The sequence below is a fragment of the Apostichopus japonicus genome, chromosome 19 (assembly GCF_037975245.1).
Source record: "Apostichopus japonicus isolate 1M-3 chromosome 19, ASM3797524v1, whole genome shotgun sequence".
NCBI lineage: Eukaryota > Metazoa > Echinodermata > Holothuroidea > Aspidochirotida > Stichopodidae > Apostichopus > Apostichopus japonicus.
The window spans coordinates 2107850-2179938 of NC_092579.1; the positions used below are offsets into that span (position 1 = coordinate 2107850).

General features: G+C 37.3%; 4 protein-coding genes across 7 annotated transcripts in view; 1 reads left to right on the plus strand and 3 right to left on the minus strand.

The window, feature by feature from the left end:
• The first annotated feature begins 201 nt into the window (after nt 1-201).
• On the plus strand, nt 202-30815 carry LOC139960207 (uncharacterized). 4 transcript variants are annotated; one of them, XM_071958397.1, is made up of 14 exons: nt 330-751; nt 6820-7125; nt 7698-10635; nt 16906-17076; nt 18171-18351; nt 18812-18926; nt 19453-19665; nt 19862-20060; nt 20993-21155; nt 21854-22089; nt 22793-22929; nt 23817-24032; nt 25046-25659; nt 26552-30815. In XM_071958397.1, exons 4-14 carry the CDS (start codon nt 16920-16922, stop codon nt 26670-26672), a joined length of 2352 nt encoding a protein of 783 aa, XP_071814498.1. In that variant the 5' UTR covers nt 330-751; nt 6820-7125; nt 7698-10635; nt 16906-16919; the 3' UTR covers nt 26673-30815. The 4 variants fall into 4 exon arrangements, with proteins under 4 accessions (XP_071814495.1, XP_071814498.1, XP_071814496.1 ...); XM_071958394.1 differs by lacking the exons at nt 6820-7125; nt 7698-10635 and having other exon boundaries at nt 202-751; XM_071958395.1 differs by lacking the exons at nt 330-751; nt 6820-7125; nt 7698-10635 and adding an exon at nt 12621-13393.
• Nucleotides 30816-38535: 7720 nt separating this feature from the next.
• On the minus strand, nt 38536-39633 carry LOC139959721 (4-galactosyl-N-acetylglucosaminide 3-alpha-L-fucosyltransferase FUT6-like). The gene has a single exon (XM_071957539.1). It carries the CDS (start codon nt 39631-39633, stop codon nt 38536-38538), a length of 1098 nt encoding a protein of 365 aa, XP_071813640.1.
• A 1874-nt stretch (nt 39634-41507) lies between these two features.
• On the minus strand, nt 41508-42083 carry LOC139959722 (uncharacterized). Its single transcript, XM_071957540.1, has one exon. It carries the CDS (start codon nt 42081-42083, stop codon nt 41508-41510), a length of 576 nt encoding a protein of 191 aa, XP_071813641.1.
• Nucleotides 42084-66753: 24670 nt separating this feature from the next.
• The window catches only part of LOC139960493 (5-hydroxytryptamine receptor 4-like), a 14191-nt gene continuing 8855 nt past the window's right edge, over nt 66754-72089 (minus strand). Inside the window, exons 2-3 of the mRNA XM_071958890.1 lie at nt 71396-71533; nt 66754-69031 (exon numbers count right to left, since the gene is read on the minus strand). Of these exons, the coding sequence (XP_071814991.1) occupies nt 67895-69031; nt 71396-71533 (1275 nt within the window). The 3' untranslated portion in view covers nt 66754-67894. The remainder of the gene's footprint in view (nt 69032-71395; nt 71534-72089) is intronic.

The window sequence follows — 72089 nt, forward strand, 5'->3', positions numbered from 1 at the left end:
ACTCATTAATGTATTTATCAACAAAGTTAGACATTCACGCAGGAGAGCATCCTTTTTTTCTGAAAGTTTTCAGCAATTTTTATGACTCAATTTGCAGCCAATACTGCCTTAGAGTCTTAATTGAGCAACAAAGATCCAAGTGACAGTTACTCGAAAAGACTGCATTTAACAATGGAACTTCTTGAGTTCGATAGTTGGGCGATTCTAAAATAGGTTCCAGCATGGATATACAATATCAAGGAAGTATGACCTTTCAGTCTATTAGAAAAAAAAAAGTATACTTTTATTCTGAGTTGGAAAAGCCTGTATCTGAAATATAATTTATTTGAAGGAAATTTAGTTCCGCATTGGGCGATGAGAATTTGTGACAAATACACTATTTGGGATTTCATCAACATGAATGACAATGAAAAACAGCCTTGCATACATGGAAAGTCGAAAAAGTGGCCAACTATGTTTTGGGTTTTGATGAGAGTCTTAGCACTTTTCTATCACCGATCAGTTGTTACCGAAAGGAAATGTTTTTCTTGCCACGTTCGTCAAATTTCGAGTCCATGTTACTGGAAAAGAAGCAATCTGATGGACGCGCATTTGGACTTTTATGTATCGGCGTATGAATCGACCCCCAGCAGTAAAACCGATGACGAGAATAAAAACCTTCAATATCAAGACGGCGATCACTGCGAAACATGCCTGGCCTTATGGTGGAACTGTTACCGAGAACCTTGCGAATACACCGATCGGGATATAGGTATGTTAGGTAAAAGTACATTGGTACTCACTAGGCTTGGGGGAGTGGTCTTCATGGTGTACAAAAGTAACGGGGCCATCCTCCACCTCTGTCTTGTAATTGGTTTTAAATAACTCTGTCAGAGGATGCTTTCGGGCAACAATTATTTCAGAAAACGGCTGGGGGGGGGGGGGGGGTTAGGAGGAGAGGAATTTAGAATGTGGTTCCCCACCTTTACACTCCTATGCTCGCCAATCGTGTTTTTATGGGGGAAATACCTTGAAACACTGCATGATTTAGATGCACACAGTACAAATGCCATTATTTTATTTATCATATATATATATATATATATATATATATATATATATATATATATATATATATACATTTATACTGCAATAAAGATGAATGAGTGAGTAAGATATTTGAATAAATAAAACCCAGTTTCATTTGTGCTGATTATAGTTCACAAATTCCCTCTTCCGGTGAATTATATAATAGTTATTATCGTGAATGTTTTGGACATAACCTAAGTATTTGTTTAGACACGTGCATATATGAATCAACATTACTTGAGCAAATATCGTTCATATTTTATTTTATGTGATATCAATAACTGGAACTATAAATAGCCATCTTCCCCACAAAGAAAATCATACGGTCTCCATTGGTAGCCTACAGTTAGTTCCGCTTATAAAAAAAAAATGGCATTCCTGTGACAGCCCCCAACCCCTTCTCTATCTCTCTAATACGAAACCAATGTGTCTGAAGCCTTCAAGGAATATAGAATTTATAAACCGTTTGTAAAAGACTGTCGAGATTCAAATCGAAGAATGGCATGTTTTCGCCTTTCGAGGGGTGGGAAGGGCTTTTTTTTTGTATACTGTGCTTACTGTATTCATCATGTTAGGTGTTTCAAGTATTTGGGGTTAAGTCGCCAAATCCGATCCCATTATGTATTAGATTATTCGAATTTATGGGCCTTGCACCATATGCTGTGACGCTTATACTTACATTTCCTTTTTTTGTTTGAGCAAAGAAATACATGACAAAATCGCATGTCCAAAAAATTTTAAGCAGTCCATCCAAATAATTAACGTCATTGAAGAGACCACGGGGAGAAATCCTGCCAAATGCTTTCCATTTCTATAAAGCTGTCCTTGTTCGAACAAGCCAATGTAAGTATATAAGGCAGTGCATATTCAGTAAGTCGAACCAACTAACAACTCGATGAGACAACACAACAACTACACTAAATAGCACAAGTGAACATGTACTCATCTACATACAGTAGGTCACATGTACAGTAGACTAGGTCTTGTCGGATCGTTACTGCGATTCGCTAATGTCCTCTTTCATAAGCGTGGAGGGAAGTAGTCCCACCAGAAACCTGATAAAGAACAAATTGACTAAGTACGATAATCCCAGCAGCGGAGAGAATATTGTAAAACGAATCTACATCGGCGAAGAACAGCATAAGAGATGGGTAAGGCAAAGCGTCCGGGACCAATTGGGAATGAAACCTGACACGGAAATGGTTACACTTTTACTGGACAAGAGAGTTTTCTCCCCGTTGGAAAGGTTGTTTTGCACTACGTAGCCTATATAATAAGTTGGAATACATCGTCCGAGTTTTGTCAAAAAATCAACAGTTTTGAGGTACAGACGATGGATATTGTCGAACAAGCTATAGCAAAGCACGCCTTTAAAAACGTTGCTTATAAGCTAGGAATAAGGCCAATATTATATACTTAGACTATAGGCTAGCCTAACACTATGAGTGACAGTACCAACATAAACCAGGGCCCCGTGGTCAGTGGCTACTTTAGGCTTGATTCTGTAGTCTGATGTAGGTCATATGTGTAGGTTAGATCTTTAGACCAAGCCTAACACAGTTACAATTTGCAGGATGACAGGCGACTGTAGTTCTATTACATATCCAACTCAATTCAGACAACCACTTTCATGAGGTATAAAGATGATGATCAACTTAATTGGCCATTAAAAATATAGATCAAAGTCTGCCAAGCTGTTGGCTCAGTTCATGTAGGCTAATAGTATCATGATAAAGTCTAATCCTTGCACATGCCGTTAGGTTCCGATACGTTACACAAATTTCCACACAAACGTCCTTGCGCTACTTACACAAAAAAAGATGCAGACCTAGCCTAGCTAAAATACAACATATTTGTACCAAACGATGATAAAACTTATATGCATATCAATTGATGAGATGAAGCAGTTTTACATAGTGGTGTGGAATTCGATCGAAAAAGGTAACTATTTTTTACTGTTAGAGATCCAAGGACATTTTGTCTCCGGATTGCAAATGTTTAACGTATATACTACTGTGTAACAGCTTCGATATGGAGGATAAACATAAAGTTATACCCAGCCGTGGTCAATAACCAGATCAAATCTGACGGAGCAATACATCAGTGAAATCACCAGAACTGTAAATGATTCCAAAATATTTCTGATGGAAACTGTGCATGTGTTGCTGTTAGAGACACCAAGATGACTGCCTTGCACTCCTGCCTTGTATCTACAGTTTTTAGCCACTTTCCCCAAAGGCTTGGTGGGGTGGAGGATCCTTCCTCTGTATCACTGCTTAACAGTTGTACTATGCAAAGATGTGATGTCAACGAGACTAGAATCTGATCATACCACAGCCAGAAATCCAATTTTGATTCCAAGATTAATCACTCTGCACCCCTGCGCACAGCTGTGACGGACAAGCAGTTTCGTCCCCAGAAAATGTCAAGCAATTTCTACTAGGATTTGATCCAAAGACATATCGAATGCGAAGGTGTACACTGTAACCAGCCTGGGGTTATCGACCCTTACTTTAGCTTATGCTTTGTTCCGTTATGTCCTTACTCTTCATTGTATAACACATTGTTTATTTATCTCTCCACAATCCAAAGCCAGATGAAGGGTTATATTACACCATGCTGTTGACAGGCATGAGTGGGTGTTTGGTGATGTTGGAGGACCAGCAAGGTGACGAGCATGGTCATTGTCAGAGCTGTAGTAGGCAAAGGTTATCACCGAGGGCTCGTCTGCACATATTGCTTTGAGGAAATTGTCCTAGATATGCACCTTATCGACAGCCTGGACTTTTACACCCGATTCCAATGACTTAATAGCATATGTCTTTGTTTATCTTTTATTTTTCTTCACAACCAATATAGCCATTTCATAGGTATAAGCATGCATTACTGCAATAATGTTCTGTGTTCTTAAGGGAAGAAAATTTAAATCTCGGTAAACTTACTTTTCCTCATCTTCGCGAGCATTTTGTTCAGTTAAGGTACTCAGTAAGCTCCTGCTAAATGTTTTGGCGACAACGAGAAGCTACATGCATTCCATCCTACCAAAAAGTTGATAAAACAAATTTCAGGGAATTACAAATTCTGCCAGTCTTTTATACTTTTTAATGCTTACTCTAATTCCTACTGTTGCCTGAAACAAGTTTACTCCGTGTATGTTTTCGCCATGCTATTGTTTGTCATATATCAACAGATTTGGTTACGTATAGTGTTTTCAAGGAAGTACATACTTCAACTTTTATAGTTTACTTCTCTATGGGAAAATTCAGAAGACACAACTTCAAGGGATCTGAGAGATGAGGGGGCTCCCACAGTGAAAGAGGGAAAGGGGTATGGTAACATGCAGAGGGACGGAAGTTTATCGTAAGAGGCTGGGGTACCCATCCATGCAGAGGGTGGATCAGTCCTCGCAGAAGATACCCGCGGATATGAGCCCTCCCTGAGGAATATTTTGAAATTAAACACTGTTAAATTCGATTTTCTGGAATCTGGCTAACAAGATAAGTACACAAAGAAACATTACTGCAATTTCGGAATTGGCTAGCCATTAATTATGATCATGTATTCGTCAAAATATACAACATATGGAAACACCTGAGTGCATTTTTGTTCAAATTTAAACGTTCAAGTCTAACAGGATATTAAGCCACTTAATAATACACGCTTGGAAGTATCTTCGTTCGAGCGTTCACCAAATCTTGTATCAAGCTCAAGCAAGTTTGTATCTATGACGGAGGAGAACAGCCTCTTCATTCCACGTATGTGTCCATGAACACCATCATCCCTTTTTCTATACTTTATTTGGTGTAAAACAAATAAGATACCGATGAAGAATTTCCATAAGCTCTATTAGGAAGCTACGTTCATATAAAAAAATAATTGTAATCGTTGTGCAATATATTATCATGCCCTCGACTGGCTACAGGCCAGTCAATTTGGCAATTATTGTTCTGACCACCGATGCAACACAATTCTTCGATAGTTGGAATGTCCTGGCACCTTCCACAGGCACAAAATGGAGACTAGACTTTGTGCCAATGTTCTTCAACTAAGAGCTGCAGTTCCCATATGTCCAGGAGCAGTCCAGGTTGCCTCTCTGCTAAAGTTCTTTAAAACATAACCTTGCGCTGCCTCCCCGTACATGTTGACAACCATCACCTGTTGAGAGAAGTAATGAGTTACAAATATTTTGCCACAGTTGCCATTATTTAAGCAAATTACAATGACGTGAGGCTTATTGCCCAAACAACGTTATAAGTATAAAGGTATAGCGTCGCATAAACAAATGATAAAGAACGATCTATGTGAAGAGTATTATGCCATGTAGGCTTATCTCCTATTCAAAGTTGCACAACATGAAGAAGTCAACAGATGTAATGTTTATATACTACATTAAGTTCTGTTTGAGAAACTTGGATTCTGTACTTGAATATGATGTATGATGAAGGTACTATAGTTTAAGGGTTATGCTTTGTAAATTTGAAAACTCATAATGAGCCTTCCATTTTGTAGCGTGTTGCATGTTACATTAAAATAAAGTCGCCCTGTGATGGTACATACTATAATACGTTCTTGTCATTTTATTCGTCTCTCCTTCCTGCTGCCGTACATCAACATGCCCTCATTCATCTCCGACCTCTAACACATCCCCTACCGTGTCCTCTTCCTGTTTTTATTTGAAGTCCACCTCTGTTAGGTTGTTCTTGTTCCTTAAAAACAAACCACGTAAACCTCATCTAAAAGCAACTTTCAATTTTATATTAGCAATCCATTCATCCAACGCAATTTCGACCTAGCAAACCCCTCTAGTGTTGTATCTCCAAGTGTCAAGAGTCAAGGCTTACGTTGTCATATACCCCTGTCCTCAATGAATATTCCTTTGCACTTTAATACAATGTTACATAGTTTACACATAGCCTACATCTATCGACTATGTGTAAACTATATAACAATAGGACTGCCTCTGGCCATGCCAAGTCTGAGAAGGAAAAGTAACTACGTTCCATTATGATTACGCTTCAATTTGCACACAGAGGTAGCCTTCGCAGTGCAAGGCTTAATACAATACATTAGCTCTTGGTCTACTTGTGTTTAAGGGTATATTTCTTTAGCCTATAACGTACCATAGTAAATTGTCGCTCACTTTTTCAATCTCGAACACTCTGTGAGGCTGAAAAACTATAACATTTTATCGTCCAGCAAATTTAATGAATGTATAAGCATTACCGTGGCAGGTTTCGTGATAATAATTTCGTGTTTTCTAGCAGAGTGCTATAGTGATGAGCCGCCGATTGAGGTGTTTCTATGCGTGACCTAACGTTTATAACGAGGGCCTTTATCTTCAAAAGAGCTTTCTGAAGTGCACCGTTTTTTGTAAACGTTTTTGGTAATCTTCATTTGTATTAATAGTACACAGGGTCATTAACTTGTACATGGAAACCAGGAACAACGCTAGCTTTAAATTCAAAATAAAGAAACACATAAAGCCTGACGATGTGCCAATGTATTCTTTGTTCAAACACACAATGCAACTTGACACCTTGACACTTTATAGTCAGATACAAACCGTGTAGTATAAATGCTGGACCACTGATGTATGGCTACTGCAAACGGAACAGTGTAACAGATTAAAGCAATATGCATATGAAATAATCACTACAAATTTTAACTTATCACTCAATCTCACAGAATTGTGAAGCTATAATGTTCTTGACAGAAGTGATTCATCTGGACACATTTTTGTCTTCCTTTTAGGAGTAAGTCCATTGGGACGAAGGTGGAACGGTATCATCTCTAACGGATGGTTCGTTGTTGCACTAGCTATTTTGACATATGAATTTGTCAGTGTCTTTCGGAGATTGTATGGAAAATCAGAAGAGATACTGAGCTTTCTGTTAACTCTCACGTTGTATGAACTGCTGATGACTCATTATGCCTTCGCGTTGTGCTCAAAGATACATAGCCTCTTTAAATCATCAGTTCCAAGACTTTACTGGTCCACTACGCTTAACGTACGGTATTTGATCAAGAGAGCCCAAATGTTGGACTTGCCAAATAGAGGTAGGTTGCCCTTCTTCGCCACTGCCTTATATGTTCCTCAGGAAAGCCAATGAGAAACAGGTCTGGCTCCGAGGACATTTATTTTCCGGGTCCCCAGTTTGCACTTTTCAATATTCTTCCTGAAAATGCGAATACACTATACTTTATCCCATACTTTCCGGAGATCCTCCATGCATTAATTATCTCTCTGACTTGATTTTTTTTTAACTTGAGATAAACATAACGTAATAGATAAGATGATTACTCAAGTAACATTGATAATACGCCAAGGATTCAAGCAATACATCTTATTGATTTGGATTTTGGATTTGTTGAACAAATTGTTCTTTTCTCCTTCAAGACAGATATCAAAATGACTAGAGGTGGTTGGAAATGGTGCTATCGAGTGTTGATTATGTAGATATGTTTTCTTCTTTTTTATGGCTTACTAAATGTACAGTTGATTTAGTTGCGAATGTCTGTCGTATACATTGATTTCCAACTTCAGGCTTTTTACTAATCTGAGAGGGATTTATGATGTAATTCGTATCTTGACTATACTTTCCTTTCTCCCTCTCTCTCTCTTATACAAGGCTTACCTGGATTACCAGTCCTCATCCTCTGTGCCTCCTGCCCTCTCCTCGTATCAGGATACCGGATGGTGATTTTCCTATACATAAGTAACTGTGACATCACTGTTCACAGTGTAATGCGGTCAGTGATCGGTGTTATCTTCATAGTGAACTGGGGCTTATCCGTCTACATCATCTATTTCATTCGGGTGTCTTTTCAACACCAGTTCAAGTTGTTACTTGCTTACATGAAAGAGTTTGAAGATGACATCCGCAGATGCAAAGCAATTTTGTTGGACGTTGTTGCCGATTTTGCTTGTTATTATCAGTTTTGTTCTTTGTACACGGCCGTTGGTATTCCCGCTACAGTTATTGCTGTCGTGGGTAACATATCTTTAGCCTATATAAATGACCGAAGTGCGTGTGTTGGTAATGACCTTAAAGGTCAAGAGATAGTACAGCACATCACAGTGTTGGCTTGGTCAGAGATTGCAATGATGATGATTCTGGTGGCTGTAGCAATGGGTGGATACAAAGTTCGTTACATCTGGGAGAAATTTGTGAATAATGTTATGATCATGAAGTGTAACGAGTCGCAACCTGACGGAAAAGAGTTATTCCTCGAAGCAAACTATTTGCTGAGGGAATCTAACTTGCTATTAGCCACAATCATCTTCTCAGTAACTGGAATCTACATGGGATTTCAGTTTGGGGAACAAAATGGTGCATTTTTAATAAGTTCATGCAATGGAACATCTTCATATGCATCTTGTACCTAACTGAATACGTATTATGTAAGTTTAGCATATGAAGTTATAATCGACGGCGGTTGAGGGTTTTTTTGGACAATGAATAAGATAAGATAAGAGACCAAGTTAAATATATAGATGAACAGAGCATGTTCGTGTATTGATCGTTAAACATAGCATATATGTTGAAACAAAGAATGATTCAGTACCAAAATTAAACATATGATTAAAATTGTTGATGTCAGCCGTTGTATTGTTCAACATATAATTCGGTGCATACTAGCCTACGATGAATTTGAAAGGTACAAATTGTATTTAAAGTATTTGATTTGTGTGTCTGTCATTTAAGGTTATCATAACAAATGATCAGAAAATTTAAGTATCAGCAAGTAAAAACAAAAGTAAAATTTAAGATATATACTTTATGGGGGCAGTCATCTTTTCATTCCTATAAATAAAAAACTCATAGCATATATGTTGAAACAAAGAATGATTCAGTACCAAAATTAAACAAATGATTAAAATTGTTGATGTCAGCCGTTGTATTGTTCAACATATAATTCGGAGCATACTAGCCTACAATGAATTTGAAAGGTACAACTTGTATTTAATGTATTTGATTTGTGTGTCTTTCATTTAAGGTTATCATAACAAATGATCAGAAAACTTAAGTATCAGCAAGTTAAAACAAAAGTAAAATATAAGATATATACTTTATGAGGGCAGTCATCTTTTCATTCCTATAAATATCAAACTCATTGAGGAGAGATGAGTTTCAACAGATACGGTCTATATTCATTAGACAACACAACAATCTTTTGTGTGACCAATAAGTTTTAATGATAATCAGCAGAACAAAGAAATTTCCCCACTTTTTACACACATTTATACAAACTGTTTTGTCTCACCAAGCCCTGAGTTTTGTCACCTTTTCTCTTTCTTGTTTGTGATTTTCTTGTTAGTTATGTGTAATATAATTCGAATGTGTTTCTCTGTCATACAGTCATTAATTTATTGTACCAGTTGATATATGAAGATCGTTCAGAGCGAACAAAACAAGCCCCTCCAAACTGTAATATAGCTTTTCTAAACTACAAAGTTTTCTAGAAATTAGATTTCGACGATCGTTCAATTATTTACTTTAGACTTCTTTCCCCAAGACAGAAAACAAAGCAAAGCAAACAAACAGAAAAGGACGTTTGTTATCTTCTTTTGTTATCTATTGTAAGCAAATTTAATAAATCTATATTTATGCTCAACTTAATATGTGTGGTGCCCCTAGTATAAACTGCATTAAGCAGTAAAGATATGGGACTTCATAGTTCACCTAATATTATATCTTATCTCATAAGTAGAGTCCCTTTATAGTTTGTGACAATTTGCAAGTTGGAGGCCATATTTACTCCAATGTGCTCGCCGAGGAACGCAAAATATGCAAGTACCAGATACACAAGGAGCATATATTTTAAAAGATAAAACACGGATATCTCTATAATTGTCTTTAAAGAGACAGACTCTATAGTCGCAAGACAAAGATGACGGTCGAAGAGCACGAAACGTTTATCAAGTTTACATCAATACAAGAAAATGGTGTTTAAAGGTAAATGAAACAATTATTTTAATTATTATTTTAGTCAACTGCACACAGCTGACAGAATGAAACCACATAACATCTATATATACTTACTTAAAACTTGTTAGTTTTTTAATCAAGTGCTAGGTTAATGTGAGTAGAGTATCTCATACCGCATTATAGCAAAGCACTGGTTAATAGGAGAAACAAATTGGATTTGGAATTTAAAGTGGCTGAGTATGATTATGTTACGCCCTGGGGTGTTCGGTATGCGTGTACCCCGTATTTCGAACACGGCCAGTGCTACTAACAATATGTTTCCCCGAGTTTTGAATAATTTACCATGCGATATGTTGCCCATTCACTTACCATTCCACTTACTTTTGTTCTATTATGCAGGTCTCTCTCGCTCTCCCCGTCGTCTGGCATCACCAGCATTCCAGGCATTTGATCTATTATCTCACGAGTTGTTCTGCATGTTTAGCGTTTTTCTATTTTACTATCACTTACTCTCTTTACCTTGTTTAATTAAGACGGTGTTGTTTTGTTATGTATTTTGTGTTTTGGAGGACTTGATTTATTTCATTGAGATTCGGGCAGAGAATTGGAGACAACGTTGAGCAGCACGGCTATTGCAGTACAGTATATTATTTTAAAGCCAAGGTTGTTTTATTTATTTTAGAGAGCAGGTCCGGGAGTGAGAGATGACTACGGGGCGCCATTTCCTATTGTATTTTATAACCCAACATAAAATAAAACTGTTAGCAAACTGGTAATCCAGTCCAGCTCACAAAGGTCGTCAATAAGTCTATCAAAGTTGGTGGTGCTTCCATTGCTTCTTGTGATCAAGTCCGCAACCTCGGGGTTATTTTCGGCAAACACGTGAAAATGGATAAACATATCAGTAAAGTTTGCAAGACTGGTTTCTATTATATTTTTAATCTAAAGAAGATTAGGAAACATATGTCTTCTAGAACTATGAGCACCTTCGTTCATTCATTTATTCATAGCCATTTGGATTATTGCAATAGTTTGCTCATGTATTCCAGGGTATCTGATTCAGAGACTGCAACGTCTGCAGAACAGCGCAGTCAGGCTTGTTGTAGACTGCTATGACCTCAACACACCATCGTTGAGTATCCTCCATTCTTTGCACTGGTTGCTTGTTGAATTCAGAATTAAGTTCAAAGTACTGCTCCTGGTGTATAAGCATTCATGGAATGGCACCCGCCTATCAGACGATCTGTCTTTCCAGGTCAATACTCGTTATACCTTGCGTTCTAGCAATACACTCACTCTAACTGTTCCCAGAACTAAACTGAAAACCTATGGCGATCATGCCTTTCCATCAGCCGGGTTCATGCTCTGGAATGGTCTGCCCATATCTGTGCGGAGTTCTCCCATTCTCAGTCAGTTCAAGTCTTGTTTGGAGACTCATTTTTTTCAAGTTGGCGTTCTATTAGGGTTGTACAGCGCTATTGAATACTTCGTAGATTTTAGCGCTTTATAAGTTCATTTGTTATTATTATTATTAGAGAGCCTGTGCAATAGAATGTGTAAAAGTAAGTTGGCCTGACGTTTCGATCCTAGCAGGATGTTCTTCAGAGGCTAAATGACAAGTAACAGTAACAGAAGGGACAAAAACACTCACACAGAATACAGACAGGTGTTCACCGTGATCATTAACCTGTCTGTATTCTGTGCTGCCCACGCCCTGATTCGTAGCTTATAAGATTGAGTCATAATAGTGATTGCAAGACATTTGGCCAAAATATATCCTTCAGCAACTTAGGTTTAGATTACAGAAGCCCAAATTCAAGTGCTGGCTTGGTCGTCGCCAAACCTTGTTATTTATTCACCTACTAACTCAAAAAGCAATCAGTAGGCTCAGAAGTATATGTCCATAAAGTAGGAGTGTCCAAGTGCTGTGTCCAGGTCTTTGTACACATTGCGCTCGGTAGAGATGTTACATCAAGTACATACACTCTACGCCCTCGAGAGGTGGAGGTACATTGTGAGTGCTATTGTTGAAAAAAAAAAGTCTTTTCGTTTTGAAGTGACAGAAACACAGTAAATTATCACCACTCCTTACTAATTAATTAGTTAATTTATAAAATTCAGTAAAGTTTGTTAATTTTTTAGTTAATTTTTATGTTATGTATGTAATGAGTGAACTATTTAGTAGACCCCACAAAATTTTGATTGTCGTAATAGAGGGCGCAAGGACAGTTTCTGTTACAACTCGTTGCTGTCCGATCAATCTAACGATCAGCGTTCTGGTTTCTCTTCCCCTCCTTTATAGCCGGATGAGCCGCCTGGCCCCTCATTACCCCAGCCCCAACTAACACCTCTGGGCATGTAACATTTTGTGGTGTCTACTAAATAGTTCACCCATTTCATGTATAACCAAACTAGCTCACACTAGATTCTGGACCCGTACCCAGATCGAGTTCGTTACTTTGATGACTTGATCTGACAAGGAAATTATAAGGGATATGCTACCTGATACGCAAAAATCCAACGAGGTAAATGAATCTGGAGGATTCATGTCAATTGGGTGCGCGCGTACCATGTATAGAGGGTCATGTGATGTGTTCCAGGGTGGTACTATACTGATATTTCTCTGTAGCAGTTCGAGAAACAGTGTTAGTGACTTCGTGAAAGATTGGTCGGTTCGGACATGGGAAATAACGGCATAAGAAGGTACTGGTACTTCAGGCCTACGAAATAGTGCTAATATGCTAACGTTCAACCTTATTCTCTTGAATGAAGGCAGGCTTTCTACATAATCTTACTTATTAATACAGCTCTAGGGCAAGCTTTGTCTCATATGGCCTAACGTTATTAATACACGCTATAAGTTAATGTAGAAATGGGAAATGTTTAGTTCAGTGCAACCACGGAATTCTCCATGGAACAGAGCCTAATGCTGCTCGACGGGAATATAGCTATCACGTTAGGCTACAGGCACGGTTATTGCTAGGTAACGGGTGTCGTCTGCTGCTCTAAGCACGCAAACACATTTACGTACTAGTTGGGTGAAATAATCATGCGTAATAGGGAGAGTAGTATATTAGTACCACCCTGGAACACATCACATGACCCTCCATACATGGTACGCGCGTACGCCCGTATTTACTGTGTGATAGTTTCTCCAGATTCATTTACCTCGTTGCAAAAATCACAAAAAAACAGCGAACTGAGTACTTCGATGGAAAAGTTGCATGTAAGGAGTTTACGGCAATTTTAGCGTTTCTGTGCATTCTTTTCCAAATGATACAAAATCACTCACAACATATTTAAGGTTTTTTGTCAATCTTGACCGCTACTGAATCTTGAATATAGAAAACTAGTCTGTCGAAAAGCGTTGGATAAAAACAGAGTAGGTTTGCAAGGTAGGTACTAGTTACACGAAAATGTCTCCAGTCCTCACATATGGTAGTTGGTACAATACGTCTACAGGCCTATACACCCTAACTTTCGGTCTAACTTCTGAGGCAGCTCATCAAATTTGAAGATTAAACATTCCTTTAAAGTTGCACTGTGCGTTAGAACGAAGAAATACATTAGCACATTTGTCAGGCTATATGTATTTCTTTATTTTGCAATTAAATCCTGGAGATGTTGCTAGTTTCAAACATGTATCAATTATTTATGACCAGGGCTTTGCTGAATTTCACAATATGCCGATGATACTGTTCTATTTTTAGATGGTTCACGCGCTTCTCTTGTAGAGGTTGTAAACATTCTTAATAATTTCTCTGCCGCTTCGGGTTTAAAAGTTAATTTCAGCAAATCATTCTTTTTTCCATTGGGTGCTATGGTTTCAAGGGTTCCTTGGTATTTTCATGAGTATGGTTTTAATGTTAATCTTGGTCCCGTGAAATATCTTGGTGTCACATTTACTACAAAGAATGAAGATTTCTTTTCGTTGAATTATCTTCCCAAATTATCCAGGCTCAAACAGTTACTTGGGATGTGGTCAAAACGTGACTTAACACCAACTGGTAAAGTAACTATAATTAAGAGTTTGGCCATTTCGCAACTTGTTTTTCTTTTTAGTGTTCTAGCAAATCCTCCTCTTAGTTTCATTAAAGAGGTTAATAAAATTTTGTATAATTTTATTTGGAACAATAAACCTTATAAGATTAAACGGAGCACCCTTATTAATAAGAAAGTTAATGGTGGCTTTGATATGATAGATATTGAATCTTTTATTAAAAGTCTAAAATGTAGCTGGGTAAAGCGGTATTTAGCCCCTCAGAGAGGAAACTGGAAAATATTTTTTGATTTATACCTAAAACAGAGTTCGGTGGTGCTTTTCTTTTTAAATGTAATTTCAATAAGGAGGCAGTTTCTTGTATTTCTAATATTTTTTGCAGAGAAGTGTGTGAGGCTTAGGCTGAGTTTAATTTTTATCATCCAGACGGTAATTATGGTAATGAAATCATTTTAAACAACAGTCATATATTGGTTAACAATAAAGTAATTTTCCAGTATAATCTTTTAAATCACAGAACAATTTATGTGAAAGATTTCATTAAAAATGATGGCTCGGTAATTCCATATAACACGTTTCAAGCGAAAAAATATATTAGAAATTTTCCTTTTACTTCGTACTTTGGGATTATTCACGCCATTCCTAGCTATTGGAGGGGGTACCATGATTCTGTTTTGCTCCCAATGAGTGAAAATAACTTTAATATGTGCATGCGCACACATAAAATAACCAAAAATGTTTATAATAAGCTAATTACCGGTCTCTGCACGCCCCCGTCGTCTATTATGAAGTGGCAAGCTATGAATTTTCCAGTGAAAATAGTTTGGAATAAGATTTTTAGGCTGCCTTATACGGCTGTGTATGACCCCAAAGTATCATATTTACAATTGCGTTTTCTACATCGTATTTTAGGCATAAATAGCTTGCTTTATAAAATGAAAATGGTTAATTCTCCACTTTGTTCATTTTGCAAGAATGCCGATGAAACGCTTATACATTTGTTTTATAATTGTAGTCACGTTGAGCGATTCTGGGAGGCAGTGAATTCAAATTGCATTAAAACTAATTATTCTTTTAATTTGACCAACATTTGTTTTGGTGATTTTGGTGATATAGATAATCCTGTGAACTTTTTAATTTTGCATGCTAAAAAGTACATTTATACTTGTAGGTTGGATAACAAAATCCCGCATGTGCACGAATTTTATTTTAAGTTTCGCTTTCAACTTGACCTGCACTATTTCATTTCTAAGCAAAACAACAATTTGTGTAACCTTAACGACTTCTATGATTTCTTTATGTAAGCTTCTTATGTAAGTCTTTTTGCTGATTCTTTTGTATTATGTGTTACGGTATTGTAAATAAATACAGTGGTAAAAAAAAAAAAAAAAAAAAGGGCTTTGTTCTATTAATACAAGTGAAGATTACCAAAACAGTGGGCAATGTTCATATTATTTAAAGTCAACTAGATTGAGAAGTTTCTGACCACATATCAAGCCACATACAGGTTTTATCTGGAAATTTCAAGGCCATATAGTATACAGTGCCAAGATAAAAGGAGACTAAACACGTTCTGGCCTTTACATATTAAGGCAGCCACATTCTAAAGAAAAATATGAATATCAAACTGCATATCAAAATCTGTCAATATAAAGTGTTTTTTAACAATTTCAAGACAACCATTTATACATTGTTTGAACATATAAATCAATACATGTATGGATACTATTTTCTGGTTATATCTGACAGAAATTATTTATGGAAAAATTTCTGGTCATATCTACCTGTCAAACTTGGCAAGGACAAAAATGGCTCACCAATTAAACATTGTGTTGTAAGTCCATAGCAAACATTGTAGCAGGTTATTAGTTAATCTGTTAATCAGATGGTACAAAATCAGTGTTTGCTCTACAAATTCTTAGATTGTGCTGCAATGTTCCTGTTGCATAGATTTGCATACTGTATGTCAATTGAATGATTTGTCATTGTGATAATTCAGGTTTGAAAGGTTGGCCACAAGAGGATTGACTGTGTTGAAAAGGACAAGCTATTCAGTCAACTTAGCAGCAAGCTAGTTGGCCGGTTGCTGTTGCATTAACTTCGGCAGGTTCAATTAAGTAGTATGTAGTGCAGTGTTCAAAGGCATTGAAGACTCACCCCAAACCGTGTGCCGGGCTCTGAAAAAGTTAACTTCCGTTGCTTGCAAGTGAAGTTTTCTGCTTGTAGCTACAAAATGCAGACAATAATGAAACGTGATACCTTGTTATCTTTAGCTGGACCTGAGATGTCCATCACTGTACATACCGTTTGTACACTGTGCTGTGGCCTGTGGGTATTGACCGCAGCTGTATGTACTGACTGTACACTAGTGTCTAATTTATACCGATGGTATCAAGCTGTGTGCATATTTTCTGGGATCGATGGTGGTGTCTTACACATCTGTTACACCTCATTTGAAACTAGGTCAGATTACCGGCATGAGACGTTTCTTTTTGCGCGAGTCTTCACACCCTTTAAATGGTGAGGTCCGTTGTAGTATAAATTGAGTAGAGTAACTACTGGCAGGTAAGTAAGTTTGCCTATATATATAACTATGCCATGAAATGCAACCTCAGTTCTAGTTCCTAGCATAGTGGTGCTTTTAAAACAAATCCGAGTAATATTGTTCATTAGTCTTGAATGTACATATTTGTTGAGTTCTGCCTCATTACAATGAGTATATTGGCATTATTTCTTCACTATCAGTAAAATTAAGACACAAGTATATCGAGTCGTGTGTCATTATTTTCATATCCCGTTGCTAAGTTGTATTGAACTCAATCAAAACCTGATTACTACAATATTGTCAACAGGCCTGTCCTGAAGCAAAGACATTCAACTCTGAAAATTATCTTTTATCATGTCCAGAACAAACATCCAAGATGAATGATGGAGCATCAGATCCTGGTTTGTTTATTCGGGATACTATTCAAGTGTTAACACCCAGCGGAGACTGTAAAATCGAGTACTACCTTGGAGACATTTGCAAGTTGAAAGCAAAACATAAAGTTGATGTACTGCTTGTCTCGGCTTTCGCAGGTAATCCTATTAATCTTAAGTATATGCAACTTACATCAACAGTTTTGATGTATTCTAGTTAGAAAACCACAACCCTCAGACATGAATATGATATCACATAAATTAACAAGATTTATTTATACCTAATTGATGGAGTAATTCATCACAAACATAAATCACATACAGTAATATGAAGATGATGGATTGATAACATTTAACAGCTCGTTTAAGTAGCTTTAATACTTCTGTATGATCAATTGCATACAACATAGGCATAATCGTTTGGTCCCTTGTACAGTAGATTAGTTTTGCAATTGTATCAGAATATTGACACAGTTCTTTTAAGTAGATGTATTGAATGTTGCATCTCTGCTAAATATTGCTATTAAGTCTACAAATAACGATGCGTCCAGTGCTTATGTGGTTGGTTTTGTACACGCTTTCTTGACAGACCCATTAATTCTGAACAATTGTGTTCTCACAGTACCTGTGCTAGTGATTTTTGCTATTGAAACTATTTAAGTTTATTGAGTTATACTGTACGTGTACCAATCTGTTGACAACTCAAGGGTCTCTTCACTAAAACTTTAAACAATAGTGCAGAGGCCTTTAATTTTTACCCCCAACAAACTCATCCAACCCCCCCCCCTCCCTCCCTTGAAGTCCCTTCCCACACACAAATAATGAAAATGAAATATCCATGAAACCAGCACCTCATCAAGGCATGTACTGTACTTATCAGATACAGAAAATACAGTTACATCAAAAAATAATCCCGAACTGTTCTGAGAGGATATGAACAGTGCATTTTTATCGTACTGTTTGTCACGCTGAGTGTGGTCAAACCATGTTTTTGTGCTTTCTCGTGGCCTGCTCAGTTAACTTCACGTGTCACATCAAGACTAAATACTTTAAAGTAGACTAAATGAGTACATTGCTTAAACTCTGCTGCAAGTAAAATGCTCTTTACTCAACCTTACATTTAGAGGAAAAAAATTGCTTTCTAACTATCCCTGTTCCGCACATAATTTGTAAACTTGTATTTCTTAATCAAATAAAGAGTTTGGATTTCTGCTTTGCATGTTTCTGATTTATTTAACATTTAAAATTCACAGATAATTATAAACCAACACCGAAGTCATTCATAGGTGCACTGTCTAATTCTCTTGGGTTGAGTGTTGAAGAACTAGCAGAAAACAAGGCTGAAGATTTGAGAACCTATTACTCCTGTTGGGTTTCGAAACCTTTGTCAAAACATCTTCCATTCAACAGACTTCTCTGTTTCGAGCCAAACTGGTGAGTTAAATCCCTTGGGTCCACTCGCAGGGTAACAGTTTCCCTCATGGCTCATACAATGGTCAGTACAAAATTCTTAAGATAGATACAGAACCTTCGTTCCAGCAACATATTTCTCCTTTGGGGATAGAGATCCAGACACTCATGTGGTAACAGGTCTTTTGAGGTTGCTGCCCCTCGTCTTTGGAATACACTACAGTACCATTAAACTAAAGTCGTGCACCAGCATTTTGACTTTCAAAGAACTCCTTAAAACTCATCTCATGAGTGAAGCTTTCAGTGATTTAGATTTAATTTAAATTTTTCTGTTCTTTTACCATACCTTTTGTTTTCTCTATTTTGCGCCTTTAGCACCCTGCAGGGCGGGTATGAGTGCATTATAAATCGCTATTATTATTATTAACTGATCAATAGCCCGATGATATCATATATTTATGGACTTTTCTTTCACTTATTTCAGGAGTGTGTCACCGCATCCAAAGGTACTAGTTGGAGATATATTTAGGTGTCTGGTACCTGTCCTACAGAAAGAACGAGGGACTGTCATTACTCCTATCCTGACCAGTGGGAGCCAAGTAAGGTCAACAAGAATTGAAAATGAAAGAAAACTTAGGAAGTGTTTGTTTAAAACAGGATGCATGAAGGATCACTTACTACATAGATTTACAATATAACAATTGTTTTTTTTTTTTGTATACTGTGTAATGTGACGATTTGAGTAAATACATTGCAATACAGACAACCATCTCTGTTTCTACATCTTTTGAGAAAAGAGGAGGCTAAGTTTTCTGAAGATAAAGTTGCTACTGCTCTTTTCTATGCCGATATTTTATGTCTTGTGATTTAAAATGGTTTGGATAGCTATGCTGGGCTTAGGGCTGTAGACTTTCAAAGAGATCATATCTGGCAGCCTCTGAAAGATGAGGCATTTAGGGGAAGTACAATATTTGTCTGCATTAGATTAGAGATCAGAGAAGTAAGTCACTGAACAGAATAAAGTACTTTAGCTTAAGAAAGATGAGATGGTTTTGTTTTGTTCACATTTTTCATCAATATTATTAATAGTCATATTTTTGTTATGTTTTTATTATTATTATTTAGGGATTTGCTGAAGCTGAGATTGTATATGCCATGGTTGAAGCTGCAGTCAAGTGGATGAAAGTTGGCCTGCCATTGAAATGTCTTAAGATTGTTCAGTATGCCATCTTCAACAACGGAAAGCAGATCGCGACTCACTTACGAGAATATGAGGCGGTACAGAAGGTGTTTGAAGAGTTGAAAGAAAGATATGACATGCAGTATCTCTTACCAAAGGTTTGTTTCTACCTTTATACCACCCACTGAATAGAATGTGTCACCATTGTCTCCTTCTGCTCTCGCAAAATTTTTAGAGTTAAGAACAACAATTTGTGAATGCTAAGATTTGAGGAGCAGTACTGTACTCATCACTGTTACTCGGTATAACAGTTTTGGTAAAATTTGTGACCTTGACAGGGTTTTTCTCTTAAAGGCTACTCTGAAAGAGTACGATGTTTACATATCAGGAAGCAAGGACGATGCTGAGGTGTCAGCAAGAATACAAGACGAACTTAGACGAGTCTTTCCCAAAATAAGGATAAAAGTCGGAAGTGACCAGAAGATGATGGAAGGAGAATCCTGGCAAGATGATATGTACAATACAATGATGAAATCTTCCAGAGTGATCACAGGTATTATTGCTATTAAATAATTCTTCTAGTTTTTATAAGGCACTCCATGACACTGCCCCTGAGTTCCTATCATTCCTTGTTTGTTACAAAGGAGGGGTAAACCAAAAACTTCTCTCCAATGATGGTAATATTCTTGTAATCCCTTGTTCTTGGACCTCGTTCGGTGAATTTGCTGTTGCTGGTCCTGGCATGTGGAATTATCTTCCTATTGATATGTAAATGTGCTCCTCATTTGGTCTTTATAATTGTCAACTTGAAAGAAACTTATCGTTTCAAACAAACTATTGATGTTTGATCTGTTCTGCTTTCTTTTTGTAGCTTTTATCCATCTTGCTCCATTCGCTGTACAGCGCAAGAGAATATTTTATAGTTGCCTATCATCTCTTGTGGTAGCTGGAGATACATTCCACTCAGTAATAATCTACAGCATATAAATAATGATTATTAAGTACCGGTTAAAATTCCTGACTTGTGGTTATTCAGCAGAGCTAAAGACAACATTTTGATTACACATTTGCTGGTTATCCATGTAATGAACCAGAAGGACTTTGTAAAGATATTCCACAGTAAAACTGTGTAGAGAGTTAGACGTGATTAGGGTGATATCCTCTACACCCTAAACACTGCTCAGCAATAACCAGATCCCCTTGCAGCAATATGAGTCTGTCCCATTCATACACAGAGAAAAGGTAACATCTAGTGTTGATTTTGGCACTGATCACATGATCACATTTCTATAGTCTAACCAATAAAATTTTTTGAAAGTTAAGTTCTTAAAGAAATTCCTTATAGCCCGGACGTTTTGTTTTGTGTGAATAAGGAGCACTTATAAATGTGCCCAACTTGTTGTGCTTTGTAAAATTATCACAAACCAAGTTTCCTATTTCTATATTCTACCCTATAAAAATTGTTGAAAGTTAATTTCTTACCAGTTCTCAGCCCAAAGTATTTGCAAGATGCAGCCTGCATAGAGCAATACAACATCGCCCTCTGTTGTAACCGCAGGGCCCACAAAGACCTGTTGGCGCCATTTTATGCAGAGAATGTCCCAGACTTGCCCTCCTACATGCAACTCGTGCAATACGTTGACTGCAGGTAAATATTATAAACCTTTCCCTCATCACTTACAGACAAATCTTTAAATTTTGAGACTCTTGCAATCAAAATGAAAGGTAATGATGGATTCCAATAGAATGTAGTATTTAATCATATATGCAAACTTAAAGAGGTATTGCCGCTTAACAAATAGACATAGGTTTACTTCAAATTTGTCAGTTATTACCAGTTAATATTTGAATAATTTTGCCTTAATTACATTGCCTCGTTACTAAGACTTTAGTTTTGGAAGACCAGATTGGACAGCTTTAAAGTAGTGTTGAGTTCATTGGACAAGGAGTTATTTTAGTAAGTGGAAGCCCATTCTCTGTAATGTTGTATACAATTTATAAATGACATTGATCTAGTTGGGTGGTGTATATCTGTGTACTGTCTACAAAACTTAAAAAGGAAGCAATACCACCAAACTTTCTAAAGAATCACCTTTGCATTTGTTTGTGTGTATTTGAACTTAATCTTATGCCTGAAAGTTCAATCCTTCTAGTCGTTACTAGATAAGTACATTTTATTTCATATCATTCAACATCCAAGCTTGACAAAATAATGATGATAACTGCAAGCATTAAATACCCACTTCAGAAGGTCTCTTCAGAGACTTTCCATGACAGTTAAACTTTCTGCCGAAGGCACATTGTAAACTCTAATTGTGGTATGGCACCACTTATCTCATTGATCAGAAATAACTCCAGCAACCAGATCTCCGAGGGCTGCAAGAATCTGGCCCGTTCAATTTCGACAAGTGCAGCCAACATCCATTCCGATATCCATTGGATGACCTTGAACCCAGTGAAGTATGATGTGTTTCTATCGTACTCACATGCAGATACAACAAAGGCAAACCAGTTACGCGAATGTTTACAAAAGGAAGATCCCAACTTAAGGCTGTTCTTTGACATTCAGGAAATCAAACAAGGTTAGTGTATAAACAAGAAAACATTTTTGTTTTTAACTTGAAGAGAGCAAACTTTGCATGATAAACCTAGTACCTTTTCTGCAGATTAAGAAAATGGGGAGGTGTTTGAGATAGCTATGCCTTGACATTTGAAACTATTCTCGGCTGCCATAATTTAGGCACTGTTCTATAAATCAGTCTATGTTCATCGAGTCTTCAGTATCAGGCTTAAATGTCTCAAAGCCAAAACTCAACAAAGGAGAAGTTCATGACAAATGATTAAATGTTTTACATATTTTGTTGATGTCCTTCAAAAGTGGTGGCGTCTAACTGTTGTTTCCTTGCTTAGTTTAATACCATTATCATGACTTCTAATGACATCACATTGGCAGTGTCTAGTAACGATATTATAGAACTGCTTGTATTTTGCATTTGCATGAATTTTACATAGTTGTCAAACAGTGACACATAATTTCACAGTCTTTGACACAAAACGTTCAAGAAAAAAATATGTCATGGGGGGAAGTGTGTTTGATCAATGTGACATTACACTTGCTTGCTACAAAAGATAAACTTCACAGTGTGTGGTTATACATACAGCAGCTGGTAGTGATTGCATGTACATTGCAACAGGATGTAATAAGTATTTTTTTTCTTTTCCATGCCCAAAGTATATTGACCTCAAGTCTATTCTCAATTTTCCTTTACTTTCTTTTTGCTGTAGGTAAAGCTTGGCAAAGGCTCCTATACCATTCCATTGATGGTACCACAGTCTTCGTTGCCATGGTTTCCGAGCGGTACCTACAGTCAGCTGTTTGCAATGAGGAATACAGGCTAGCATTAGCAAAGCTCTGGTCTGAGGTAGTTTTCAAGCGTCTATTTGTTTCTGGGTTTGATTGATTCACTCGATTAGTTTAAATACTAGACTATAAATGACATAAACAAACTTAATCTTCGATCTCCTGATCCAAAATGGTGCACCAAATCTTAAGGCACTGTGTCAAAAGAAAATCTGCAGCCGTAGAAATCTGAAGCTAACACAAAGTACCCCAACATTTCTTTTTAGTGGTTACAATGTTTTAAAGAATTGCAACTTGGTATTTTGCATTATTTTTACCTTATTGGATTATTTGAAATATTATTGAGAGGACATTGTACTAAGTTGATATCATTGAGCAGGTCTCTTCCATCCTGTCCATTGTTTGGCCTGTTACTGCTTAGTGATGCATACATGTAGGCAATAGAATCGCCACAAAATTCTGGTATTATAGTCTGTCAAATATTCTTGTCAGAATGAACAGTTGCAGTCTCTTAAATGCATTGAAGACTCGCCCCAAACTGCGTGCAGCCATCTGAAAAGTTAACTTCCCGATGCTTGCAAGTGGCGTTTTGTTTGTGTCGCTACAAAATGCAGACAGTACAGTAATGAAACGTGATACCTTGTAATCTTTAGCTGGACCTGAGATGTCCATCGCTGTATCGTTTGTACACTGTGCTGTGGGTATTGACAGCAGCTGTATGTACTGACTGTACACTAGTGTCTAATTACCGATGTTTGCAAGCTGTGTGTGTGTATTTTCTGTGATCGATAGTGGTGTCTAATACTTCTGTTACACCTCATTTGAAACTAGGTCAGATTACCGGCATTAGCTGTTTCTTTTTGCATGAGTCTTCACAACCTTTAATTCAGCAGTATTGTACCAAAATATATTACAGCCTTTATTTGGTTTTGACCCTTTTTCCCCAAGGGAGATCCTTTGAAACTACTTGTACTGAAGATTGAGGACATTAGGGATTTACCCAGGGAGTACACCGACGCCACGACAGTCAGTGCAGTAGACGATTTCTCTGACAAAATCAAGACTTTGAGTCATGATATCGTGAAGTGTTTACATGACAAACATCCTTCGAAGAAGTCCAAGATTAAATTCCACAAAACTAAAGCTAATATTGATGTTGCTAAGGTAATTTGTTGTTTTGTTAATTTTTTTTTTCTTTCACTTCACATATTTCTCTTCTGTTTTCTTTTCAATTTGGGAAAATATTCTCAATTAGAGATTGAAAGACAAGTAAAAGGGTGGGGTAGAAAAGCAATGGGCTTGATAAAATAATTAATTTGTAAATAATTAGTCATTTTCAGTATTTTATCTGTAGGCTCTAATATTGATATTTCCAAACTTAAAAGTTACTCATAAATTTGCATTTGACAGACAAAATGGGAACATATACTAGTCCAGTCCATGTTTCTACTTATGATCTGATGTTGCTATGTTGATGTATTATATGAACAGATTTAATCTAACTTCAACTAAAGTCATCTCCTTCCAAAAATCTGATATTACTTGCACTGCTAAACAGTCTGGCACAGATGATTAGTGAAAGAGTTAGGCTCATCGCAGTAGATACAGACTATAATTGAAACATTCAGACTTGTAACAGTAGACGCATACTATAATTGAGACAGTCAGACTCATAGCAGTAGACACAGACTAATAGTGAAACATTCAGACTAACAGCTGGAGACAGCAGTGACCAAAGGCCTGAAGAAACTGTGTATTAATAATATTATGTATGTGATTCAACCCAGAACATAGAAAATCCATTAATGCTTTAATTCATTATCACAGCTTAACATAACATGTTCAACCTGGTTAGCCCTCGATTGGTTTATTACCAGAAATTGTCCAGGTATCAGGTGATCTATGAAGTATCCAAAGTTGGCTTCCTTATCTTAGCTAATGAAGCAGCTGCAGCAGGAATAAACTATCACAAAAGAGCTCGAGGAGCAAGATAAGTAAAGCACCTTTGCTTTCTCCTTGGATCATGTGTTACCCAGAAAATCACTGGTTCTTTTCTGGGTATAAACCAAGTGAGGACTAACCAGGTTGAACTTGTATTGAAAGCTCATATGCAATATTCACCTTTCATCCCCTATTTATTTAACTTTTTCTATGTTCTATCCTGTTTCACTTTTAAGGGTAAGACTTTGAATTTAGACAAAGAAGCTTCTAAACTTCGACGACTCTGTTTCAAGAAGCGATTCCCTGACTATAAGTTGGTTATTGAGAAAGGCTTGCAAGTTTCTCTCAAAGACCAGACACAGCAAGAGACAAGATGTCACATCGCAATTAGTTTCGATAAACTTGACCAGAAATACGCCAGTTACATTCAGTCTAATTTACAACAATTAGCTCCGCATTTGAACGTCAAAATGACTTGTGGGGACAACAAGGTCAGGTTGGCTGCCATGGAAACTGCAGACAGGATTGTTGCCCTCCTGTCTCCAAACTACCTGGAATCACCAGAGCAAGTTGAGGAGTTCCATGTAGCGATTTATCGACAGAGGATGGCGAACAAGTCGTTGCCGATTCTATATCCGATACAGCTTCACGCTCTGCCTCCAAAACCAACCTATTTTCGTATTGTGCCCTACGTGGTCAGTGTTGAAGACGAACTTTGGCAGGAAGTCTGCCAAACTATGCCAGATACCGTGCTGTCGTCCAAGTTATACGACCTGAAGTTCAGACGAACAGAGAAAATCGCCCTAGATGTGGTGATTTCTGATCTTATTTCACTAGCAGAGAAGCAAAGGTAAGTCGCTTATCCACAGAAGTTTTAAATTATTATTATGTTCCAATTTACCATTACTGCAGACAACTCACATTTGATAGTTTCAGGTTACAAGGGCGTAGGAACCGGGGGGAATGGGGGGCGCCAGCCCCCCTAGTGAAAAATATGGGGGCGGAAGTATCATTCCGCCCCCCGCTTAGCAAGTCAGAAAACCCCTTTTTCAATTCTCAATAAATGATAACAACATTTGTCATTTTAGCAGAAAACATTTTGGCAGAAAAAAATCTCATTTGGAGCACCAGACACCCCCTCCCCTTAGACCCCTCCCCCAGGCCGACCATCAGTCTCCAGCCCCCCCACTCAAAAGTGCCTTCCTACGCCACTGGCAGGTTAACATAATATTAAAGTGCATAACAGTCCAAAAATCGTTTACTTACCCTAACCATTTCCTCTCCTGTTTTTAATATGAATTAAAACTGTAGACTCTGAAATTAATGCCGGAATTGAAACATGGTAGTAATTGGTGTAAAATCATTGAAATTCAAGAATATGCTCTTTCAAAATTCATGAGAACATCCCCTTTACATCTCTGTCCATTATTTACTCAATTATATAGAAATAAACTAGAGCAATGTTTTAGAAGTTTTTATTCATAGAAATATTCCAATGACCGAAAGTTTTAAACTTATAAGTAGTAACGAAAGAAAAACATTTGAAAAAAAAAAAATTGAGCTTTTGTGTAATGGTGATGAATGACATATTTAGAAGTTGTAATATTGAGTACAATTTCTCCATCTTAAATGTTGTTTAGTTTGACATACATAAGAGGACAATCAAGGAAAGTGATCAAGGTTAAGAGGTGATTATAGATTTAAGTCATAGCAGATGTTTTTTATCTACTTATTTTTTGCAGCAACTACAAAGAAAATCAGACATTGAAACCACAACCATCCCTGATAAACATTTCAGAGGTGATGTCTGAAATCTCTCTCAAAAACAGGAACCAATCAAAAGGACATCTGAGTGGGGATTAAAAAATCACATCCTTCATTGAGGATAGAAAGTTGCTGCTGCCCTCTATATTTGTACAAAGTAAACATGTCTTCTCTCATTACTATCCAAAGGTATTTGATATTACCCATGTTACCATCAGTACATAAAGCTTCCCTCAGTACATCATGCTGCCCTCAGTACATAAAGCTGCCCTCAGCACATTATACTGCCCTGAGAACACAATGCTGCCCTTAGTACATAAAGCTGCCCTCAGCACATAATGCTGCCCTCAGCACATAATGCTGCCCTCAGAACACAATGCTGCCCTCAGCACATAATGCTGCACTTTATACACAATGCTGCCCTTAGTACACAATATTGCCCTCAGAACACAATGCTGCCCTCAGCGCATAATGCTGCCCTCAGTTCATAATGCTGCCCTTAGTACGTAATGCTGCCCTCAGTTCATAATGCTGCCCTCAGTTCATAATGCTGCCCTCAGCTCATAATGCTGGCCTGAGAACACAATGCTGCCCTCAGCACATAATACTGCCTTCAGCACATAATGCTGCACTTAGAACACAATATTGCCCTGAGGACACAATGCTGCCCTCAGTGCATAATGCTACCCTTAGTACATAAGGCTGCCCTCAGTACATCATATTACCCTCAGTACATAATATTATCCAATACCCTCAGTACATAATGCTTCTTGCCTTGCTTTCTGACATAGCGCCACCCCATCATCCTTCACTCTATTACCAACCCGCCATTTACAAAACGTACGCGTCCTTGGATACCCACACAACGCTATTGAGTATACTTTCAATTCATAGTGTGTCTTTTCAAAAGGAGTTACTAATTTTTCAGTCAGCCTTCTTAGGCAGGAGACTAAATTCATTCTGGTAAGTTAAGTCTATGTTCAATTTCATTGTATAGAAGCCATTTAAAACCCGTAGGGAGGTGTTTAATTGCCAATATGACAACCCCTAACACACCTTTAACCGCCCCCCTAGTCGAAAACCTAAAACTCTCTGATTTTGACATAGACAATAATGACTGGATCCCTGTACAAAATAGCAGAAAAAGACAACGTCCAAACTCCGTTGAAATAAACCCATTTCCTAACTCCAAACCAACCACCAAAAAGTCCGCTCAAACAATCATTGTATCAGGAATCCAACCAGTAATATCCAAAAAACCAATAACCCTTGCTAAACTAATCAATGAAAAACACCAAATGCCATGATCTCAAACATAAACCGTCTTCGTAGTAACGACATCCTAATTACCCCCGATGACCCTAAATCTGCAAATAGCCTCCTGAAACCATGGACTCAAAGGGCCAAACTAGGCAACCCCAAACCAAGAATCCCCCCAAGAAATAAGACAGAAACTTCTCCGTAGTAGACTGTGGCATAAACCCTGAAATTCAAATCAAAGATATTGAATAAAAACTGAAAGACCAAGAATACACCCCAATGCAAACTAAAAGACTCATTAGTCACGCCACAAACAATCCAACTTGGAAAGTAAGTATAACGTTTGAAGAACAAAAAAGAACCTCAACAAACCCTAATCAAACAAGGTTTCTACTTAGGGTACTCTAAACATAAAACAGAAGAATACCACGAACCCCCCTTATCACTCAGTGCTTCAAATGCCAACTCTTTGGACACACCCACCCTACTTGTAAAAATCATACCAGATGCCTCAGATGTGGCGAAAACCACAGAGTTAAAGACTGTCCCGAACAAAAAGAAAACACAAAATGTGCCAATTGCTCAGGGACTCATGCCGCCCTTTACAAAGGATGCCCAAAATTTAAAGAAGCTAAAACTGAAGCTATTAACAAACAACAAGAACAGATTACCTACGCGAATGTAACCAAATCTGCCCTAAAACTGAAATCACAAATAAAATCGCCACTGAAGACAAATTTAATATAGCAACCTTTGTCATTGAATTAGTACAATAGACCCTTCAAAAAGCCGACATTAATATTAAATCCGACGACCTTGCCAGTTACGCCACTGTGTTAGCACTATAACACCTAAACTTAAATATCCCAAAAACTGTAATTATGGAACGTCTCCACCAACCCTCAATATTTAGCTATCTTCAATCACCAAAATGACCAGCACACTCTCTCCTTCGGTCAAGTTCCTCCATCTAAACATCAACAGTGTCCTTCCAACATTAAGCCTCCTACTTAGTATAATCACCTACTACTCCCCGGATATCATATCGTTAAATGAAACTAAACTAAATACAAATTCCCATCTAAGCATCCTTGGTTACCAAACTTTCAGAGGAGCACTTCTTGCTGTAAAAAAAGGCCACTCTCCTCCCAAACTCAATGCAAACAAGCAATAATTGAAATTGTACTCGAAAGAGACAATAAACCTCTCCACATTATTAGCTATTATGGTCCCCAAATGAGCCCATATCCACCGCTATAATAAAAAAATGTTCTAATAAAAATACAATACTCTTAGGAGATCTTAATGCCCACCACATTATATTTGGCAGCACTGAAATATCTGAAAAAGGCAAATCCCTCTTAGAAATATGTGATAAATACAACTTATCAATAATTAACCAAAATACCAAAACTAGGATAAACCCAATAAACAATAATACAGAACTACTTGACTACGCCATAAACTCAAATCACCTCGCAACTAAAACACAATCGATACAAATCCTAGAAGATTACTAAATCAGTGATCATTTCCCACTCCTGTTTGAGCTAGACATAAACCTCAACCGCATACAAAATAACGAATTGACGTATTACTACAATAAAACAGACTGGACATCATTTAAAAGGGAACTCGTAACAAATTACACTATTGCCAAATACAACAACCAAAACAACGAGCTAAATTACATCGACAAATACTGTGACAGCAATGCCCAACATATCTTCAATACCTTCAAAAAACACTCCCTTCAAAACAAAAATAAGACGAAAACTAAATAAGAATATTCTTACACTTATCAAACACAGATGTCGCCTACGTAGAACCTATATTATCTCCCGAGACCTAACTCTAAAAAACCCAAATTAACCAACTTAAAGAACAAATATCGGTAAACGAACAAAACCGCGTCCAAAACAAATGCGATTCAACCATTAATGACAAAAACCCGAAACACTTTTGGAAAAAATTAAAAACCCCACACGCAGGTAAACAGACCAAGGCCTTAGAGATAAGGTCTAGGTCATCTGATCACAAAACCTCAAGACCAAACAAAGCTAATTGAATCCTACTTTAACACTATATTTAATATCTTCAATGGCCCCCCCATACGATAACAGATTCAAACACGAAAAAGACCGTACAATTGATGCAGCTAGTTTTATCCCCAACCCCTTAGGATGTCTCAACGAAAACATCCCTCTACTCAAAAAATAGATATAAACGATTGGTATAGTGCCACAAAAATGCCTCCTCCCCTGGTCTTGACAACAAAAATTACCAAATGCTTAAAAACTCCCCTCCGATATTCATTAACTCTCATATTATCCCACTATTTGCCGAACTTCTTAGACTGGGTTATTTCCCAACCCCGTGGAAATCCGCCAAAATGATTTTAATACCGAACCAAATAAAGACCGCACCAAAATTCAAAACTATCGACCAATCAATCTCCTCCCAGCCTTAAGTAAGATTTTCGAAAGAATTATAGATAACCGCACCAGAACCCCACCTAGAGCAAACTAACCACTTTTCCCCGTATCAATCGGGCTTCCGCGCACATAAATCTACTATAAACCAAACTTTCCGCTTATCCGAAGAAATTCGCATCGGCTTTATGAAAAACATGATACCACTGCCCTCTTTCTTGATGCCGAAAAGGCGTTTGATGAAACATGGTACAACGGCATCAGAATTAAACTACTTAACTTTAATCTCCCCTCCAGTTACATCAGACTTCTTTCCTTAGTGAGCGCAATTCAAAAATATGCTACAAAAAAACAATACTCAAAACTATTCCGCTTCGTGCAGGCACTCCACAGGGCGCTGTTCTCAGCCCCCTCCTTTACACCCTATTTGTTAATTATCTGAACACCCCCCTCCCCCTCTAACTGAATGCAACTATAGTCAGTACGCTGACGATATAGCCATTTGGAGCACTAGTAAAAATATCCATATGATGGAACTAAATATTAAAAAGAGCTATTACACATCTCGAAAAATGGTGCTCGATGTGGAGAATAAAAATAAATCCCTCAAAATCTAACCTAGTCAATGCAGCCTTCCCCGGTACCACTTTCGATAGCAAATTATCTTTTAATCTACATTGTAACAGAAATGCAGGACGCTGCTGGTCCCACCTTAAATCCATCCAAATCCTCTCACACAAATATATATATATATAGTGACAAGTTACCACTGACGAGGGGTTAAGTGTAAAGGGGACCTTGGCCTCAAACAAGACTGTAAACCTTCAACTTTACCTTGATTAATCACGCCTGTTCATTGGTTATATTTAGTCGTATTGAGCCTTTATTTGACACATTTGATCAGACCTGTTATATATTTAGTCGTGTGGATCCTTTATTTGACACATTTGATCAAGCCTGTTATATATTTAGTCGTGTGGATCCTTTATTTGACACAGTTTATCAAGTCTGTTATATATTTAGTCGTGTGGATCATTTATTTGACACATTTGATCAAGCCTGTTATATATTTAGTCGTGTGGATCCTTTATTTGACACAGTTTATCAAGTCTGTTATATATTTAGTCGTGTGGATCCTTTATTTGACACATTTGATCAAGCCTGTTATATATTTAGTCGTGTGGATCCTTTATTTGACACAGTTTATCAAGCCTGTTATATATTTAGTCGTGTGGATCCTTTGTTTGACACATTTGATCAAGCCTGTTATATATTTAGTCGTGTGGATCCTTTATTTGACACATTTGATCTAGCCTGTTATATATTTAGTCGTGTGGATCCTTTATTTGACGCAGTTTATCAAGCCTGTTATATATTTAGTCGTATTGATCCTTTATTTGACACATTTGATCAGACCTGTTATATATTTAGTCGTGTGGATCCTTTATTTGACACATTTGATCAAGCCTGTTATATATTTAGTCGTGTGGATCCTTTGTTTGACACATTTGATCTAGCCTGTTATATATTTAGTCGTATTGATCCTTTGTTTGACACATTTGATCTAGCCTGTTATATATTTAGTCGTGTGGATCCTTTGTTTGACACATTTGATCAAGCCTGTTATATATTTAGTCGTATTGATCCTTTGTTTGACACATTTGATCAAGCCTGTTATATATTTAGTCGTGTGGATCCTTTGTTTGACACATTTGATCTAGCCTGTTATATATTTAGTCGTATTGATCCTTTGTTTGACACATTTGATCTAGCCTGTTATATATTTAGTCGTGTGGATCCTTTGTTTGACACATTTGATCAAGCCTGTTATATATTTAGTCGTGTGGATCCTTTGTTTGACACATTTGATCAAGCCTGTTATATTTAGTCGTATTGATCCTTTGTTTGACACATTTGATCAGACCTGTTATATATTTAGTCGTGTGGATCCTTTGTTTGACACATTTGATCTAGCCTGTTATATATTTAGTCGTATTGATCCTTTGTTTGACACATTTGATCTAGCCTGTTATATATTTAGTCGTGTGGATCCTTTGTTTGACACATTTGATCAAGCCTGTTATATATTTAGTCGTGTGGATTCTTTGTTTGACACATTTGATCAAGCCTGTTATATTTAGTCGTATTGATCCTTTGTTTGACACATTTGATCAGACCTGTTATATATTTAGTCGTGTGGATCCTTTATTTGACACATTTGATCAAGCCTGTTATATATTTAGTGGTGTGGATCCTTTATTTGACACAGTTTATCAAGTCTGTTATATATTTAGTCGTGTGGATCCTTTATTTGACACATTTGATCTAGCCTGTTATATATTTAGTCGTGTGGATCATTTATTTGACACAGTTTATCAAGCCTGTTATATATTTAGTCGTGTGGATTCTTTGTTTGACACATTTGATCAAGCCTGTTATATTTAGTCGTATTGATCCTTTGTTTGACACATTTGATCAGACCTGTTATATATTTAGTCGTGTGGATCCTTTATTTGACACATTTGATCAAGCCTGTTATATATTTAGTGGTGTGGATCCTTTATTTGACACAGTTTATCAAGTCTGTTATATATTTAGTCGTGTGGATCATTTATTTGACACATTTGATCTAGCCTGTTATATATTTTGTCATGTGGATCCTTTGTTTGACACATTTGATCTAGCCTGTTATATATTTAGTCGTGTGGATCGTTTATTTGACACATTTGATCTAGCCTGTTATATATTTAGTCGTGTGGATCCTTTGTTTGACACATTTGATCAAGCCTGTTATATATTTAGTCGTGTGGATCATTTATTTGACGCATTTGATCTAGCCTGTTATATATTTAGTCGTGTGGATCCTTTATTTGACACATTTGATCAAGCCTGTTATATATTTAGTCGTGTGGATCCTTTATAGTAAGACGGGGTAAAAAAAAACCGTTTCCTTAAAGTTTAACATAAAACTCGTTAGGTAGATGCTTAGGTAGATATTTTAGCATTGTCAGTTGACAAGTGGGAATACCTTCCTAAATAGCCATAATAAAAATTTCAATCACAATGAGTAAAGGAGAAATTTCAGAAAAGGGGTGGTTTTTTTTTACCCCGGCTGTTAGTCATTTTTGGGGTAAAAAAAAACCCTGCTGGGGTAAAAAAATTCCACACTGTTAAAACAACATACTACCAAAGAAAATGTGCAAAACCACCAGAAATATTTTCAGCACACTTTAGAAAAGCTTTATTTGGGCATTTTCAATCGAGTTCTGCATGAATGAACCTATTGCCAAACGATAAACTCCGGGAAACAAACCCCACCTTCCGAGACTAAGCAAGATTCTATCAAGACTGTTTAATACCCCCTAAAACATTATTGACCATGTTTTATGAGTTTTATTCTATATATAGAATAAAACTATATTAGTATCACATCCAGCTGTGGGGTTGGGACTTAGGGTAGAGAATAATTTAGGACTCTAAAAATAACAAGATAACCATATACAGCAGACATATATTGTTAGGCTATAACACTAGGCTAACATAGCAATAACTTAGGTTAAGAACAGGCAACAGTTAGTAATAAAAATGTAAATAATTATATTGGTAGAAATTAGAAGAGCATAGATGTACTCCCTGTGTCAATCATATAGCAGTTCTAACATTCTGTGATAAATATAAACCATTTTGGGAGGAAAATAGGACTGGTCTTTTTTTACCCCAAACGGACACTAAACCCTGGGGTAAAAAAAATCCACGTCATTCAAGAAAACTGGCAGATCGTGCGGGTAATTACATTACTGATTCATGTAGGTACACCTCTTGTTATCATAACCAAGAAACAAAAACCTCTATATCAGTTCTAATATTTTTTGCGGGATAAAGTTAAAGGACAGTGTTCAGAACCTAAATATTTGCTATTTTTAGAGTATGGGAAAAATCGGCGCTAAAAGTATTCGTACGCCGATGGAAAAGAATAGTAACAATCAATAAAGTATGTCAGAATTGACTTGGGCACCATGGTTTTCACATACACCATACAAAAATGTGTTTCAATTTCTCACGACTTGTAGTGGGGGTGGGTTTTTTTTTACCCCAACTACCCTGTGGTTTTTTTTTACCCCGATTTACTATATTTGACGCATTTGATCTAGCCTGTTATATATTTAGTCGTATTGATCCTTTGTTTGACACATTTGATCTAGCCTGTTATATATTTAGTCGTGTGGATCCTTTGTTTGACACATTTGATCAAGCCTGTTATATATTTAGTCGTATTGATCCTTTGTTTGACACATTTGATCAAGCCTGTTATATATTTAGTCGTGTGGATGCTTTGTTTGACACATTTGATCTAGCCTGTTATATATTTAGTCGTATTGATCCTTTGTTTGACACATTTGATCTAGCCTGTTATATATTTAGTCGTGTGGATCCTTTGTTTGACACATTTGATCAAGCCTGTTATATATTTAGTCGTGTGGATCCTTTGTTTGACACATTTGATCAAGCCTGTTATATTTAGTCGTATTGATCCTTTGTTTGACACATTTGATCAGACCTGTTATATATTTAGTCGTGTGGATCCTTTGTTTGACACATTTGATCTAGCCTGTTATATATTTAGTCGTATTGATCCTTTGTTTGACACATTTGATCTAGCCTGTTATATATTTAGTCGTGTGGATCCTTTGTTTGACACATTTGATCAAGCCTGTTATATATTTAGTCGTGTGGATTCTTTGTTTGACACATTTGATCAAGCCTGTTATATATTTAGTCGTATTGATCCTTTGTTTGACACATTTGATCAGACCTGTTATATATTTAGTCGTGTGGATCCTTTATTTGACACATTTGATCAAGCCTGTTATATATTTAGTGGTGTGGATCCTTTATTTGACACAGTTTATCAAGTCTGTTATATATTTAGTCGTGTGGATCATTTATTTGACACATTTGATCTAGCCTGTTATATATTTTGTCATGTGGATCCTTTGTTTGACACAGTTTATCAAGTCTGTTATATATTTAGTCGTGTGGATCATTTATTTGACACATTTGATCTAGCCTGTTATATATTTAGTCGTGTGGATCCTTTGTTTGACACATTTGATCAAGCCTGTTATATATTTAGTCGTGTGGATCATTTATTTGACGCATTTGATCTAGCCTGTTATATATTTAGTCGTGTGGATCCTTTATTTGACGCAGTTTATCAAGTCTGTTATATATTTAGTCGTGTGGATCATTTATTTGACACATTTGATCAAGCCTGTTATATATTTAGTCGTGTGGATCCTTTATTTGACGCAGTTTATCAAGTCTGTTATATATTTAGTCGTGTGGATCATTTATTTGACACATTTGATCAGACCTGTTATATATTTAGTCGTGTGGATCCTTTATTTGACACATTTGATCTAGCCTGTTATATATTTAGTCGTGTGGATCCTTTATTTGACACAGTTTATCAAGTCTGTTATATATTTAGTCGTGTGGATCATTTATTTGACACATTTGATCTAGCCTGTTATATATTTTGTCATGTGGATCCTTTGTTTGACACATTTGATCAAGCCTGTTATATATTTAGTCGTGTGGATCCTTTATTTGACACATTTGATCAAGCCTGTTATATATTTAGTCGTGTGGATCCTTTGTTTGACACATTTGATCTAGCCTGTTATATATTTAGTCGTGTGGATCCTTTATTTGACACATTTGATCTAGCCTGTTATATATTTAGTCGTGTGGATCATTTATTTGACACAGTTTATCAAGCCTGTTATATATTTAGTCGTGTGGATCCTTTATTTGGCACAGTTTATCAAGTCTGTTATATATTTAGTCGTATTGATCCTTTATTTGACACATTTGATCAGACCTGTTATATATTTAGTCGTGTGGATCCTTTATTTGACACATTTGATCTAGCCTGTTATATATTTAGTCATGTGGATCCTTTGTTTGACACAGTTTATCAAGTCTGTTATATATTTAGTCGTGTGGATCATTTATTTGACGCATTTGATCTAGCCTGTTATATATTTAGTCGTGTGGATCCTTTGTTTGACACATTTGATCAAGCCTGTTATATATTTAGTCGTGTGGATCCTTTGTTTGACACATTTGATCAAGCCTGTTCGTAGTTTATATATTTAGTCTTCTGGATCCTTGTTGTGACATATTCGCACAAGCCTGTTCGAACTAGATAAATTTAGTCGTGTGGGTCAGTATTGGAAAGTTGTAATCAAGTTAGTCATGTGGGTTCATTTTGTCATTTAGAGATGTGTTGTTTTATTTGACACAATAGACATTTTACCTTTTATGCCTGCAGTTAGTCGAGTGGGTTTGTCAGTTTTCATAAAGTAAGTCAAGTGAGAATTTCATGTTGATACACTTATTCAAGTGTTTCTCCTTTTTCTTTTTGTGAAGTATTCAGTCAAATGGATCGTTCTATTGAAATAGCCTTTCCTTTGTTACGTTTTGAAAATGCAGTCAACCCAACAGTGGCAGCAGATGAAAACATTGAATTATTAGGAGTTTGGAGAAATTGCTGGAAACTTTTACAGTGCAATTGGGATACAGTTAATACATAGTTTTGCATTCTTTCATGGAATTTGTATAATCAAAGAAAATAATTTATAAAAGTTTATACATAAAAGTACTAGACCTTCAAATCATTGTGACGTGCAATGCCATGCTCAATGGTATCAGAGTGCCAAAAGTTTTATCGAATTTGATATAAAGTAGAAAGATGTACTTATTTATACTGCAGTTTAATAGTTTGTATACTGTTAGATATTCTTCTGTCCATAAAATTGTGTATTAGAATTACATAAAATATGACACCAAACAGTAACGTGACTGTGTACTGTACTGTATAATTGGAATATATTGTATTACATATAGTATTAGACACAGTGTAATTCATTTCCAAAATTTCGTTTATAAAATTATTTGTACTTATATATCAAACTTGCCAATTTTCATAAGAAATTTATTTAAAGGCATTACTTTCTAATAACTATTATAAAAGTATTCATAACAAAATAGTTTACCTAACATGGTACCCAATAGTTTTGTTTGTTTTTTTGCTGTTACTTCAATGAAAAATTACTGAAAATTAATATACTTATCTTGAGAATAGACATTCCTAATTTATAAAGATGGTTTGCTTTTGTATTTATAGCAAGAAATATTAGTTTCATGTGTTGTAGTCCAGCTTAAATTTACGATCTAAAGTTCAGAAGGAATTTTTCATATGATATGATTGATACACTGAGACTAGAATAATGGTTCCCTCCAATCACTGCTATAAATTTATATACTTTGCTTTTTCTTTCAAAATTATATTAACTATCAAAAACAAGTCAGTGAAGTACTGCACACCAATAAGTACATCTGCAAAAAACGTGAATCAGGAATTGAGTTCTTGCTTAGGAAACTCATCCTTCCAAGTTAAAAGTGAGATATTAAAACAATAAATAGCAATTTGCACTTTTAATATAAAAATACTGTTAATAATTTAAAAGTGACATTTTGCCATTTTAAATTCGGTTCGATGATTCAAGTGTTGCAAGTGTCATGAAAATGTAACAAGTTTTATGATATTTACTCATATTTTGTATCTCACCCATTCATATGGCCATCATTATACGTCATATTTTATCAGTACATTTGTTTCTTACACTTTTTAACTTTGATTTGAATTATCATATTGCATTAAAATCAGTTAATAACATTTATAGAAAAAAACTTGACTGTTAAACAAGAAATCTAGTTTAGGCATCTTGTTTGTTGAGATTAGCACCCAAAAGCCTTCAATGTCCTTCTAGAGATATATGAAAGATGCTCCTGTCACTCTCTGTACCAACAGTGAACTTTTAAGGGAATATTTAAGCAGAAATTTAATCCCCTTATGAAATTGTCCAGGGAAAATATGAAAAAAATCAGTGTTATTAATGTTGATATAACTATTGTAGTATTGTGCTCCTTCAAGACGATTTACTGACAAATGAGAAGAAACATAAACAACCTCTTTGGGGTCTTTAGTTTTGACGTTCAAACGTGAAAGTTCTTGAATTAATGTTTGTTTAAAAACACGAGAGGCACGGGATCCCATCATACTGTTTAATATATTATACTGTTTTAACTTCTATCACATTAAATTGGACTCAATAAATGTAGTAGACTATATGCAATAAGCATCACTTATTAGTTTTGTCTCTACGATACACTGGTTCTCGCATGTTTCTATTTCTATGATGCTAACTATTCCTACGTTGTTCCGGTGGCTTTCTCAAAGTAGGATTAAATGCATCTGGATTCATATTAAATTTTCTCATCCAATCTTTCTCACCGCACGCTTTACAACTACCAAGCCAACTCTTACCAAACGGATTGAATTTCATTTCAAGTTGTTCTTCGCCTTCAGATAATCTCTCGAGAAATTCTAGTAGGGCGCACGCACTCTCCTTAGAAGTGAAAGGGTAAACTCTTTTACTACTGTATGTAATTACATCACCGTGGCGCCTCCATTCATGGTATTTGTTGTAGAGGGTCGGGTTCCTCGAAAGTTTTCGTAAATATCCAGAGAGGTCTTCTAAAGACTCGAAATCACTTGCAAAGATACAAGAATTTGGTGGAGCGATCCTTTCGTAGTCTGACTTGGAGGGTCCAACCACAATAGGGACTGACTGAAAGTCTGCTAACGAATTCCACAGCTTCTCACTGATGTATTCAGAGCAGCAACTGTTCTCTAAAGCAAGATTAAATTTGTATTTCTCGAGTATGTCTATCATGGCAGAACCTCGAGGAAGATGTTTATTTCCACATGCTCCATATGTATCTACAGGTACCAGTTTAGCTAAATTGTTAACGAAACCAGTCCTATTCCAAAACTGATTGTCACAGTGACTACTAACCCATGAAATTATTTTTTTCTTTTTCCTAAAATAATTAGTCAATGGAATTGTCTTTCTTTCATCTCTAAATGGACGATATTCACCGAACGGTGCTAGTACGTTCGATAAAGAATGATAGCCAAATGACATGTTGAAACTGAAATGCCCGAAGCCAATGGGCCGATCTCCGTCGCGTATTTGCGGAGAGAAATATGCGCTCTCCGCCGTTGAATAAACCCAAATTTGCTGTCTGTTTCTCTTCTCCACAACTTTTTCCCATAGTTTTGTATCCCTTAACCAGGCAGCGAAGATTATGATATCAGCGTTCGATAAGGCATCAATATCTCTATACGCAGATTTAACAGTTATTGTTCGCTTCGACTTAGGACAGGAATAAACGGTTTGGCTCTTATCCAAGTTGGCTCGCACTAGCCAAAATGGGTTACAATTAAAAACTGCCATGTTGATATTTTTACGCAATTCACTGTTTGTGCCTTTTCTCACAGCAACGTTAGGTCCCGCAGTTTGCCAGTTGTAACGTTGGCTATCATTATTGGAAATTCGCCATCTTCTAAGTAGAGAATTACGTCTCCATGGGCTGGATTCCTTGATCATGAGGTTCACCCCAAAGCAGGCAATAGTCCCAAGAATAAGGCAAACGAAGAAAAGTTTTTTCCAACCGGACATTATTAACCGTTAACTGTTAACCGTTATCATTTTACTATATTGAGGAACATGATATGACATAATAATGTTAGCTCTGTACGGTATTGTTAAAAAAAAAATTAGCACAACTGATAAAACTCCCAATTTTAAATCATACCAAACTGTCACGATTTTCTTTCCATGTGAAACATTCGGCTGTCTTGTAATCTGCGAGATCCGTTTTCGAAAGGACGACTTTCTGCCTTTTATTCAGTATGAACTGTATTGCTATATAATATAATATATCATGCATTGACTCGCGGCTTCATTTTATGACACCCAAAATAGTCTATACATATATAGGCCTGTACGTACTATCTCGTTAGAAACACACACACAATATTTCCGCAAGCCTTTCCATCCATCTGAATGAGAAGAATGGTAATAATTACCGAACCTTGACCGTATCTGTATGTACGTGTTTTTCTGTAAAAAAAAAATGGCGTTCTTGTTTAAAGTCAATCTACGTACGTACGTACTATCGTACGTACTATCTCGTTAGAAACACACACACAATGTTCGCTCAAGCGTTTCCATCCATCTGAATGAGAAGAATGGTAATAGTTACCGAATCTGACCGTATCTATATTTAGGTGTTGATCCGTAGAACAAATGGCGTTCTTGTTTAAAGTCAATGCATAGCGTAGCATAAGCCTATGAAAAGCCCCATTGACTTACACACTAAATCATTAAATGAATGTGGTCTCTATGTCTAGATAGAATTTCTCACTAAATAAACGCTACCCATCACTGGATATAGCTGACAAGTTGGCCCTACATGGCACCATCACTTTTCCGTACCATGATCATGCATATTTTTTGCTATGAGAGCCGGACTCGTTTTCGCCGCTTGTATAAAAATTTCTTTCAATCAGTATTATAAGTAGACAATTTTCGTACTCTGCTCCTGGGAGACCTAATAGGGTCTAAAATTGCCTCAAATGACCCAATGTTTGCACCATATGTATAATTCCACTCATGCTCTCCAAATCATATATAATATTTCTAAAAATATATATATATATAATATAAGAAAAAGATCTTCTCCTGCTGCTTTTAGGCACTTTTCCTGAAGACCACTCCGGCGGATTGATATAGACTCTAATAGGAGTATGCCACCATAGCATTCTGGAACAGTGCTTACTGATCGAACGGACAAGACATGATGTTAAGTTTCCCATATCTAAACATTATGTAGTGTTCGTTTCATATTCTATCTTGAAATGTTTCAATAAGGTTAAGGTTAAGGTGGTAACACTTGGTAAAGCGCACATTACTGTAAAAACACTCAATGGCGCTGAACAACAAAACAATTATAAAAACGAATTCTTAAGTAAATGAGTCTTTATAGCAGCTTTAAAAGTTGTGATGGTCTTCGAATTTCTTGTGTCGACGGGGAGAGCGTTCCAACGTCTAGGGCCAGCGACGCTGAAAGAGCGGCCTGCGAAACATTTGCGGCGTGTGAAAGGAACCTTGAGAAGGATGCCCTTTGACGAGCGTGTTGAACGACCAGGTGTCTTAATTTCCAGCAACTCGGACAGATAAGCTGGTGCTGAATTATGTATACACTTATAAACGAGGAGGAGGATCTTGTACTCGGCACGAACATTGACGGGGAGGATATGCAACTCCTACAATGCTTCGGAGGCACTGTCATATTTTGATCTGCCGAGAATCATTTTAGCCGTGTAATTTTGGATCCTTTGTAGAGGATGAAGTGTGGAGGCCGGGAGGTTGATAAAAAGACCATTGCAATAATCCATATGGGAGAAAATCATGGCATTTGCAATTTTGAGACATGTCGACTTGTCCAAATATTTCCGGATCTTCTTCAGATTAAACATGGCGAGGGCTGATGCACGAGCTTTCATGGAAATATGATGTTTGAGATTGAGGGTTTCATCCAAGTAAACACCTAGTAGCTTCACAATATCGGTACGACGGACGGGAGTGTCCCCAATGGATAAAACGTCTGTATTGCACTTTGATAGTTGGCGATTGCTTCCGAAAACGATAAACTCCGATTTTTCATCATTCATCTTAAGACGGTTAAATTGCATCCAGAGTTTCACATTTTCTAGAGTTGATGAAAGACCCCTGATTGACTCAAATTCTGAAGAAACATCTCCGGGTTTAAAACTGGAGTAGATACTGTGGTCATCGGCGTAGCCAATGAGGAATTGGTCATCACTGATACATGTGTTCATTGTGCTAGTATAGCAGGTGAAATATACTGGTCCATTTATACTACCCTGTGGTACGGAGAAATTGACCTTCATCGGCGTAGAAAGTGATTTGTTTAAACAAACAGCGAATTGTCTCTGAGATAAATACGACGATACCCATTTTCTAGCTACCCCGTGAACTCCGAAGCACTTCTTGAGAATGTCCAATAACAGCTGGTGGTTGACTGTGTCAAACGCGGCACAATTGTTGAATCCAACACAGTAACCGAATGTTATACAGTATTTCTATTTTAGCATGGCCTATTCAGTATCATATATATATATATATATATATATATCATATCTTTTTATTTTTATTTTGTCAACTTTGTGACGTCCCCAAAGTGTTTTTGTGGGAAACTCCCCACCCCACCCCCCCCCCCCCCCTTCAGCTTTCCCTCTCTAGCTACGTCACTGGAAGAAATACGGCGACCAGATTGAACATTTCCGCACAAAAAAATAGACTTTTAATTTTTATCAGAATTTTAATTTCAATTTTATATTAAACGTCCTTCATTTCCTACATTATTTTGATATGGCTATTTCGACTTACTCTCAAAATTTCGACTACTTATCCTCAAATTTACTTGCAACTTAGGGTAAGGGTGGTATTCAGAATGGCGCAGTGACACCAACTACTAAGAATCATAGGGTACCATGAAACGGCAACGAAAGGTCAAAATAAAACTGGTTAAACGATTTCTGTGTTTCGGCAAAATTTCGACTTTGTATCATGAATTTTGATGAAAAACCTTAAAACGTCTATGAATTTAGGAAACTTTCATGAAAAGTCGCATGAAACAAAAACAAAGGACGGTTAGTTGTCAATTTTTGAATTTGCGCAGTTATTTTACGCTGGTACCGATGTGCGATGTACTGTATGGGATGCGCCTGTTTTGTCACTTTCAACCTGTTCAAAATTAATCAAATAATTTTTATTATGAAAATTATGTGATAGCCTACTGTCGTCTTTATTTTCCACTTTCAAATTTAGGAATTGCAAAATAATTTGGGCCTAAAACCATCTCCGCTGAAAACTAAATGGACTGTCTACCCATACACCCCCCCCCCCCCGCCCCCTTGACCCCACACACCTATACCTTCGCCGCAGATATTAGGTGTGCGTAGTATATAGATCGACATTGAATCAGTTTTTGCGTATATATCATGATCACTCCTGTAAACTTAAAGCGATCAGTACGTGTTTCCCAAATTTAAGCTCCGACCTTTCCAGCTTACTGCACTATAATAAGTTCAGTGAAAATGACACCGCTCTATGCAATTTTCATATCAATATTCATTATTTTTATTGAGTTATCTGTCGTTAAAAATGTTGAGCTGAATAAAATCGCCAGATTTATTAACGAGTCTGTAGATTCTACAAATTTTAATCATAATTTTCAAGCCCCCACCCAACAGATCATGCGCCAATCAAATATAATGTTTTTTCTACGACCGTTTATGCCTAGGCTTACTTTTACTTTCGTGGCTAGCCTGTCTAACTGGTTGATGTAGCAGCCGGCAGCTCGCTGTAAGCAGAGAGTTGTTATGGAAACTCCCAGCTGTATGTCGATCCAAGTTGTTCGCACGTTTCAACTTTATTCAACGAGCTTTGTGCAACTATTTCATATTGTGGTCTTCAAAATAAAATAAAACTGTTAGCAAACTGGTTATCCACTAGAGAGCCTGAGAATGTGTAAAAATAAGTTGGCCTGACGTTTCGATCCTAGCAGGATCTTCTTCAAATGCTGAACGACAAGTAACAGTAACAGAAGGGACACAAACACGCACAGAATACAGACAGGTTAATGAGCATGGTAATGTTAATGGCATAGTGTGGTCTTGTCAGATGAATTTAGTCATATTGGGGTTACTATTTTTAGTGGAGTATCTTGGAACATTGTGTAATCAGAAATTTAAATTTTCACTTATTACCTTTTTTGGCAATGGTCCTGTGCATTCAGGCCTAGCCTAGGCCGTTTGATATATACACTCTGTGCACTGTTGGGCATTTTGGAATAATGCCATTGAGCCTATACTACTGACATTGGAATTGAAGCAGCTAGAAGAATCAAACGTTCCATTCATCCTCGTGGAAGTAGAGCTGGAACACACAACAGAGTAAGACCTAATCCAATCTACCCTCCTATTGTGCCTACATGTGGGGTGACACAGACATTTCCCATTCAGACTATGATCCGTCGTGCTGTGAATGAGAGGATTTCGACAATTATTGAAATACCAACAAAGGTGAGACCACAGACAGAAACAGGATTTAGAAATAAACAATAATACATTAAACACAGTTGTTAGTCATCGTCCGAGTTACCTGACCAAGTCCAGTTACGTGGATCGTGATCGTATTCTGGTTTTTATCCCAAGACTTTCTGCTTATTTTCACGACCATTCAGCCAGGTGTTCGTTGTGGAACGCTCGATCTTTACAAAATAAACTTCCTGGACTGACGAACTCTCTAATTGCTAACAAAACGGATGTATTCATTTTGACTGAGACTTGGTTCAAAGATAATGATGATACCGTTGAGGGGAGATTCAGATCTGTGTGTGATGGGTTCATCATCCATCAAGTCCCACGTAAAGGGCGGAATGGTGGCGGTATTGCTATTATCTCTAAGGCCGGTGTAAACAGTTCCTTAGATAAAACAAATGCGTTTAAAACGTCGTTTTAAAATACCAGATGCAAATGTGTCATTCTTGTCTGATGTCGTTCGTGTAATTGGGATATACCGCCCTACTTTATTGAAGTGGACTGTTGTAGATTTCATTGCTGAAATTTGCCTCGCTCTTGGAGAATATAATTTATGCAAGAGGTCGACTGCTCATCGTCGGAGATTTCAACATTCATGCTGATGATCGTAATGATAATGACGTACGCCATGAACTTCCTCGATCTGATATATTCTCACCATCTGATTCAACACGTCTCACGTCCTACTGACGAAAAGGGACATTCGTTAGATGTAATTATAACGAGGGCCGAGCATACATTTGTGAATACTATTGATTATGATCGGCTTTTACCATATCCGACCACTGCTCCGTTCATTTTACCACGAATCTCACCAAGCCAAGCTGTGTAGAGGATACTCGCACCACTCGTAACGTTCGCAATATCGACATACCTGACTTCCGGAGACGACTTGCATCGGTGCTCTCGCTTACGGTTTCGCCTGAGAGCACTGCGACAGAACTGGTTCATTATTACAACACTAAAATGACTGTAGTCATGGATGAAGTTGCACCACTTTCTACCAAGTATCATATAGACAAACCACGTGCACCTTGGTTCGACCGTGCATGCCACCTGGAGAAACGTCGTTAATCTTTGCGTAGCTGGGAAAGGAAATCGATAAAGACAGGAATGACAGTACACAGAGACATTTTCAAGGCTACCCGGAATGCTTCTCGGAATGGTCTTGACAAAGCGTAGAGATCGTATCATCACAAGAGAATAGTTGAAGCAGACCAAAAGACGATGTTCGACATATTAGACTCGATCATCATCGGTAACCGGAAGTCTATGGCATCTGTTTTACATGGGAACGTCGACGCAGCAAGTTTACCAAACATATTTGTAGAATTTTTCACCTCGAAGTCGAAGATCGAAAGTATCCGTCGGACACTTCCGCTAGTTCCACCGAGTGATCACTTCTGTCAGGCTCCGTCCGTGTTTGCTTCGTTCAGAACAACGACAAGTGATGAACTATGAAAATGAATATCTAGTCTTCTAAACAAGTCCTGCGAGCTCGATCCCATCCCGACATGACTTCTGAAAGACTGCAGTGTCCAGTTAGCACCGATTATCACCGAAATAATCAATTCATCCTTGACGTCGGGTGAGTTCCCTGAGCTGTTGAAACATGCTCTTGTGAGGCCTCTGCTAAAGAAACATAATTTAGAACGGGACATCTTGAAGAACTACAGGCTAGTGTCCAATCTTGCCATTATTTCTGTGGTGAACTCAAAGAACATTTAACTCGTAATAATATGTATGCTAAATATCACACGGCTTATCTTGGTGGTCATTGCACAGAGACTGCACTCCTGTTAAATTTGTCGGATGCTTTCGATACGATAGACCAGGGGTTCCCTAACTCGGGTGCATGAACCCCTATGCGTGAGTTCATCCCAAGGGTTCGTGAGACGTTTCTGAAAGTCAAAACTAGATTACTTTTTGTTGAACTGAAATCTGATATATCATATAATTTAGTAATGTACAAAAGCCGTACCAATTGACAAACTCTGTTCGCGTTCCATACGCATATGTTGCCATAAAAGTACCGTAGTACCGTGCATGTGATAAATAACTGAATTGTGAAACAGACACAGGCCGCATGACTTTGGTGAAGCTGGTGTACGCATGACAGTACGTCGTGAAGATAACGAGCTGATATGATCTTGAAGTTTCCAAATAAATATTTGTTCATCTCTTGTTTTTCTCATTACAATATTACACTATAAACTTGATCTTTCACGAAGCACTGTTATGCGTAATATAGTATAATAATGACTCAGATCGTGGGTCGAAAAGTTATGGGTTCGTGGACAACTCTAACATCCTTAGGGGGTTCGGGGGGGGGGGATAAAATTAGGGAAACCCTGCGATAGCCCATGACATACTGCTACATATATAGGTTGCGTTATCGGTTCGAGATCGATGGCGTGGTACATCAGCGGTTCAGTTCATATATATATGAGGGGGAGAACGCAGCAGGTGAAGGTTGGGTCTGTTGTGTCGAATGCCAAACCTTTAGATTGTGGTGTTCGCCAGGGTTCCGTGCTGGGACCAGTGTTATTCAGTCTGTACACAGTGCCTTCGGAGCATATAATTCTCCGGCATGGTTTCCAGTATATGATGTATGCTGACGACACCCAGATGTACGTCACATATAATGGCGACCACTGAGTTCCTTTGAAAGCTATTGAAGACTGTGTGGAGGAGATCCGCTGTTGGATGAGAGAAAATATGCTTGTATATATTAAACGACGGCAAAACTGAAATTGTTCATTTCTCATCGAAATTTCCTGGCAAAGGTCCTGTACCAAAGTGTGATGTGCAGAAAGGAGACGTCAATATATCCCCGTCTCGGCTAGTGTATGCAATCTTGTTGTGATCATGGACTCGGCTGGGACCATGTCGGCTCATATTTAAACTTGTGTATATCAGCTTTGTCTGCTTTGTGGAAGATAGGCAGTATATCAGAAAAATGCTAGATTAGAGCGCAACTGAAAAACTTATTCATGCTTTCATTACTTCCCGCTTTGATTACTGCAACAGTTTATTTTTGGCCTATACCTTTACAAGAAATCAAGAAATTACAGCGCATTAAAAATTCTGCAGCCCGCCTCGTTTACAAGAACAAAGAAATTTGAGTATTATATAACACCGGCCCATTCTCAAAGATCTCCAATGCCTTCCTGTCCAGCAGCGCGTTACTTTCAAGATTTTATATATTACACATAAACTTTTTCACGATGTGGCACCGGTCTACCTGGAGGAGCTTCTGAGTCAGCGTGTTCCTAGTCGTAGTTTACAGTAGCTCCTCCGACGGGCAATTCTGGCTCAATCAACCACGCTCACGTAATAATTTCTATGGTGAGCGTGCTTTTGCGACTTGTGCACCACGCCTATGGAATAACCTTCCACATTTACTAACCTCAGAGGACGAGTTTTATCTTTGTTAATCTAAACTGAAGACTCATCTCTTTGAACATTATTTTTAATCAGTATTGTTTATGTATTAATATTTTACGAAGTATTCTTATTCTTGTATCAGACAGTTTAACTTTTCTAATTTTTACTGAATTTGATAATTTTATTTCATTGCTTTCAATTTATATGTTGTACGACGCGTTGAGATGTTTCTACATGTAATGCGTCTTTAAAGAATATATTTTCATTACATTACATAAGTCCCTGCCCTTGTTTCTTTCTCTCTTTCTTACCGATGTAGCTTGCGAAATTGTGTCATTTCCTTCCATTGCAATGAATAAACAGGTGTTTTCAGACGTTTAATCCGTGGAAAGTAAAAAGTAGATGATACAAGTATAGGACTGCGTTAAAATATTGATCGGGCCGCATGTGTAGACTATTTTGTTTACATTTGTGTAATGAACATGCTGACTTAGGCGGTCGCAGTGATTTTACGGTTAAAATCGTTCGCGCCATAAGGGCTACAGAAAATAAATTTCTTTCTTTCGATTGCGACAGCTATTCTCCAGTAAACCCACCTGGCCAGAGTGCATTTAGAATAAGATACACTGAATCTACTTAGGAAGTTTGTTTTCCGAAATTCATCAGCAAACATACAGTATTGAGACTTTAATAAAGATACAGAATTTTACGACCGAACTATGTATAATCCAGTGATCGCATCGTTGCGTATTTAAATATAAGATCCATACCTGAAATATAGATCAACATATCTTGGAATTCAAGGCAAAGATTATTGCAAAATCTGTTTTCAGGTTCAGATCTCGAATCAATATTGTAAATATATATATATATATATATATATATATATATATATATATATATATATATATATATATATTATCGAATCAGTATTGTAAATATATATATATATATATATATATATATATGTATACACTGCGAGGTCGAAATAAAAAACCTTTGTGCAGCTGATTGGGATGTATTTTGCCGTATTTAATTTATATTTTGTTCCTCTTATGCAAATTATTCCTACACGCAGCTGTGTAATTAATGAGCTGTATATATCTGCAGGGAATCCGAATTTATCAAGTTAACCGCCTCACCTCCAGAATAGCGCCAAACAGGAAGTGTTGAAAATAACACGCATATGAAGACTTTCTGAGCTTGTACGTAAATACTGAAACAAACGTGATAGAGAACTATTTATTGATACCCGTTTATTATGTAATATTGTAACATTGATACGAAATTTATATTTGATAAAAAGAAAAAATATCATGACTCATGCGAAACAAAAACTCTTCATATGAATATTTATATATTTATATATATTTATATATATATTTAATAAAGACAAGGGGCATCGGCAATTGGGAGGGGGAGGGGGAGGGGGAAGGGGCTCGAACGAACACTTTACATTCAGAGACTATAAAGATATTTTGTTTTTATTCTTTCCAAAAGGTTTGACGTAGACAAAATTTAAACATACGAACAGCTCCTTTAACCGTGAGTTAAAAGGAAATCAAGCTACCCACATAATCGATAAATTTCCAGAAAATCCAGAAGATAAAAAATCATTCATACGAAATCACGTTTCATGTTTGGCGATTAAAACTGTGTCTGAAAAGGAAACTGTTTTGGTTTCCTGGGAAACCTGGATTTAATTTGATTTCCTGAAACGTTGATTTGTTTTTTACTTATTATTATTATTATTATTATTCAAACAGTTCAGCATAGTTTGGTTTTCAGCCTAGTCATTTCCACAACATCGATTAGTATATATGAAGGCCGTATTGGAAGTTCTGGACGAGAAGGCAAAAACTATTTAAATAGCCTCAATGGGATCAAGTTTAACACGAAAGGAATCCTGCAGGTAAAAGATTATTTTCTGCCCACTGGTCTGAACAAAGCTTCAGATAGGCCTTACTCAGTTTTATGACTTTTGCAAACTCTGTAAGATTATAATACCAAATATTACAAATGCATAGTAGGTTAATATTCAAATATTCAGATAGGTTTTTCCCACTGAAGAAGTATGACGATGAATCATTTGGTTAGAAAGTATGAAAATATTACCCCCCCCCCCCCAAGGTGTACCTCATTACTTGCCAAGAAAACAAGAATTCTCCTTCTCTATATAAGCCAGTAAGCTCTACACAGTTTACTGCTCCACTGTCTTACATATTACTTGTGATCAGTGTTACTAATTATTGTCACTTACTAATTAATTAGTTAATTATTGTCTCCATGTTATTATTGCAGTAAGGTTATTTAACATTGACTAAATATTGTAGTTATTGTTTAATTGACTAGACATTCGCCTTGCAACATTACTTTAGAAACGCAAACAGGAATTTAGACTCCGCTCGGCTATAGATTTACTTATATATATATACTATTCCAAATATATATACTATTCCACGCTAAAGTACTTGGTACGGAAGCAGGACACTTCGCCCAACAACCATTTCGCCCAACTGCCATTTCGCCCAACCTTACCATTTCGCCCAACCAGCCTGGTCATTTCGCCCAACCAGCCTGGTCATTTCGCCCAACCAGCCAGGTCATTTCGCCCAACCAGCCTGATCATTTCGCCCAACCTGCAGCCTGGTCATTTCGCCCAACCTTGATTAAATATGATACTTCAAAAGGAAACGTTCGGGAATTGTTAACGTTACAGGATACGAACCGAATATTAAGGAAACTTGAGGATCGATCAGTGTGTTAGGGGTTAGGTTTGATAGTAAACGTTCGAATATTAAGGAATATTAAGGAAACTTGAAGTCCTTTACTTTGTATAACTTTAGTAAGGAAACGTTCGGGAATTTTTAACGTTACAGGATACGAACCGAATATTAAGGAATCTTGAGGATGGAGTCAGTGTTTTAGGGGTTAGGTTTGATAGTAAACGTTCGGGAATTGTTAACGTTACGGGATACGAACCGAGTATTAAGGAAAGTTGAAGTCGTGGTTAAATTGATTACATATGTGATTACATATGTGGTTACATTGATAAAGTGGTTACATTGATTAAATATAGTACTTCAATATTACGGACTGGTTTTATATATATTTTTTTCAATTTAATAAGTTTGGGGGGTTAGGTTTGATAGGTTTCTATGAAGACCGATTCCCCTGTGTTTGTATAATAATATAACTTTCATTGTATGCGTAAACGCCTAAAGTAGTGTAATCCTCCCATTATACCCGAAATAACTGCTCAGACTTTGATCTATATCGAGCGGACCTCACTTTTTTATTTACCTATTACGAAGTAACCTAACCCAAAATAAATCAAATTGAACTAGTGGAATAGAAAAAGTAATATTATTCTGACTGAATATTAGTAAAAATAAGGTTGGGCGAAATGACCAACACGGTTGGGCGAAATGACCATGCTGGTTGGGCGAAATGACTATGGTGGTTGGGCGAAATGACCATGCTGGTTGGGCGAAATGACCAGGCTGGTTGGGCGAAATGACCAGGCTGGTTGGGCGAAATGGCAGTTGGGCGAAATGGTTGTTGGGCGAAGTGACTAGAAAGCCTTGGTACCAGGCCTGGCAAGAGTGAATTCAATGTTATAGTTGGCCCGGGAAAATATGGGATAAAGAGTAATGTATTTTCATGTTCATGATACATTTACAGCAGAATGAGGATTTCAAATAGCCGCCCGGTGATATAATTGTGTCCAGGGCCCGACCAAGCTCTCGACTCCCCATCGGTAAACAAGTCAAACATTATAACTACATGGTCCACATGTACCATGGTCAATACATTGTTGCAAAAAAATCTATCATTATTTGTCTTTCGGGAATTTTAGGTTTAGAATTAGTCTACAAAAAATGTGAACCCCAAATTTCATTGTAGAGATGTTTTAATTGCTCTGACACTCAAACGAATACCCATTACACTTTCACATTCTCAGAAGATGCAAATATCACCAACCACCCCTGCAGTAACAATCCGAAAACTTCCCATTCCCACCCTCCCCCCCCCCCCCCTCCCTCATAAAACGTGTCACCAACTAATTGCTGAGTGTCAACGAGTTTACGTTAAAAGTACTTATCATAGGCTTAGGAACCAGGGGGAGGGGGCTACTCCCCCAACAAAGTGACCGGGTGAGACATCTTCCGCCACCCACCCCACCCCCCCTCAAAAAAACACCTGCCCCCTAATTATCTGAGGGTGAAAATGTCTCAACATGTATACAAATAACCAAAGAGGTGTTGACATGATCATTATCATAGTTGGAGATTTTTTTATAATGACAAATTTAAGTCCTTCTCAATACAAGAAATCAAAATGTTTCACGCGCAGATATACCCTTACCCGTTCAAATGAAGCTATCAGGTGTGTCATTTATGTAAGTTTAAATGGACAAATAATGCGTATGAGAGAACTTCAAGCCAGTCTTTCGGATTGTGGTATTAAACTTGTTTTTGCTTTTAGTAGTTGATTCAAGCAAGTGTGGTCATTTTAGCAGAAGACAAAAAGACATCGAGTTGAATGATTTGTTTTAGCATTTTTTGTTGAATTCTCAATTTTGAGCCATATTGCGTGCAGGGGTGTAGCTATGGGGTGGGGGGTCTAACCGCCAAGATCAGTCTGCACATCAATGGTTAGTCGGCACATAAGCGATGAGGCCTTGGGCATACGTATGTTCATAAAGACATGCATATCCCTGTTGCTTTTCCAACCCCTTTTTTGCCGACAAATTAGCCGAAAATTTTGCGACAGCTTGGCGCGCTAATCCTTTTCTCCATTGTATTACTATGGTATGGTCAATGAAATTTCGCGCTCGTTGCAGGCTGTGACATTTCCGTTTATATTACACAATTTGACTCCGTTCACAGAAGCGCACCAAAGCGCACCAAATGATTCGGAAAAACCTTGCGTGCCTCGCTCGCTGTAACCTTTTTTCATATCTATTCAGTTTATGGTTGAATACACACTAAAGTTCACTGGTAGGAATTAATATATAATTAAAAAATAATAGACCAGAAAGGAAACGAGAGAAATTAGGAGGAAATTTTTAATATGATGGATAACTTTAGCAATGTAAAATGAAGAAAAATGTTACTTGAAATGTTAAAAATGCTATTTCTTTTCAGCGCGCTTCGCTTACACCAATAGTAGATATTGTTGTCTCATTATTAGTTCCTGTAGGACAGCCTGAGTGGAATTATTGTTCCAAAGGCCACATGCAAACCTTACTCATCATCCCTTACCCATAATCCCTTACCCATCATCCCTTACCCATACCCTCACCAATCATCCATCCTTCTCACCACAAGCCCCCTGCATCATCAAAGCGACCGCCCGCTAGTCTGAGGTAGACTATTATAAAAGGAAATGGTCAAATTGTGATCTTTGTGGTCTGTTCAGTGCGTATCCAATGGCATTGGAAGATATTTAAATGCTTCATCCTGATGCCCACAATTTTGTAAATACCACGGGAACTTCCAGGGGCCTCTCCCCTGGTACCCCAACAGGGCGTTGCCCCTGAACCCCACCAGGGGCCCTAAGACGGGCCTCTAGACCCAGGCCCTCGGGGAGTCTTTGATGCCATGTGGGTCATTCTAACCTGAAACCCCCACCCACCCATAATTCTAACCAACTCATTTCTGATTCTATAAGGCCCGGTCACACTATACCGATTTTTTTATCGGAATACTATCCGATTTTCCCGGAGGAATCGAAACAGCCAGTTTTCCGTTCGGGTCTTCTAGCCACAGTGATAAAGGACCTGATTTGCTATCTGTTGAGCCATTCCGTTGTGGAATAGCCCTCTCCTAACTTTTGATATTGACTCCGTTTCCTTTTATCGGATAGCTATCCGATTTCTCTTCCGATTTTTATCATTTTTCGATGTGACGTCACTTCAGAATGTAGTCAGTTCTAGAACGCCTCAGGTTTGAAGTAGGTATTCGAATATTCCACTGCATTCATTACATTCACTACCACAAACCTCACTCTTCGGCCTAAAATCGGACCGTATTCCTATAAAATATCGCTGTAGTGTGACCGGGCCTTTAATGTCATATCTCAGAAAAGATACTTTGAACAGCACTCTATTAAATGCCAATTGGGTTAAACATCCAAGAAAAATGAACACATCATGAGAACAGATTTATGAGTAAACGTCAGCCAGAAATGCATTCAAAATCCGCAGACTTATCTTCAGGATATCTACAAGTCACTGCAACTCGGTCGCGTAATCGATCAACATCCCTCTTAAACAATGGTGAATGTACAATACTGGTTATATGACATCAAACGTTTGTCACAATTTTGAATTTCATTAAAAATTAATGTATTCGTAAATTAACATTTGGTTCACCAATAAAGCGTAGAATATGGAGGGGAGATGGGGCTGGAGGGGTAGGACGTGTTCCCTAGCCACCTAAGTTTTTCTTTGATGTGCAAGTTATACGGTTTTTCCGAGTTTTCCGTTTCTCCTACCTCCCCAACTCTTTGTTTGCCCCCCCCCCACCCCCACTTTGGAATTTCTGGTGCCGCCAGTGGTAAGTTGGTACAGCCAATACCACAGGTTTAGGCTTACAAGGAAAGTGAAACGGTTGTCAGTAATTAGCAAACCTTTCCTAAGACTAACCTTTAGTAGACGACGCCACAGGTGTGTCATTGATTACAGAATTTTACAAAGTTACTCACGGTTCTATTAATTTTGTAGGGGAGAACATCCACATATGCTTATATAACGTTTGAAATCAGTTCCAACCAACTACTATATAGTAACAGTTTGGTCTTCAAACGTCCTGTACATTCAACAGGCGAAAAGCTTGCTTAAAAGTGAATTTTAGTCTTAACATATCTGTCTCCTGAAAGGAGGCACAAGCCCAACGATCAGTATTAATTTGGTCTATGTGATAAATATAGGGATAACTGTCATGAAAAACTTCCCAAACAGCCAAAAAATACTTATAAGTTCCTTCAAACACAAGGCCGATCAAGTCTTAATCTGACATCAGCGAGGGCCACATTGACTTTTCTCTATCTGTTACAATGTTTATTTTCTGTGATGAAAATGACTTTTTGGCAATGATGAATCTAAAATATGGAGCCAGCTCTTATATGATGACCTAATCACGGACTGGTCTTCAGGGTCCACATCGTTAAAAGGATACTTTGCAATCATTACGAGTTCAACCTGGTAGCCTTCGCTTGGTTTATACCCGGATATAAAAAAAATGGCGATTCACCGGGTATCACGTGATTTACGAAGCTATCTACGAAGCTGTTTTGTGAAAGTTTATTCTTGCTGCAGCTGCTTCATTAGCTACGATAAAGACGACAGCTAACATATGGCAGAATACATATATAGATTACATGATACCCGGAATAACCCAAGCGAGGACTAACCAGATTGAACTATAATGATGATGAATCAAATATATTGAACCATGACCTGATGATGGGGTGGCCTGTATAGGGTCAACATTGTTAACATTTTACTGTGACAAGAGCAACATCAGATCCTAACGGCAACTATGACATCACAGATTTAGACAATGATAGCCCCGAGACATGACATTTAAACTAGGATATCTCCCAGACGGAACAAGATTCCTCGGTATATATCAGAAAAGGTTTCAGTTTAAGATCCTGCAGAAAGGCAGGCGCGTATCCAGGATTTTCAAACCCGGGGGGCGCGAATTACTATCTAAGCGGAGCGCCACCATCGGTTGGCGCGCAGCGTACAAGAAAATTTCTGGTTTTGAAACCCCCCAGATCACCGGAAATAGCACTTCTCGGGCTTAAAAATGACCAACCAGATGTACACTTTTTGCCTGAGAACCAAGTATTTCCTAATAGTTTTTTTTCCATCCATAACCTTTTTGAAGATTGTTAACCCGGCACACATCATGTTCGACCTGATCGCATCTCCTGTGGGTCTTTGCTTTTGTAGGTGATTCTACGTCGCGGCCCACAATACCCGTCAGCCCCACTTTTCAAGGTTTTAAGCCCCATATTTGTTCAGAATTTGAAAATTCACATTTCTCGTGAATAAACTCACTTCAAAACATACCCATAATGTTGTACAAAATTTCATCTATGGACAACCAATATAGAAAAAACTTCCTGCAACCCCTAACAGACCGGTCAAAATTGCACGAGTAGAGGGAAGTGTGATGTAGAATGTTGGTCAGAAATTTTCGAAAATTCAGACACAGTTAATTTATTGGTGTAGAAATATTAAAACCTGTTATAACGGCTATTATAAAACTTGGTTGAAGGAAATGAAAAAAATAGCAGATATTTCCGAAACCGAACACTACACACATAGGCGTAGGAGGCGCGGCGGCAGTGGCGGAGCTAGGGGTATTTGTCAGGAGTGGCGAGAATGGTCTGAAGGGGCGCTTTCGACACAATCTAAGCGGAGCGCCACCACAGGTTGGCGTGTAGCGTACAGAAAATTTTTGAGTAAAGATACTCCCTAGATCGCCGGAAATGACCCTTTCCGGGCCTGGCTAATTTGCAGATAAACGAAGAATAAGGTGTCATCGCCAAATTACAGCAACAAAATGTGACAAATGTCAATAAGTAGATGAGAGCGCAATAAAAAAGTCAATAATCTAGAATAAGTAAAAAGTGGTAAAGAGCTGAAAAAGGCGCCAGCAGTCCATTTGAGTCCGTCAGGGGGGCATCCGCCCCCCTGACCATATAGACGCTCCGCCACTGCGCGGCGGGGGTGCAGGCCCTAATTCGCCATTACTAATGTAAAAGAGAGTTTTGACATAATTGGACCTCCCTGCTTTTTATACATCTACATGAGACATGTCGTTGTTTACATTAGCATCCCGCGGTATACTGCGCAATTTTAACGGACCGTACGGTACATGATGGCATGCGATGTAATAACCGATGCTTGCTTATATGATATTGACATGAACACGCTGAACTCGCGCTTGGCGCGCGAAAATTTTTGGCTATTTTTTCAGGCAAGTCGGACAGTTTTGAGGCTTTTCATCCTGGAACTCCATTTTCATGCTCACTGATATGATGTGATATCTGCTGTTTGCGTTACAAATTCGAACAGGCGCGTAGCGAGGAATTTGCCAAGGGAGGGGCGAAGCCTGTAGGCAAATTATCTAAGCGTAGCGCCACCATAGGTTGGCGCGAAGCGTACAAGCAAATTTTGGCCGAAAATGTCTCCCAGATCGCTGGAAATGACACTTCCCAGGCCTTGTAAGTTGCCTCTAAGCACTTTCTATTTTGAAATTTCTTAGCGATATCATTTAAAAAATGCTGAATGGGGGGGCGGTCGCCCCCATCCCAAAATGAGTCATGTTCCCCAACGACACGGTCGAGTTCGAGACCAGCCACAGTTGGTTTCATAGCACAATTCTACACACGCGTTATGATAGACCTTATATAGTATATATATATAGATCATTAGTGAGAGAGGAAAATGGAAACGTCAAAAAATGGAGTTGTCGGTGTAAGGGGTAGGGTGAGTCACACTTTTACGAAATCATTGATCCGTCACTGGCTACCCTTCAGCGCTGTAATGATGTCACTGTTCTTCTTTCTCTTCCCGATGTCTTCGCGTTTTGCCTTTACTCCCTCTTTTTCTCCTTTTTCTCTCTTTCTTCTTTTTCTTTTCCCTTCCTTCCTCTCCTCCTCCTCTTTTTTCCCCTTCTTTTTCCTTTTTTCTTCTCTCTTTTTCTCTTCTCTTTTTCTTACCCGGGGGGCGCGCGCCCCCAACGCCCCCCCCCCTGGATACGCACCTGAAAGGTACTTTAATTTGTAAACTTTCAGGCAAATTTTATTTTCTTGAAGAAAAAAATGGAGGTAAAACTGGTTGACCGTTACTGGGAACTTGATCTCACATGAAAGTGATTGTCTTTTGAAAGATTGTATACCGATTACATACATGTGTTATGCTAACTTGAATCTTTCCAATATAATTATTTCGAAACACACGATATGTCGCATTCCTTTAACGGATTAGTTCAGGTGTCACAAATGTTTATCATATATGAAAGAGGACAATACAAGAAACCCAATAGTGAAGAAATTATTCAAATATCTTTTTTCGTTTAGGAGATATTCAAGTTTAAAGTTCTATCTGATTGTGTAGAAACTGCTGACATCAGACTAGCTGTGACGTCATATCCTCACATTCCTGAAAAGTCTTTGTTATTTTATTAAAATATTTTGTAAGATTTTATGACTTACAACCAAAAGATACGTCAGGAGATCTCATATGTGTCAAGGAAAGTATTTGAGATTTAACATCTGAAGAATGTTTGATTATATTTTTTTAGATTTGTGGGGAAAAAATGTAATTATTTTTTAATGAAATATATTGACACATGTTAAGGAAGTGAGGATGTGACATCACACCCTCACAGTTAGACTTTCTACACCAGTCATTTGCAAAGAATTTTGAAATCTTCAAAGTGTGATAGCCTATCTCCTTAACAGAGAATGCTATCATGGTAGTTTCTTCACTATTCTGTTTGTCTTTTAAGCTCTTTCATACAAGATAGACATATCAGACACCTGAACCAATCCTTTAAATTTATAATTGTGCGTGTGTGTGTTTATAAAAGGAAATACATTTGTGGTAATTTACATTTACATACGATTCGTCGTTACTCGAACGAATTGTTTTGGAGGACATGTGTTAGAACGTAATTGTCCTTCAAGTCTGTATATCATATTTGATCAAATATGTATAATGTGCATGGCGTGAAGTTAAGACACGTGTCCCTGATATTTCCTGATTAGTATACAGTGTAAAAAGTAAAATGGCAGTTCGGTTTCGGTTAACGTTGTTTAATGTGAGTTAATTGTGGGATATGGGTTCATCCAATTATGCAAAGAATATTTCGCGTATATGCGTTGTGGAAACTATAAGACAATATTTGACTTCAGCCCTGTCATCGAGGTTTATAGTTAGAGTATATGTAAATTCTGAGGTGTGTCTAAATTTTTATCGATGGTTTCATTGCGTTTAATTATATCTATATAATAAGGCCTCGGTAATTTCTTGCCAGTCACGTTTTTACAAACGCTGGGTGGTTTCTTGAAACAATACATCATGGTATGTAGTATGAAGAGAAAAAACAAATTCAAACCAGTGCGACTTGTAGGATGGAAATAACTGATAAACGATATACTGTTGAAGTATCTCGATTACTATAGTATGCTAGTTTACTTATCAGAATGGATATTGCCTCGTGTATGGCATGGATATGAAAAATAAAACAAGAAAATATAATCTAAATTTGAATGCAAATGATATATTAGATCAATTTGTATCAATAAATGAAAACAAAATGCAGGAATTTCGAGATGAAAGAGCGACCAATTTTATTTTTTAGATTCGTTAAAGATATGCTATAACATCAGAAAGCAAGGTGACACATGTAAGTAGCTATGGATGATGTGGCATCAAAGTCATAAAGTCTTTATCAAATTTATGTATAACTATCTGAAGGATACTGAATATTAGTTGCTAAAATAATATCCTTAATTTTATCAAAATGAAAACCAGCGTCTAGCTTCTTCCTTTTCTTTCTTTTTCAATGAATAGATGTAATAATGTGTTTTGACATTTTTATTTTGAGTTTACCAAAGTTCTTTAACAGTGTCTGTGTTTTTCATATTTCCTTGAAGACTATAATGACTGACATTAAAAGAAAATCAGGTCTTCTTAATCGGAAGACAAGGTCCAACTTGCTATACTTTATGAACAAAGTTTTCATGTTATTTTATTTGTGGGTGTGGGTGGGGTTTGGGAGGTTTCATAAGCGAAAACAGGGTAGACCACGCGAACCAATTAACGTAAACGTACATTCGATATAATGGAAATGTGAAACCCATTACCCAAAGGACACAACAGGTTTTTTTATTATTTTATTTTCGGGCAGGTCTTTGACTATAAATGAAAAGTCCCTACTCAGTCAAGGCATTAAGCCCCCCCCCCCCCTTCCCCACTCCTTTTCCGCTACACAATTTAAAATTCTAACAAGATTTGGAAGCCTTAAAGACAGGGCGTCAGTCATGGAGGACACTTGTGTAGGCGTTATATTTGACTCATAATGACTTGTGCATTTCATTAAATGGAGCTCAAACAATGTGCTACATGAGATTAGTAGTTTATTATTGTTTTATTTTCATCTGCTCACCCGCAATGCAAAGGAGAACTCTTCAACTGGTTGAAATAAGAATTACGGATTGCATTTATAACTAAGGCCATCTGCTTAGCCATTATATAATGAAAGCCCTCAGCATTCGCTAATCTCCTCTCCAGTATATTATTTTGTTACCTTTTGTATATGTTGTATTTCGCGTACATGCAATATAACACTATATATGAAAATTATGTTGTAAATTCGTAGCTGCTAGCCATGCTGTTATAACTAATCATTGTACCTCTAGTTTCTAGTTATGTACATATTTTCACAAAATCTGTTACTTATCATTAAGTTAACTGAAGCCAAGTGTCTTTATTTTATAAGTTTTTATGTTTCCGATGAAGTGATTGTGCTCAGATACCCAACATGGACTTGTGATACCATATGTGTGCATATTGTAGACATCTAAGATGTTTTTTATTCTTGTGTGCAAAATTTTAGAATGTTTCTGCATGGGGGCTTTTAGGTTCCATTTTATTAATCATGAAAGAAGGACCTACGTTACACCCGTATGTTAAATAGATAAGTCTTCCTTAATTTAAGTCTAATCACTATAAGCTTGTTAAATGATGTTAAAGTCAGGTCCTGACGTCACTAAAAAGGGACAACGATATTGTTATAGGGCCATAAGATAAAGGACCAGTTTCCTGTCGTTCAGAGTACAACACCGTATGTGGAAAAAGTGCCTTACGGGAATTGAACAACAGCAAATTCCACAGAAAAATTGAGGTGGACAAGACTTCTCAAGTTCTAGATAAGGCTCATGCTATTGTACAAAGAATGCCCGGGAAAGGTAATAACGTAATATAACTGGAGAGAGATATAAAGACGGCAGGATGCCTGCTGCCCAAGGAATTTAAAACATCAAGATACTGGGCCCTGTGGCAGTAATGAGTGTCCATGCGTTCGTAGGACACTCATTACTAGGAGATAGTGTCCGCTTTGCGTGAATAGTGTCTTAAGGCCCGGTCACACCATACCGATTTTTTATCGGAATACTATCCGATTTTGCCGGAGGAATCGAAACAGCCAGTTTTTCGTTCGGGTCTTCTAGCCACAGTGATAAAGGACCTGATTTGCTATCTGTTGAGCCATTCCGATTTGGAATAGTCATCTCCTAACTTTTGATATTGACTCCGTTTCCTATTATCGGATAGCTATCCGATTTCTCTTCCGATTTTTATCGTTTTTCGATGTGACGTCACTTCAGAATGAAGTCCGTTCCAGAACCCCTTAGATTTGGAGTAGGTATTCGAATATTCCACTGCATTCATTACATTCACTACCACAAACCTCACTCTTCGGCCTAAAATCGGAAAAATCGGACCATATGCCGATAAAATATCGCTGTAGTGTGACCGGGCCTTTACCACCCTACCAAGATCACAAGACGTAAACAAACTGACAATTTTGGCCGGCCAAAAGCAGTATGTAGGAGAAACGAGTTCTTAGGATTAATCATATAGAGGTCAAAGGCAGGAATTCAAAATAACAAACCGATTCAGACAGTGATTACAGTAACTACTGTAAATCTTAAAAGTTTCGCCGTAACCAAGGTAAAAAATACCGGATCGTGCTATCAAACCTGATAAATCGGTAGCATGTACACTATTAGGGTTACAGTGAGAGCTGACGATATCTGTAATCCCAACAAATTCATCAAGCTGGATTTATCTTGCACGATCCCATTGAGAGACAGTTTAAGACATTTTTATTTTGAACTTTCATTCTTGCACGTGAAGTAGAGTAAAGATGATGGCAACCAACTTACGATTGTTTGTATTGCCATTTTCTCAGATATAACTTACTATAAAGGTAGCCTACGCTTTCAGCACGCATATAGAAGTGAGCTAATGCTCTACGCAATGACCAAGGTATATGTCTAAGAATGCCGGAAGGAGAGAACACTCCATGACAGGTATAAGCTAGGTACGTAGAACAGCATGCAGCGTAACGCTTGTGTCAATGTTCTTGTCCATTTATGGGGGGTATTGTGTTTGGGGGAGGTGGGGCGGTTCATGTAGTTTATTAATCAATTATTAAAAACCTATATGCACGCAGTTTGCACAAAGAATAGAGGAAAGTTACGATTTTCATGAAAATATGTTGGACCGTTTTCGTGTGCAGATAAGAGCAGTTCAATCCACATTACCTTGACTACAGGCGTACATGACGTAATACAAATATTTCAAGAAGTGACGCAGATAAGGACACCTGCCTAATTAAATCACTTAATGAGGAAAATGGAACACGATAAAAAAGAAAGAAATCGTAAACGAAGCTGCAGTTTTATCTCGTAATTTTGTAATATTAATTTGTCCTCGGATTTTAAAAAAAATCATTGATAGCGGGCAAAACGTGTGGCTATAGAATACAAAGTATAATAATATACGGTATAGGCTTGGTTTACAACAAAATAACATACGGTAGGCTACACCAAAGTGCGGCTATAGAATACCAAGTATAATAAAATACGGTGGGCTACATCAGTGAATAAAATTAAAATAAAATAATAAAAGTAACCGCAATGCAAAATGCATTGAGGTTTCGATGATTTCATTGCACTAGACTTCTGCTTGAAGTTAACCAGAAGTAGCTGTCACAATATAACTGGCCTGAACCACTATTGTTATGTACAAATTACACTATGGCATGGTAAACACAGGTCAGTCTATTGTACGTGGCAATACCCACCTCCACCAAAAACAAAAGGGGTCTTGAACTCAATGTGATACATCAATACACCATGTATGAGAAGTATCCACGATTCCCATCGTTAAATATCATGTACAAGGGTTTTCAGAGTTTGACCTCTAGTGACCTCAAAGGAGATTTGACCTCACGAGCAAGAGGATTCTTGTACTCAATATTGCAATTCCATATACCATGTATGAAAAGTATCAATGATTTCTACTGAGACATGTTTCAATTATTCTCAGGCCTCGACACTGAAATATTTTTAAAAGTACTCGCTAATTGGCGACCGTGACTAAAAAATCTACTCTCCAAAACTCAAAATTCACTCGCCACTAGGTGACTGCTGTTCAAATTTCCATAGTTAGATCTACAACATCAATGTTTTTTATGAATCAAGGTTTAAGCACTAAGGCAGATACATGATGCTACTTAATTGCACATTGGAAAATTATGTTTCTGTGCAGTAAGAAATTTAAACTTTTTTCCACCAAAATTAAGTGATGAACAAAGTAGAACATGTCGTAGAATTCGTAAATAAAGCAGCTAGCCCTACTGTAGTGTCTCGAACAAATAAAAATAAAAGATCTCCAAAAATACCTACGAAGATGGCTTGGCTTCTGTTACATAAGGGCTTCTCTAGTACTAGGCATATACTATACAGTAGCCGTAAGAAATAATTGTTGAGTTGTTTGGCTACCTTAAGAGTATTGGTTTACACGAAACAATTTCTTCTTCATGCTTTTGTGTTAACGAACCCAATTTTACCTTACCGTTGAACGTATACAAGTAGTATATGAAACTTTATCCACATGTATGTACGGAGGAGTGCCGATCAAGTAGCGACACTCTTAATTCAATGCCAGTTGGTCGCTGGTCTGCAGAAACTATCTACGAATGCCCATAAGCTAATTTCCAATTGCCAACAACCTATTCTTATGAGGCGTAACGCACATGTTATGTAATAGGCTCGTCGGTTGGAGATACGGTAGATTATGAAACAAGGTTTCCACAATTTGACCTCTGGTGATTCCGAACAACCTTTGACCTCCACAAAAACAAATAGGTTTCATTTACTTAATGTGGTACTCCTTCACACGAAATACGAGATTGATCCAAGCTTCCCTTCTTGAGATATCGTGTATACAAGGTTCTCAAAATTTTCCCCTGGTGACCCCAAATGACCTGTGACATTCACCAAAAGCAATAGGCTTCTTCTACTTAATGTGGTACACCTACTCACTCAATATGAGATTGGTCCAAGCTTCCCTTCTCGAGATATCGTGTTTTACAAGCAAGGCGTCTCACATACACAGGCTCACACACCCACTCATCCACCTGCATGACTGCATAGGTTACGATTATCATCGAAACCAAAACGGCACCGTGATATGTATTCTTATATGCTTAACATTTTTTAGCCTCTGAAGAAGATCCTGCTAGGATCGAAACGTCGGGCCAACTTACTTTTACACATTCTATTACACAGGCTCTCTAGTGGATAAGCAGTTTGCTAACAGTTTTATTTTATTTTGATGCTTAACATGTAAGCATAAATGTACATGTAAACTTACACACAAGTATGAAACAAATATTACTATTAGAATCCGCTCATCTCAACATGGAAATGTAGAGAAAATCCTTCGTTAGTTACAATAAAAGTTTAAAAGTTGAAGACTTTAATTTACAAACAAAAGTCTGAATCCAAGCTACCTCCCTCTCGAAAACTTCTTAATATTTGACATTTCACCTCTTATGAAACAATGTCTTATGAATGCGACATAATGAAAGAGAGAATTACTATACGTGCAAGGTCTCATCTGTTGGAAACAATCCAATCATAAAATATTAATCCGCCCATTATTTCTCTCATCTCATCAATGGTTCACGTACATATTCTTGTATAAGCACAAATGACTGAATTAAAACGAAGGACGCCACAAATTGTGTCAAAGCAGAGGTATTTCATAATTTGCCAAACTTTCTGCGTCATGCATGGTTTGAGAGTTCTTCCATAAGATAAGGCCATGACTGCGAATTAATTGCTATGATACAATGATATTCTGCGTGTATAATGTTCACGGAGAATCCAAGAAAGAGATAATACAAGAAACACTTGTATGAATACTAGTTATGATGACGTCACAAGTAATCAGGGACTGATAACTGTGGTAGTTGAATTGATAAATTAGTGAGCTTCAATAAGAAAATGCAAGAAAATAATTCCTCTCGGGCGACAACAGTAGTAGTCTCGACCAAAAAATGTTGGAAAGCCAACACTGTCGAAATTTAATTGCTAGTATATTAACTAACCAGACCATACTGAATGTAGCCTTCCAAAGCAGCATTTTTAATTATTTCAAAATTTAAAAACAAAAAACAATATCGCCAAGGAATATTTAATTTCTTAATTCTTGTAAGATAAGACAGTAGCACAATACATTTGTGACCAAGACTATAACTAAATTGCAGGTTATTGAATGGATGTCCACAGAGCTGCCAAAGTAAATCTGCAGGGGTGGCAACCTCCCCCCCCCCCCCCGCCCTCCTCCTCCTCCCCACCCCAAACCCTTCCCCGGCTTACGGTAAGGTATAGCATAATACACCCTTGTCCAAACACTGTTTCATATGCATATCGGTTGCTTATCCATACAAATATCGGAAATTGGACAAATATAGATTAAAAACGATACCTTGTAGATCTAGACTACATGCAATACATTTTTGCAGGCCATATCACTTATTTCTCTCCTATTATTTCTAATCAGAAGGACTATACTGCTCATCGACAGGGTACAGCACGGTTCCTTTTCATATGCAGTAGATTTATCACGCAATAACTTGTTGAAGAAGTCACATTTTGTTTTACTATGCACACGTCTTTATATAGGTTACTTAATTTTCTAGAACAATATAGAAAGCTTCTTCCTATATTTGTTCTAGATCCATTTAAGTGAACGATATGCGAACAGTGTGCAACAGAAAGGATATGAAACGTCTTAAAGAGTAGGAACCTTGAAGGGATATTCCGGTAGCAGACAATGTCGTACTTATCTTAAATGCATTCATAAAATAAGACCAAATTTAAAAATAAAATGATATCTTCGTCGTACAATACCTTATGAGGATATTATCTTTTTACATAAGGATGAAGAAAATTTCCAGCATATTTGAAATTAATGTATAATCTTCAGTTACCGGAATACCCCTTTAACTTATTTTGTAATATATTTAACCCTGATAAAAACAAACTACACGTGCATTAATGCATTCATCAACTTAATAGTTGCACTTTGTCGGTAGATTATTTATGTATTTATGTTTGTAATAAAAGAGTATGATTATGGAATAATTGTTCGAAAATGTAACACGGTCAGCTTGTTTGCTACATTTATGACGTCAGCAAGCTTCACAACAAATCTTATAATTCCACAATGATGTTCTTTTTTTGTTTTTTGTTTTTGTTTTGCGAGGTGTGTACAAGACTTCCTTCAGGAGAAATCGTTACACGGTCAAATGAACAAATGAACTCACACTTAGCAGGTCTTCAAGTAAATAGAAAATACAATCATTATGGTTTTATTACAGGAAGAAATCCATAGGCAAGATAAAAATCCATGAAAGTAAAATAAACCAGACAATCTCAAGACCGCGAAGGTATAATGATATAAAAATATATATATATCAGATGAGACAATTAAGGAAAGTCTTGAATTATCTTCCGGAGAAAGCGATCGCCAATAAACCAGATTTTTGCTACCACATCTTTTTTTTTTGTTGTTGATATTTTGTGTAATGTGATAACAATGGAACAGAGAAAACTATATTTAACTGCTACTCTTTAATAATTAGAGTACGTCTGAAATTAGGGAAATATAATTAAATAATTCACCATATAAGTCAGAAGAAAAGAAAGTCACAGTTTGAAACCCGTTTACTCGATAGTAAGTGTGTTAAAATCCCGTGTAATATATACAGTATATATATATATATATATATATATATATATATATATATATATATATATATATATATATATATATATATATATACATATATATATATATATATATATATATATATATATATATTATTTATTTATTTATTTTTTTTTTTATACACGGGATTTTTAAGAGTTACTATCGAGTAAACGGGTTTCATAACTTGTATATATAAAAAAATATGTATATGACAGTCACAGTGAATTATTTTAAAATAAAATGCTCAAATACCCACAAATTGTAGGCAGCAATACGTAAGCGCATCCCTATGACATTGTGATTAATGGGCAGAAATGAATATTTGAATATTTCCATTTAATTCTAGTCCATTTTTCGGCCAGATTACTTGGTGACATTGGGATTGCTTTAATCCAAGCATTTGACAAAGATGATTTTAACTGCAAAAATAAAACCTTGAAAAAGTATATTCTGAATGGTATGAAAATTTAAGTCGAATAGTTACGCTAATATGCTATTAGGTTGACATGAGATTCTGGCATAAAATATATTTTCTAGTTCGATGCTATACTTTGACAATTTCGTGGACATTTGACCGTATACCTGCATCGGTTTAGCAATGCGTAATAATGCATTTTGTTGTTTCATGGTTAACTGAATTACAGACTTATTTTAAGATAATTTTTTATCTTAACGAAACAATTTTTTTTTCTCGTTTTTCAAGCGTAAAACCTACACTATTTACCTCATTAAAATCAAATAAATTCAGGAAGATTTAAAATTTGAAACTAAAATTGTGTCGTTTAACTAAAGGACTAGATGTTCGTTGCCTAAGCAACGCGCATCATATTCTAAAGAAAGAAAAAAACGCTTTATCGTTTTCGCGGAAGATCTTTGAATCGTTACAGAAGAAATAATTCATGATGTTAAAACTGGCGGAAATTAATCGATATGAGTAAGTGACCCAGAATAGAATATTCCCCAGAGGTTAAGCACCTCAATCAGGTCGTATTCACGGTTAAGATGTAGTATCGATTAACCGTTATATCCTTTCTTTATAGTTTGTATTATTGAGTTAATTAACTCGATTTGAACATCTGCCTATACGATTAACCGATCTCCTCTCATCGTCCATAAGTCTATACTCATTCAATGTTCGTAACTGTAATCGAGTAACCGATAACTCATATACCCCAGCTAAGAAAGAGTAACTGCCGTTGCCTTCGTTTACATTATTGAACCCATGTTTGGCAGCTACCGACGATTAACCGTTATTCTTTCATACTGTTGGTTTGTCATCATCATATTTTCGCAGTTCGGTTAAAGGCGGTGTTATGACGATGCATGGATGGTACGCTCTGTTTTCTGAGAGGCCTTCGGGTACTCTTAGCGGAAGGGGTTTATGTTCTCCAGATAAGGAAGGCACGGCAGCTATGTTAATATCACTAGATGACGGTGGTAACGATGGCTTGTCTTTACCCTTAGGAGCCTGTACCGCGGTAGGACCAACCTGAGTTTTGACAGCTAATAGAGACGGAAACAGTTTTCTCAGCGCAGCTTTAAAATCTTCTCGATAAATAGAGTATATTATTGGATTACAACAAGGATTTGCGAATGCTATCCAGCTAGCAGCTGCGTTAAAATAAAACGGGACTACATCATTATCCGAGAAAACACATTTAAGTAACTTGGTCAGTGAAAACGGTGTGTTGCAGATTAAATAAGCAGCAATCATGATACAAATGGATCGAATCGCTTTTGAGCTTCGGGACGTCCTTCTCTCTTGAGCCCGGTTCTCTTTTTTCTTCCTCTCGACACTGTTAATTGGTGAGGCCTGTATATATTGCACCGTATTTTGATCATTACACACATCCGAATTGTACGTTGGTTCGTTGATCTGACCCGTTCTAGTTCTTTGTTGTAACTGCTTTGCATGGCGTTGTGCTATCTTGTACAATCCATAGTAACAATACACCATAACAAATACAGGCGTCATAAAACATATCACAAAAGCCGACACCGTGTATGTTAACACTTTGACCGGCTCACTCTCCCAGTCCACTGCGCATATAATTTCGGCGTGGTCGTATTTAACTACTCTCAGGAAGGCAGGTAGAGATCCGAAGATCAGTCCCAGTGACCATGCCATCAGTGCCATGATCAGAGCACGTCGGTGGGACATGAGGTCTTGATAACGGAATGGGTAAATGCAGTAAAGATGGCGATCAATGCTTATCAAAGCTAAGGTCCACATGGAAACGATGATGAAACAGTAATTAAGAAAACACACCATACCACAGGTGAATGATCCAAATATCCAATCATCAGACCAGATAGACACCAGGCAGAATGGCATAACCGTGGTAGCGCAGCCGACATCAGTTATAGCTAAATTCACTGTAAACACTGACGAGATCTGCATGGGAAACAGAGATCGGAAAACAACGTTAAAAGAGTGAGGGATTTCAGCATAGAGCTTAATGTTAAACATGATAATTTAAACTTTGCGTTATACGTCAGAGAGTAAATCAGTCAAGGAGAAATTAAAAACTACAACAATAAGATACTTTAATATTCACAGGATATAATATACTATATTCATACCGTAAGAACAATACAATTTGTAGAATTTAAACAGGAACTTTTGTCCGTATTTATTCAGGGTCCAACAATTAGGCTGGCTATACAACTATATGGAATATTCAACTTCAATGTTTCATTCTAAAACCAGTCGTGGACGCCTACAATACCTAAGGAAGTTATTATTATTGTTGCTGTTGTTGTTTTGACTATTATCAATATCACTTAATATCAATGAAATGCTTGCAAGTAAGAAACGACTGTTTTGAATGAAAGCACGCATATGTAACTCTGATCGCTGGTAAAATTGAACCTTGTGCTCTTAATCAACCGATTCATTCCTTGGTTTTATTCCAATGTTTTCCAATCGCATCCTCAGAATTAAATATTTCCGAATCAACGGAACAATGTATGCTACTTGGGGGGGGGGGTGGGGAGGGGATTGACCTGTTTACGATGATTTTTTCGTTAAACAGTCCCTGGTATACGAAGGAAATAGTATAAATCCATATGGGAAAATGTAGTCAACAATGAAGTGTTTTTACTTTAAGTTGTTCAAGTTGGAGAAAACATGTCAAAGTTTAAAAATGTCTGAGTTTATCATTATTATTATGTTTTTGTGTGTTCATAGGCTATTATCGTTCATATTTTTTGGAAGAGCAGTGAAACATTTTTTTAAAACGTACGGTGCATTGCCAACAGACATTCCACGAGCTGTCTTTACTAGAACTAGCTGAATAATTAATAGCTTGAAGGAGATCCATAATGTTATTATTGTTGGAGGCCAGGGTTCGGTTTCTTCCGGAAGAAACCTATTTCTTCCGGGGACGTGGAAGAAACTGGAAGAAACCTGTTTCTTCCAGGTTTCTTCCAGTTTCTTCCGGAAGAAACTGGAAGAAACCGGAAGAAACTGGAAGAAACTGTGAAAATTGGCATATACGCAGCACAGCCCTCATACATGATAAAGAGACAAATAGTTTACTACCATCTGACTGAAATGCATACCATTGAAACCATCAAAATATGATATTTTTGTTTTGATTATAATTTGGGGTTGTTTTCTACACCAAAAGATGTTTGCTTATAAATCACAATATTGAAGGACTACTTATCATCTCGCGATCCCCCCATCAACCAGAATTGCATAACTGGCCATACTGTATAAATGATTAACCTGGATTGGCCCATGCACTGAGGATTTAAGACAATTAACACCAAGAAAATAGCCGAACAATATCTGTTAGATTTAGGCAACAGGTTAATTTCTGCAACTCCCTAAATTACAACTTGTAGTTAACAGGAGGACTTGTAATCCCAACAGCAAAAAGAACAAACATCCACAATTAAACACAGCTGGCCACGAGCCAGCCCTCATTTCACACTACAACTTCCAGTCGAATCTGTAACCCTCATGTCTTGAGTTCAATCTCCACAAAATATGGTCATAGTGGTCAATGCAATCCTAGTAATGAGTGTGCATTGTACTTAGGCCTTCACTAATTTCCAGGGAACACTTGCCCCTCCACTCAGAAACTAGTTTTTAACTAAGAACTGGGCTATAATCAGGACCATCTTGGTCTGCAAAATATTGCTTGCCCATAGTTGTTCCCTGAATTGTCCGATGCTAGTAGCCTAGTACTATATTGTGTACAGTATATGCTGGAAGCAGGTCATGTGCTCCAAACCTAGATATAGACTACCTAGATGACACTATAGTGCTTCTTGTCCATTTATTACATAGTTAGAATTCATTGCAGGTTGTTATGAAACTTTATCAACAGTTTTTCCCCAAAAAATGAGTTTCTTCCATTTTGTCCGGAAGAAACTGGAAGAAACCTATTTCTTCCGAGTGGAATAAACCGCGGTTTATTCCGCGGTTTTTTCCACCCCCGGAAGAAACCTGCGAACCCTGTTGGAGGCAATCCAAGGAAGAGTTGGAGACGACCTATGGAGCCACTTTTTACAGGAAATGAAGAATATATTTTAGTTTTTACGTAAACCTGTGTTTTTCTTTTTATTGACCCTTCCAAGTGACTGAAGTAAGAATTGTCGTATTTTGAAATTACTCTCCAACCCACGCCATCAACCCCCCCCCCCCTCCACCTCACCGCCCCTCTATTTGTCATTCCCTATATGACACAAAGGGTTTCAAGATGAAAATAATCAAATCAAATCAACGTTGTCGACTTTAATACACTACCTGTTCTCTTAGGTCTGGACTTCTGAGGAAAGCTAGCAGAACTGTGACATTTCCCATCAAACATACGCAGATGATCAACATTAATGTTATAGTCAACAGCATCTCTACTGCAATAGGCCTCTGCGTAATCTCCGCGCTCTGTAACGGGAAAAATATTAGAAATCAGTCACTTTCATTGTGGTTAAACCTTTTTTAACTTTCAGTATTGTTTGCTGCTTTATCATCCCTGATTTTGTTATTTTAGTGCCTTTGCGACTCAGTAATTAACCATGGTTCGTTATATCTGCACATGAGGTTTCATTAAAAGAATATCGTTATATATCATACAAGGTACTATAGACCTAACGTAGGAAAGTCATGTGACCTTTCGTGGTTTTTTCTTAACGGCATACAGCGTCAATGTTTGAAATACACAATGAACACACACACACATTAACACGTATTCAAAACAAACATACAAAAATAGGAATCCCCGCAGCCATCGTCAAACCTGTGCCCATTTCCCAAATTTTCCATTAGCTCCATCAGAACTATAGCTATTTTATATAATTAATTGATTAGAGCATAAGTTGCTTCACTGGCAACAATGACTGCTTATAATATAGGCGTATGCACTGGCAACAATGACTGCTGATAATATATGAACGAGTACGCACTGGTAACAATGACTGCTTATAATATACGCGTATACGCA

What these genes read in the sequence shown, in the direction of transcription:
- LOC139959722 (XM_071957540.1), bottom strand. Translation starts at nt 42,083, where the DNA reads ATGAACACATGTATCAGTGATGACCAATTCCTCATTGGCTACGCCGAT.
- LOC139959721 (XM_071957539.1), bottom strand. Translation starts at nt 39,633, where the DNA reads ATGGCAGTTTTTAATTGTAACCCATTTTGGCTAGTGCGAGCCAACTTG.
- LOC139960207 (XM_071958394.1), top strand. Translation starts at nt 355, where the DNA reads ATGAGAATTTGTGACAAATACACTATTTGGGATTTCATCAACATGAAT. An exon ending in GCTTGTCTCGGCTTTCGCAG is followed by an intron (nt 17,077 to 18,170) that starts GTAATCCTATTA and finishes TAAAATTCACAG; the next exon opens with ATAATTATAAACCAACACCG. An exon ending in TCCTGACCAGTGGGAGCCAA is followed by an intron (nt 18,927 to 19,452) that starts GTAAGGTCAACA and finishes ATTATTATTTAG; the next exon opens with GGATTTGCTGAAGCTGAGAT.